At 38.4% G+C, this 61,858-nt stretch overlaps 3 protein-coding genes across 6 annotated transcripts in view; all 3 read left to right on the top strand.

Annotated features, from left to right (window-relative positions):
- The first annotated feature begins 17,016 nt into the window (after positions 1-17,016).
- LOC107769487 (putative pectinesterase 11) lies at positions 17,017-20,230 on the top strand. 4 transcript variants are annotated; one of them, XM_016588708.2, is made up of 6 exons: positions 17,017-17,148; positions 17,274-17,365; positions 17,606-18,049; positions 18,866-19,054; positions 19,200-19,435; positions 19,970-20,230. In XM_016588708.2, the coding sequence occupies exons 3-6, from the start codon at positions 17,666-17,668 to the stop codon at positions 20,184-20,186; spliced, it is 1,026 nt and encodes a 341-aa protein (XP_016444194.1). In that variant the 5' UTR covers positions 17,017-17,148; positions 17,274-17,365; positions 17,606-17,665; the 3' UTR covers positions 20,187-20,230. The 4 variants fall into 4 exon arrangements, with proteins under 4 accessions (XP_016444194.1, XP_016444193.1, XP_016444192.1 ...); XM_016588707.2 differs by having other exon boundaries at positions 17,023-17,148; positions 17,283-17,365; XM_016588706.2 differs by having other exon boundaries at positions 17,023-17,148; positions 17,278-17,365.
- Positions 20,231-28,757: 8,527 nt separating this feature from the next.
- Positions 28,758-30,362, top strand: LOC107769480 (uncharacterized). Its single transcript, XM_016588701.2, has 4 exons — positions 28,758-28,916; positions 29,120-29,244; positions 29,349-29,464; positions 29,980-30,362. Exons 1-4 carry the CDS (start codon positions 28,865-28,867, stop codon positions 30,125-30,127), a joined length of 441 nt encoding a protein of 146 aa, XP_016444187.1. The 5' UTR covers positions 28,758-28,864; the 3' UTR covers positions 30,128-30,362.
- Positions 30,363-59,963: 29,601 nt separating this feature from the next.
- The window catches only part of LOC107767465 (phenylcoumaran benzylic ether reductase TP7-like), a 2,585-nt gene continuing 690 nt past the window's right edge, over positions 59,964-61,858 (top strand). Inside the window, exons 1-3 of the mRNA XM_016586475.2 lie at positions 59,964-60,188; positions 60,717-60,851; positions 61,043-61,280. Coding sequence (XP_016441961.1) covers positions 60,003-60,188; positions 60,717-60,851; positions 61,043-61,280 — 559 coding nt within the window. The 5' untranslated portion in view covers positions 59,964-60,002. The remainder of the gene's footprint in view (positions 60,189-60,716; positions 60,852-61,042; positions 61,281-61,858) is intronic.

Here is a 61,858-nt window from a genome sequence, read left to right as displayed (position 1 = left end):
TACGAAGCACTGTATGGTAGAAGATGTCGTTCTCCTATCGGATGATTTGAAGCTGGTGAGACTAACTTATGGAGACCCGACTTAGTATAAGAATCTATTGACAAGGTCCAATTAATCAGGCAGAGATTGCTCATTGCTCAAAGCAGACAAAAGTCGTATGCAGATAAGAGAAGAAGAGATTTAGTGTTCACAATTGGGGACAAAGTGTTCCTACGAGTCTCTCTTATGAAAGGTGTGATGCTGTTTGGGAAAAGAGGCAAGCTGAGCCCCAGGTTTATAGGACCGTATGAGATACTAGACCGAATGGGAGCTGTGGCTTATCGTTTGGCACTTCCTCCTGAGTTGTCTTTTATTCATCCGGTGTTTCATGTCTCAATGCTAAAAAAACGTATATCAGACTCATCTCAGGTGCTTGAAGCGCTGACTATACCGCTTGATGAGAAATTGTTACGAGGAGGAGCCGATGACTATTGTTGATAGACAAGTAAGAAAGCTACGGTCAAAGGAAATTATGTTCGTGAAAGTCATATGGAGAAACCATACAGTTGAAGAAGCTACACGGGAAGTGGAAGATACTATGCAAGTCAAGTATCCTTATTTATTTCAGTCTATAGGTACGTACTTGAGTTAAATTTGGGGACCGAATTTCATAAGGAGGGGAGAATGTAATAAGTAAATTGCAAAAAGAAAAAGATGAAGAAACAACAAATAAATAAATAATGCAAGACAAACAAACAAAAGAAGAAAGAATACAAGTAAGTGGGCTTAGCCCATTAACGTGACATAAGCTAAAAGGGTTAGAAAAAAAAGAGAAAATCCCCTTCTGCAAACCCCAAATATCGTGACAGAGGCATGAACAGGGAATACGTAAAGGGGGGAAAGTTTCTGGCGTTGCCTCAGTGCAAAATATAGTTTCCATTTAAATATTGGCATATTTTCTTTAGTCTCAGAGATAAGATCCAGGCAATTACATATAGTTTTCCTTCTTTTGAAACAATAGTAATTTTTATATACATGATTCCTTGCGGGACTAAGTAAATATAATATTGGGATTTGATTCAAAGTTAAAAAGAGGAGGTTAGGGAATTGAGAGAAAATCCATAAGACTTTTCATGAATTAAGCGAGTATATTAGATGAATAAGCTAAAAAGTTGAGAGATTAGTAATTACTCATATGTGGGTAAATATAATTCGACGAATTTAAGAGTCAAATATGAAACCTCGAGGGTTGGGTATTCTAAATTAGCTATGAATTAGCCTAAACAAGGAAATTAACATGAGATCGATATTATATAATTATAGATTGATTGGAGGAATTTGTACGAATTGCTCGAGGTGAAGCATTTGGTATTTCGACACGAGTACTGTGAGTAGTAATCTTAGCGCAATTTATGTTTTCATAACTTACATGATTTACACATAATTTTTTAATATGAATATATTACCGATTATTTTGAGTTGCATGTGGGATAAGTCTTTTACTTGATATGATACCGAAATAGTTATTTGAGATGATTACCGTTGTTTTAAAATATTCTTGTTGTCACTAGATATGTTTTACCGTTACTTGAATTTACGATTATCGAAATGAAATTACATAATTTGATAAGAACTGAAATGCCCTATATTATTTTAAAATATTTTTTTAGGAGTATATACAGATTACAGAGACAAGTATAAATGGGAGTAGACTTTGAAGGATCCCGTAGCTAACGGCGGGTTCGTTTGACCTGGTGCACCTTGCAATTACCGAGTACAGTTATAGCCCTCGCTAGTGGGAAGGTAGAAGTAGCGTACCGTTACCGATTTCCCTCGAGTAGGGACTACCGTTATATTTGACTTTTTGCGAAGAAGTCTACAGTTATACCGATTACATGATTCATTCATTGAAACCTCCCAAACATGAATATTGATATTACACAATATTTACCGAGCTTATTACCGAATTGTCAATTGATTTATATTACATGAAAAACATGATGAGACTGATTATTATTTATTGTTTTTGAAAGGGCATTCTTATGATATTTTCTGTTTAATATATATACTAGCATGTTTTCTGACTTGTCCCCAATAAAAACGGTTGTGGTTAAGTGTTATTACTCACTGAGCTAGCGACTCATTCACCGCTACTTTTTTTTTACAGAGACAGCAGTTGATGCGGGCGAGGATTTCGTTAATTAGAGCGCACATGTTGATAGTTCTTGGTGAGCCTCGCACTTGTTCGCGTGGGCGGAGATTTTATTTATTGTTATGGTCTTTTCTTTGAACTCTTAGAGTCGCTTCATAGTCATGCTTTTAGTGTCATGAGTATTCTTTTGTCATTATAGATTTATGTTGAGTATCGCTCTTTATTATCAAAGTTGGAGATGAATTAGTATTTCTAGCTATTAGTGGGTTAATGGTAGATATTTGTTCAGGTTAATTGATAAAGTTATTGTTGTTTGGATTGATATTAGGATTCTTGGTTGTTGATTTGAGACAAGAAAATTTTTGGGATAGTCCAAAAACAGGGAAAACTCTATCCGATTTTATGTAAATTACCGATGGGGCTTACTTGGGGGTACTTGCTCCTAAGTGCTGGTCATAATACTAAATTGGGTTGTGACGTGATATAGTATATTTTTTTGTTATTTAATTGAAGTTATTTTATACCAATAAGTTTATAAATTATGATAATTTTCTTCACTGATTAATTAGTATATTTGCTTCACTTTTTAATTTTTATTTTATTAAGTTATATATATATCGATCACATAATAAATCTTTTTTACAATGTTCTTTGAAACTGTATGAACACAAAAGTATTCATGCACATGTTTTCTTTTAGTGTAATTCGACATATTATATTAGGTTATTTATAATTTATTTTAGATATTCACCACTAAGTGTTACTTAATAGGATGAACTACAATTATCGCTTAAATTGAACATAAAGAGTAAATATTTTTGACACCATTAAGGCGTAAAACTTAAGCAATTGCGTTATGTACGTTTATTTCTTTTTCTTGTTTGTGATGATAGCCAAATTAAAAATTGTGGACCTCAACATCCGATAGTCCACCACTTTATTTTTTGTGCTCTTCTTCCAATTTTTATTTTTTAAATTCGTTATTTTTTGTCTTAAATGATAAATTTATTGTTTAAAAAGCAATTTTTTTGTTAGTGTAAATATTTTATAAAATAAATTTAAAAGCCTCTCAATATGGTTTCGACTTAGGCCACGAGATCGGTTGAGTCGCCCCTAAGTTGGCACTGGGGATTTTTTTTGTGCGAGCATTGGTACCAGTGTGATATATTCTGTTTGGCCAAGTTTTTAAATTCAACTTATTTTTAAAAGTATTTTTTTTCAAAAGTTTTTTTGGTGGGAAACAATTTATATTTGACTAATTAATTTGTTGAAAATCACTTCGGAACATCAATCAGTATTTGGTCAAATTTTTAAAAAGTGTTTCTAAGAGCCCGTTTGGCCAAGCTGCCAAAATCTGCTTATTTTGAAAAGTACTTTTGAAAAAAAACAGTTTGTGTTTGGCCAATTCATTTAAGATGTACTTTTTATAATATTTGGTAAACAAATTATTTCTGGCCAATCTTTCTAAAAAAGTACTTTTGAGTGTCAAATTATCAAAAAGGATAATACCAAGGTCTTATAATTCTTTTAAAGAGAAAAATAAACTTAAATATTTATCGTAAGAGACTTTTATTATTTTTATTTTATTTAATAAAAATATAAAACATAAAGTAAACAACCATATTAAAGATTTAAATCAATTTTACATACCAAAGTATATAATATTATCTAGTATAATTACTTATTGTTACATGATGATTAATTACTTATCAAAATACATCATTCAGTATGAATTAGAAGTTTATTCCACAAATTACTATATATTGATAATCCACCATGAAATAATAAGTAAAGTCACTCATACATGATAATATTTTTCAACAATTTCATATCTACTTCTATCACACAACGCCTCTATATTAGTAGAAGACTTGCCTTGCATTTCTAAAGAAATACCAGAAGACCAATCTCCTTCCTCAATCTCTGCAGTAATGTCTTCATTAGTATAAGTAGTTGAATTCCTTATCTATAGAAGAACGTCGGCGAATGAAATTTTGTATAGCTTTGGTAGCTGTAACAAGATTATCCTGAGTGTCAAACTTGAAAGATGACATTGGGCGTAAAATAAAAATAATTTTAAATATGTAAAAAATAATTATTTTCGTATAAAAAATTGTTAAGTATGTTTAAATTCAAATTCAAAAAGAGTAATTAATATTAACAACACATAATGCATAATTTATTTTTAAAAATTAAATTCAAAAACAAACTAATTATTACCTAACCTAACTAACTTTGTCCTAAATTGCCAAATGGCCTATTGTGAGGCTGCTACTTGGCTTAATGTGGAGGATTTTTCTTCTTCTTTTAATAATATATAGATTCAAAAAGAATTACTAATATTAACAATACATAATGCATAATTTATTTTTTAAAATTAAATTAAAAAAAAAACTAATTATTATCTAACCTAACTAACTTTGTCTTAAATTTCCAAATGGCCTATTGTGAGGCTACCTATAACGACCTGACCGGTCGTTTTAAGCTCTAGCGTATCGTTCAGCGGTTTGAGGCTATGAGCAGCTTCACTTCAGGTATTATGACTTGTACGCGTGGTCGGAATTAAATTTCGGGAAGTTCGGAGTTGATTTTGGAAAGAAAATTTCTCATTTCGGAAGCTTTAAGTTGGAAGAAATGACTAAAGTGTGATTTTTGAGTAAACGACCTCGGAATCGGGATTTGAAGGTTCCAATAGGTTCGTATGATAATTTTGGACTTGGGCGTATGTTCGGATCAGATTTTGGATGACTCGGAAGTGTTTCTGCGTTTATTGTGGAAAGCTAGAATTTTTGGAAGAATTTCATAAATTTGGGTTAAAGTGCATTTCAATGTTATCGATGTCCGTTTGAGATTCTGAGTCTGGGAATAACTCTGTAAAGTGATTCTGGTATTGGGAACACGCCAGGATGTGGAATTGGCGGTCCGTAGGTCATTTTGAGGTCATTTGGCGAAAGTTAGAAATTTGAAGGTTTTTGGGAAGTTTGACCGGGAGTGGACCTTTTGATATCGGGGTCGGATTTCGATTTCGGAAGTTAGAGTAGGTCCGCAATATCAAATGCGACTTGTGTGCAAAATTTGAGATCAATCGGATGTGATTTGATAGGTTTCGGCATCGAATGTAGAAGTTTGAAGTTTTAAAGTTTATTAAGCTTTAATTGGGGTGCGATTCATGATTTGATGATGTTTGATGTGATTTGAGGCCTCGAGCAGGACCATGTTATGTTATGGGACTGGTTGGTGAGATTGGAGGGGGGTCCCGGGGACCTCGGGTGTGTTTCGGGGTGATTACGGATCAATTTGAGCTGTTTCAGAACTGTTGTTGCTGGTATCTGGTTTTCTTCTTCGCGAACGTGAAGAGGAACTTTAAGGATGCTGGGATTTGGCCTTCTTGAACACGAGGCAGTAGACACGAACGCGAGGCAGTAGCTGGGAAGGCCTTCGAGAACGCGGCCAAGACTACGCGAAAGCGAAGAAATAGAGGGAGCGGGGGCCTGGAGTCATTTAGCCTTCACGAACGCGAAGCTTCAACCGCGAACGCGAATCTTCAACCGCGAACGCGAAGCAGTAGGGCCTGAAGGCATCGCGAACGCGAGGCTTTGGACGCGAACGCGAAGAAGGGGCGACTGTGCTCGGCAGAATGTTTTAAAAAGCGGGATTTAGACCATTTCACTAATTTCTCTCTTGGTTGGGCGATTATTGCAGCTTTTGAAGATGAGATTTTTATCATCTATGTAAAGGTAAGTGATTCACATCTATTGCAAGTTAAATACTTGTATTATATATAGATTTTAACATGGAAATTCATGGAAAATTTATAGAAATTTGGGATTTTTAAGAAAGACCTAGAAATCGGAATTTTTGGATTTTGACCACGAATTTGGGTATGGAATTGGGAATAAATTTTATATTTCAGTTCGTGGGGTTATGGGTAATGTTTGTCTTCAAAAAATTTTGGAATCCGGGCACGTGGGCCCGCGGGTGATTTTTATCGACTTTTCAAGCGGGGTTGGAAATTCTTGTAAATTGGATTATAATGAGTATTAGGGTATATATTTATGGATTTGCACATTTATTGACTAGTTTTGGAGCGATATGCAGCAATTTGAGTTGTTGGAAAGGCTTTGGGGCCGGTTATAGAATTTCAGAGCGAGGTAAGTCTCCTTTCTAACCTTGTGAGGGGGAATTAACCCCATAGGTGAATCAAATTATTATGTGCTCCTATTTGTGGGGGCTGCGTACACACGATGTGACGAGAGTCCGTGCGTAGCTACTATTATGCTTATGACCGGATAGTCTAGGACCCAAATCATGTTATTCCTGCGATGTTTGCATCCTACTTGTTAATTTAACTGCTTAAAACATATTGGAACTTCATAAAGGAATTGTAAAAGGTTAAACATCATTTTTTATCGTTAATGAGAATTGATATTTTCTTGAATAATTTCCCGATCGTAAATCTTGAATTGGTTGTTTTAAATGTATTTTCTCTTTTTTGGAGCGGGCCGAATGCCTCGGTAGCAGATAAATGTATCCATGGTTCGCGTCGTTCGACCCTCGGCAGTGCACAATTTAAATATTTATATTGGATCGGACCGTATGACCTGGACATGATTTGCGCATGATATATCTTTGGAATTGATAATAAGTGATATTTCTTTAATTGGCCTGGGATACAAAATGTTAAATGACGAAAATAAATTTGGAAGGTCTCTATTAACAAAAGAATTGTTACTTACTTCATGTTATTGAGTTTACAGTCATTCTATACAATCCATGCTTAATTATAATATCGGTATTTTATTGTTAGCCCTTAGTATGTGTCGGAGTCGACCCCTCGTCACTACTTCTTCGAGGTTAGGCGGGATACTTACTGGATACGCGTTGATTTACGTACTCATATTACACTTGTTGCACATTTTTATGCAGGTGCATATATGTCTAGTGGCCTTGTGCGCGCAGAGGCGCGATTATTTCGGGGAATTAGGTGAGGTGCATCACATGTTACGATCTGCAGCCAGCAGAGTCTCCTCCAAAGTTATTTATATACTTTTTCTGTCCAATTTGTATTCCTGATAGATGTTGTATTTTACTTTACTTCCTAGTAGATGCTCATGTACTTGTGATACCGGATTTTGGGAGTACTTATGGGTTATTCAGTATGGTAGTCGTGGAGACATTTCCATTTACTCTATAAATTCCATCTTTTGCTATTTAATTAAAGGAAATATGATTTCAAAAATATTAAAATGAGAACCAAATTAAGTATTTATTTTTGGCTTGCTTGACAGCGGTGTCCGGCGCCATCACGACCTTTAATGGATTTTGGGTCGTGACAACATTATATCATAGCACTAGGTTAACTTAGGTTTCACGAGTCATGAGCGAGTCTAGTAGAGTCTTGCAGATCGGTACGGAGACGTATGTACTTATCTTCGAGAGGCTACATGATTGTTAGGAGCACTTCCCTTCTTGATTCCTCATCATGCGATTTGATTCCTTTGAGGCTTATGCCTTCATTTCCTTCCTATTCAATCTTGTGCGACGTGAAGTGCTTGTTATAAATTTAGAATCGAGAAATTTTAATGGTACTGCAGATGTGGTGCGGGATGTTTCTCTCTGCGTATTTGATTGGACTATTGCCGTCACCTTACGGAAGGCTGTTCTGTCATTTCAGCTTAGTATTAGTATTGCCTATAGTTTGAGATTTGGCACTGATTGTTATGATGATTCGTGTGTTGCTATCGCATAGTGTTGGTGTAATGGTAGGGTTCTTATATATGGATTGTGGCAGTAAATGACTTGATAGAAGGACTTCTCATTTCACGGCTTAGCGGTTCAACATTTAGTTCTGGTGGAGGAGAGGCAATCGGACTACGAACGTTCAGGTTTGGGTTGATTGAGTAACGAGACTGGGCATTTCGAGCGCGGTGGAATTTTCATCTGTGATGTGGTGTCATCGTCTTGGATTGGATGCGTTAAGTTCGCCGGTATTGTGGTCTTCTACAATTCGCCTTCGGGGCGGGGTATTATGAAATGGTGCCGAAGAAGCGGTTGTCAGAAATAATGGGGTGTAGCGATTTCGGAATCGAATCAGTGTTTCTAGTGTTGATGGCTCGAGAAAGATGATCTTCAAAAAGGTTTTAAAGTTGGTAGCGATCGATTGGTTCAAGTGCTACAGAGATAGATTTTGATTTAAGGCAACAACTGGGCAGCGAAGGATGAGGAAGGACATGTGGGAGGTGTCTTACGGTGGTTAAAATTCTAGAAGGTCAAGTGTGAGAAACAGAAGTCGAGTAGTTGCCTAAAGAAGAGGGTTTGACCAAAGTGGAAAAGTGGCAGAGTAGTATATGGGTTCTGTGGTAGGATAGCTACACGCCTTGGGGAAAGTTTAGAGTGATTTGGGAGTCATTGTGGACAGTGACTAGGACTACTGACTAATTTGGAATATTGGCTACTACTGAGGAAGGTTGGATACGACACGAGGGAGTTGCTTAATATAAAGAGGGGGGGGCAACATGACTTGGATTAGAATGTATCGTCGCACCTTTAGTTGATGTCAATGGGGTGTGAACGGATTTGTACAGCTGGTGAATGAGCACTGGCTCAGGAGGGTTTATTGGTTTCATAGTAATTGTACTCGGTGTAACATCGTTGAAAGAGGCCGGTATGGAATTTCCACATGTGGGATATCTCCTATGAGCAGGTTAGCGGTTGCGTGGTGTTGATGAAGCTTCTGCAAAGAATTCTACTGGCTACCCGGTATGAGGTCGAACATGTGAATGTGGCTAGGGATTCAGAGCGTTCATGAAATGGTTAACAGGAAGAATTCGAGAAATTTAGCGGGTCGATTGCGCGAGGTCATGTCAGTAAGGAAGAAGGAATCTTTGTAGGTTCCAAGGTTATGTAAGGGTAGCTTCAAGCTAAGTGGGAGAGCCCCACCGCCTACGATTAGATTGTATGGTTGTCTACTTATAAAGTTTCTGGTTATCGACATATTGGTGGGTTATTACGGCTAAGGAAAGAGAACATCAGTGGTGATTTGGGAAAAGGATTTGAGGAATGTGTGCTATAATTGGCCTTATTGATTCATGTTCAGTTTTGAGAAGACTCAGAGTTTCTGCTTCTAGTGGGAGTAATGTACAAAAGAAGAGAATTCAGTTGAGTGCTTCTTTGATAGGGTGTTCACGTGCTGGCAGAGCACGAGAGTTTGGCTTATATTCGGGAACAAGTCAGAGTGGGTGACTCTCAACAATGGTCCTAGTAATTTCAAAAATTACAGTGCGTTGCCTAAGGATTTCGAGTCCGTGGTATGGTTAAGTATTGAGCTTTTGCAGTAGATTATGAAAGGGGCTTGGAGTGTTCTATGTTATCTTCGGTCTACGGTGTAGCGTTGAAGGAATGAGATAAAATAACTTTGGATTCATAGAGAAATTATTAGAATGGGTGTACCAATTGAAGATGTGAATGTGTGCACAAGGAGGGTATGAGTTAGTTCGTGGGTTTTGAGGCAACGTGGTCTCGTGAAATAGGGTCACTCAGGATGAGTGCATATTGGGTTCGTTATATTTTGAATGGAGTTATTATTATTCCGAAGGCAAGTCTGGAGTAAATTAGAAGAAGTCAGATCGGCTAGCAATAGTTGAACTGCCATGATAATGGCAATGATCAGTTCCTTCAGCATGTTGAGTTATACATATGATTTATGGTGGTACGTGCGAGGTTTGACGGCCGCCGTAATTTGATTTATTTGGAGGTATTCGATTATAATGGCCTGTTATGTGTAAATAGATACCGGAAGAGTTATGGTGGTTTAGACCACTACTTGAGGATTGTATTTTCTGCGGTCATGGGAATTCAATAGCGTGTTGCAATGATTCTCCTAAAATGAGTTAAGTGAAAGGTTTCTATATGATGGAGTGATTATTCTATTAGTGGTTCAGAAGTTATGATAAAGTTGTTGTATTCTCGCATAGTGGCATGTTAAGTGCAGTGAGCGGCAAGGGAATTGGAAGCTGAGGATCAAGGTTGCGGTTCGGTGTTGACAAGAATGTCACGAGCTCGGAAAGCAGGAAAGAATTCTGATGTTTATAGTAAGCTGGTATTGTCCTTAGCGTCAACTGAGGTCGGTGTCATGTGGAAGAGGCTTTGTGTATTAACTTTTGGATTTTTGATTCACTTTACAGAATTAGAACAGTTGGCGGTATGGATGTGCGGACTTTGCTACCTGAGCGGAATGGTCGTGGGAGCATGCCCCACGTGGAGGATTGTATAAGTGTGACATGTAGTTACTTGATTGATTAAAGATTGGAACCAAGTATGGAAATTGTGGTACTATCGCTAATGTGAGAATTTGTGCCTGAAGGGCGCTCTGTTCAATTGGTTATGAATTGTGGAAGTTTGTTCCGGATTTGACGTCTATTCTTGGGGGTGGATCCTTGAAAGGTTATTAGCTCAGTACAGTACGATCAGAATCAGCTTGAGATCCGTGAATGGATCTAAATGTGAATATGGGCTCTATATCAGGTCGGATGTGTTCATTTCAGCATAGCGTTGCTTACGGAGGAATCTTCGGGTCTTGGATGTTATTTCTGTCGTCAGCCATTCCGTGTAATCTCTATTGTGCCCTGTAGTGTTGTGAGAGCAGCATGGATCTCGAGATACGGGTCATTTATTGCACCTTGGTTGTGCTTGAGTTTCGTAGTGTATGGCGCTATCCGTCTCCCCAGGATTTGTATTATGCACTTCACGTGCTTGTGGTCGATATTTGGGTATTTTACAGGTATGAGCATTTTAGCTCGGTGAGTATTTCCTTATAGATTATTATATATGGATCGGGTGGCACGCCGCCACGGGTATGATGTTTGGATCGGGTGGCACACTGCCACGGGTATCATGGTTGGATTGGGTTGCATGCCGCAACGGTATCATGTGTGGATCGGGTTGCACGCCGCAATAATATGATGTTGAGTACAGTTTCCCATATCTATTATTGTGTGTTTTGCTTCTCATTTTCTGAGGAAGGTTCATAATATCTTTTCGGTTGTTTAAATTGGTTGCGTAGGTTGAGTAGTTCTTTCCAGAGTTCATCTTCCTTATATATCACATTCGAATTGTGGCTTGTTGGCACATGGTGGCATCATATGGGACTTTTGGTAGTGTCTGAGGTAGCTTATTGCTTGAGCAACTTATACTAGGTGAGACGAGGTTATTGGACCTGGGATCAGTGCAATCAGGTTTATATGAGGCACATTAAAGAGTAAATACAGATATTTAGTCCAGAATGAGGTGATGGTTCTCGTCGGAAGGAGAGATTCCATGAATTGTGATTCGGCAGGTGCTTATGAGTTTCTTCACATCACTTCTGTCATGGCAATATTGCGAGAGTTAAAACATGACTTATATGCGTCGTGAGGTATGTTGTGGGCATCAGATTCATGGGGTTCCGGCTGTTGTTATCAGAGGATGTTATCATGGTCATGTGAATTATGCGGTGCATGGTGTGAATTCACTAAAAGTATACAATCATGTATTGGTACATCATGTAGTGATTGATACGGTGTTGGTATGTTGGAAGCAGGCATGGTAGAGAATTTCGGATGTTAGAATTTGGCCCTAAGGCTTATTTGCCTAAATAAAGGGAAGGATCTTCAGAATGACTCGAGCTAATGTGCTCAACTGAGTTATGGTAGTATGGGTAGGTGCACGAGGTGTTAAACAATGATTTCGGACAACTCCAGAGCAGTTCTTAGCACGTTCGAGGGTCGAACATATGTTTAAGTGGGAGAGAATATAACGACCCAACCAGTCGTTTTGAGCTCTAGCGCGTCGTTCGACGGTATTATGACTTGTACACATGGTCGGAATTGAATTTCGGAAAGTTCGGAGTTGATTTGGAAAGAAAAATTCTCATTTCGGAAGCTTTAAGTTGGAAGAATTGACTAAAGTGTGATTGTTGAGTAAACAACTACGGAATCGGAATTTGAAGATTCCAACAGGTTCGTATAATAATTTTGGACTTGGGCGTATGTTCGGATCAGGTTTTGGATGACTCGGGAGCGTTTCGACGCCTATTGTGGAAAGCTGGCATTTTTGGAAGAATTTTATAAATTTAGGTTAAAGTGCATTTCAATATTATCGATGCCCGTTTTAGATTCTGAGTCTGGAAATAGCTCCGTAAGGTGATTCTGGTATTGGGAGTACGTCCGGATGTCGATTTGGAGGTCCGTAGGTCATTTTGGAGTTATTTGGCAAAAGTTAGAAATTTGAAGGTTTTTGAGAAGTTTGACCGGGAGTGGACCTTTTGATATCGGGGTTCAATTCTGATTCCGAAAGTTGGAGTAGGTCCGCAATATCAAATGCGACTTGTGTGCAAAATTTGAGGTCAATCGAACGTGATTTGATAGGTTTCAGCATCGAATGTAGAAGTTTGAAGTTTTAAAATTTATTAAGTTTGAATTGGGGTGCGATTCATGATTTGGTGATGTTTGATGTGATTTGAGGCCTCGAGCAGGTCTGTGTTATGTTATGGGATTGGTTGGTGTGATTGGAGGGGGTCCCGGAGACCTCGGGTGTGTTTCGGGGTGGTTTCGGATCAATTTGAGCTGTTTTGGAACTGCTGTTGCTGGTATCTGGTTTCCTTCTTCGCGAACACGAAGAGGAACTTTGAGGCTGCTGGGATTTGGCCTTCGCGAACGCGAGGCAGTAGCTAGGAAGGCCTTCGCAAACACGGCCAAGGCTACGCAAACGCGAAGAAGAGAGAGGGAGTGGGGGCCTGGAGTCATTTTGCCTTCGCGAACGCGAAGCAGTAGGGCCTGAAGGCATCGCAAACGTGAAGCTTTGGTCACGAACGCGAAGAAGGGGTGATTGTGCTGGGCAGAATGTTTTAAAAAGCGGGATTTAGCCCATTTCACTCATTTCTTTCTTGGTTGGGCGATTTTTGGAGCTTTTGAAGAGGATATTTTCATCATATATGTAAAGGTAAGTGATTCCCATCTATTGCGAGTTAAATACTTGGATTATATATAGATTTTAACATGGAAATTCATGAAAAATTTATAGACATTTGGGATTTTGAAGAAAGACTTAGAAATCGGTATTTTTGGATTTTGACCACGAATTTGGGCATGAAATTGGGAATAAATTTTATATTTGAGTTCGTGGAGCTATGGGTAATGTTTAACTTCTAAAATTTTCGAAATCCGGGCACGTGGGTCCGCGGGTTGATTTTTATCGACTTTTCGAGCGGGGTTGGAAATTCTTGTAAATTGGATTATAATGAGTATTAGGGTATATATTTATAGATTTGCACATTTATTGACTAGTTTTGGAGCGATGTGCATCAGTTTGAGTTGTTGGAAAGGCTTTGGGGTCGGTTATGAAATTTTGGAGCGAGGTAAGTCTCCTTTCTAATCTTGTAAGGGGGAATTAACCCCATAGATGAATCAAATTATTATGTGCTTCTATTTGTGGGGGCTGCGTACGCACGAGGTGACGAGAGTCCGTGCGTAGCTACTATTATGCATATGTCCGTGTAGTCTAGGACCCAAATCATGTTATTCCTGCGATGTTTGCACCCTACTTGTTAATTAAACTGCTTAAAACATATTGAAACTTGATAAAGGAATTGTAAAAGGTTAAACTTCATTTTTTATCGTTAATGAGAATTGGTGTTTCCTTGAATAATTGTCCCTTAATAAATCTTGAATTGGTTATTTTAAATGTATTTTCTCTTTTGTGGAGTGGGCCGAACGCCTCGGTAGCAGATAGATGCATCTATGGTTCGCGTCGTTCGACCCTCGGCAGTGCATAGTTTAAATATTTATGCTGGATCGGGCCGTACGACCTCGATATAATTTGCGCATGATATATCTTTGGAATTGATAATAATTGATATTGCTTTAATTGGCCTGGGATACAAAATGTTAAATGACGAAAATAAATTTGGAAGGTCCCTATTAACAAAAGAATTGTTACTTACTTCATGTTATTGAGTTTACAGCCGTTCTATACAATCCATGCTTAATTATAATATCGGTATTTTATTGTTAGCCCTTAGTAAGTGTCTGAGTCGACCCCTCGTCACTACTTCTTCGAGGTTAGGCGGGATACTTACTGGGTACGCATTGATTTACGTACTCATACTACACTTGCTGCACATTTTTGTGCAGGTGCATATATGTCTAGTGGCCTTGTGGGCGCAGAGGCGCGGTTATTGCGGGGACTTAGGTGAGCTTCATCCTATGTTACGATCCGCAACCAGCAGAGTCTCCTCCAGAGTTATTTTTATACTTTTTCTGTCCAATTTGTATTCCGGATAGATGTTGTATTTTATTTTACTTCCTAGTAGATGCTCATGCACTTGTGATACCGGGTTTGGGGGTACTTATGGGTTGTTCAGTATGGTAGTCATGGAGACATTTCCATTTACTGTGTAAATTTCATCTTTTACTATTTAATTGAAGGAAATATGATTTCAAAAATATTAAAATGAGAACCAAATTAAGTATTTATTTTTGGCTTTCCTGACAGCGGTGTCTGGCGTCATCACGACCTTTAATGGATTTTGGGTCGTGACATTACCACTTGGTTTAAGGTGGGATTTTTTCTTCTTCTTTTAATAATATATAGATTATGCGATGCAATTATAAATTTATTACCTATTTGTAGGTAATTTTCACAAATTAAATTTGATAACTATTTTAAGGATTTAGGCATTAATAGCCTATAAGAGTAGAAAATATAAATGATTATTTATAAGAAGAGAATTGATAATACAAAAAAGGATGTAGATAATTTGCTTTAGTACGAAAAAAGAAGGAGATAATGTGAAGAGTTACAAGACATTACACAAAGAAAAAATTAAAAACAAGAAAAGTCAATAAAGAATTTGGAAAGTTACAATATGATTCATGTATATGATATTTTTAAATTTACAAGAATGGTAAAAACAAGAAATAAAAATAAAAAATAAAAACCGCAAATCAGTAAGGGATAATTTGAAAAATATAAATTTATAGTGAGCATAGTTTTGTTTTGAATAAATTAATTTTCTACTTCTATTTCTGCTTCTTGGAAGAAGCTAGAATTTTCTGTTTCTTCCCAAAAGTAGAAAAAATGCATCTGCTGTTGGCCAAAAGTACTTCTCCGTCTTGGCCAAGCAGCTTAAATTTTTTAAAAGATACTACACAAAAGTACCTTAGACCGTTAGACGTTACCATCTCTATACACTGTCTTAGTAAACTACTAGCAAATGTAGTCTCTTGTTAGGTGAAAAATTAAGAAAGTTTGTGACTCGTGATCGTGACTAATAAAAAAGTCACTATAGTTAGACTGCTGAAGTTAGATAACCTATTGCGAAAAAAGAAAAAGATAACCTATTGTTTCGTACATATATTTGATGTCATTTTCTTCCAAACTATATATAGAATTGCATATTATTTTTCCTAGGACGCACACTATGGCCCCTTGATACCAAATTCTGGTGACACAACGGAATTATCTCAGAATTTATAACAACAAACGAAGATATAAATGGTTGATGACCAAATCTTGAACACTTTTCTTCGAAGGATTTGACGGCATTAATTAAAGAAATCAAACACATAACTGCAATACATTTAATATTATTGGAAGTTTGATAAGGCTATTTTGGGGCTGATATCATTAATAATGTTAAAGTTATGTATAAATGTAATGCTCACAACTTTTCTCTAGACCTAGTTGCTAACGAAACTTCATCTACAAATAAATAAGATTCCAGTCAAGTACTCTATAGGAGGTTTTAAAAAGAACCGAGCAATACTTATTTTCTTGTTCTACCAGAAGGGTGTTAATACTCCTTTCTTTTCTTTTCTTTTTTTATTTTTTATTTATTTACTAATAATATTTTATTACTAGTATTTTACTTACATAGGCTTTTTGTTTACATTATAGAAAAATTCGTCAAAATATTTTCCGTAGAAATCATTTTCTAAGAAAATATTTTCCATGGAAAATATTTTTCTTCGTACCAAACACACCCTAAGTTTTTCCTTTTCATTTGTGCAAGACATAAGCGACTAATATGCCATTTCATAATTCATTTGTGCTTAGAGAAAATTTTAAAAGCACCATTTATGGATTATTAACTCAATTAGGTGCACCCTTTTCCTGCTTTTTCTTTTTTCTTTTTAAGATCTTTAGAAAAAATTATGCCTGTAGAACTTGAGCAGGACACAAAGGGTCATCCACTTATCTGTTGGCCAACTAAAACTAGAAAATATACGAATTTTAATTAATATTCACGGAATTGAAAACATTTAGGTCGACCATCATTGGTTACCAAACGCATAAAAAAACATTTTAATAATATTTCGTTAATTACGACTTTTAAATAATAGAATCTGATACAACCATAATATAACTACTGATAACAATGTGTACATTAAGGACTTGAATTCAATCATTATATTCCACTTTCTTTCTTTCTTTTTTCTTGTTGCATTTAGTTAATCATTGTAGAAGTGATCACGAGATTGATGGAATTGAACTCATCGCGTTAAGTAAAAAAAACGTTCTCACACACACACACACTATATATATATATATATATATATATATATATATATATATATATATATATATATATATATTTTATCGGATATTATTTTTTAAAGAGGCTAAAAATATACATTTTTCTTACTTATTTCCTTTTTATTGCATCTAAAAGTTGACTTGGTTATATGTCATAGCTGTGACCAGTCGAACATTTTCTTTTTATGGTCAAACTAATCAGTTACATAAATAATCCTAATAACAAAGTTTTCACAAACCAAAAAAGGCAAAAAGGGAAGGTTATTCTCCATTATATATAGAAGTTGTGTAGCACGTAAACTTCAAAAAACTGCCAAGAATTTAGGCTATTCAAATTCTTAACAATAACTGCGCCAAATTTCAGACGTGCAAAATAACCGAATATTACACTTCCTTTTTCCCGCCTACTTCTCCTAATTGTCAACTTCCCCACCTTGATCAAACTGGTATACAGATCTCTTTTTTCCTTTCTCTTCCTTTTGAATTGAAAATTGAAGCTAAATATAGTAGCTATATACTGCAAACTAATTGAGGTTATTTATTTGTTTTTGACTTTCTTTGACTATTGGAGAAAGATCAGAACTTTGAAGTTTGAAGTAGTGCTTTATTCACAAGAAAACTTGTTGAAAATTGAACTGGCCATTCTTCAATTCTATATATAAGGTAGGTAATTATTCAATTGTCTTAAGCTGCATTTCTTAAATTCAGAGATTCTTTTTCCTAAAAGACTAAGTTTGTGATCATAGTTTTGAGCTTCTGGAATGGGTGGAGCTAGGTGTACTTAGTTCAACTGAATTCCCTTCATCAAAAAACTATAAGTACTATGCAAATAGAAAAAAATTAAAATTTTCTGCACGCATATTTTTGAATATATCCCGTTTACTTATTATTTTTGAATTGTAGGTGTTGTATTCTTGCAAATTTTGAATCCCCTCGTTAGAATTTCTGTGACGGGTTTTGACCATGGCTTTTCACGGGTACATTGTGATAGTGGTTATATTAGCTATGAGTTATTTACTGATTTGTTCGGAAGCTGATTCAAGTACTCAATTATCATCTGCAATTTTGATAAAAGTGGATCAATCTGGAAAAGGAGATTACAAGAAAATACAAGACGCAATTGACGCAGTGCCTTCACATAATTCGCAACATATATTTATTTCGGTTAAGCCTGGTATTTACAGAGAAAAAATTGTTGTTCCTGCGGATAAGCCATTTATAACAATCAGTGGTAGAAAACCAGTAAACAACACAATAATCACAGGGAATAGTTTTGGAGATATATTTAAATCCTCTACTTTCACCGTTTTTGCCTCTGATTTCGTGGCTCGGCACCTTACAATTCAGGTATGTAATTGCATAATAGTGCCAATTTATTTCGTTTGTTTCCGTTTCTGGGGCTGTTTTTTCCAAAAATTTGGACCTTTTAATCGGTGGCGGAGCCAGAATTTTTATTAAGGAGTGCCAAAATATATAAAAGTAAACATACCAGAAAATTAAGGGAAGTTAACACATAGTATATATACATATAAATATTTTTTTTACCTACCTATACAGTGAATTTTTTCCCGCGAAGGGGTGTCATTGGCTCCGCCATTGCTTTTAACATGTTATATTATTTATTCACTTGGTTACAACTTCGAGTCTAAGTTATATACACCAACGACTCATCGAGTTAAATTACTTGCAATATAATAACACGTCATTATTATAAGGTAGGAGTAAGGTCTGCGTACACACTATCTCTCCAGACCCTACTTGTAGGATTACACTATGTATATTAATGTTGTTACAGTATAATAACACATCATTATATAACAAATGGATAACTCTGAAAGTAAAGTTGGTAACCTGCTATAACAGTAATACTGCAAAACTTCTTTCGGCATTAGTCTATACAACTTAAATACTAGCTACTTTTAATTAGCGATACTTGTTGAAACAAGCGACTAATTAATACTCCATTAGACCTCAACTTCGAATCTTATTATACAAGAAAAATATTAGGGTAGACTGTCTACATCACACTCCTTTGGGTGCAGTCTTTACCCGAACCTTTTATAAATACGGTATATTTTGTGTACCGGACCGCCCCTTTTTTAAACATTGAAAATGTAGCATTAGCTTTTTGATTAAGTGGAATTTATTTTGTTGGTGTAACAGAACACATATGGAACTGGAGCTAAAGCAGTAGCATTGAGAGTAGAAGGAGATAGAGTTGGCTTCGTGGGTTGTAGAATTAAGTCACATCAGGATACATTACTTGATGATGTTGGGAGGCATTACTACAAAAATTGTTATATCGAAGGGGACACTGACTTCATATGTGGAAATGGCGCTTCTCTCTTTGAGGTAAAAATAATTGTCTTTTAAGTAATCAGATCGTATAAATATCTTTTATACTGTCAGTGCGTAGTAAACTCATATTCGAGTAACTTGGAGTAAATCATATGGTTGTGGACTTTTTTTCTCTTTTTTTTTTCCTTTTTTTGTGCAGAAATGCCATTTGCATTCACTTTCACAAGGAAATGGGGCTATAACAGCACAACATAGGCAATCATCTCAGGAAAATACAGGTTTCACCTTTGTTGGATGCAAGATTACTGGAGTGAAGAGTGCAATTCTTGGTAGACCATGGGGTCCCTATGCAAGGGTAATCTTTGCCCAAACTTACATGTCAAGTGTCATACTCCCCTACGGTTGGGAAGATTGGAATGTCCCCTCCCGGCAAAGGTACGTCCACTTAACTTATAAATACTGACAGAATAATTAACTTTTCCGCTATTAATGTATATCAATTTGTTATAAATTCCAATATTTTTAAGTGAAGGAAAGTTTTGGGCTAATGCTAAAGTTGTCTTTATTTGACCTATAAATCACAAGTTCGAGTCGTGGAATTAGCCACTAATGCTTGCATTATGGTAGACTGTCTACATCATACTCCTTGAGGTGCAACCCTTCCCCGGACCCTGATGCCTTGTGCCTTTTTTTAAAGTGATTTCATAGTGTGAAGTTTCTTTCACACTTGTTACAACAACAACAACAACAACAACAACCCAGTATAATCATTGAGTTGGGTTTGTAGAGAGGCTGGAATAGAGAGGCTGTTTCCGATAGACCCTCGGGTCCCTCCCTCCAAGAACTCTCTACCTCTTAGTTGGAAGTAGAGGGTGTTAACCACTAGAGCAACTCACTCTTTCACACTTGTTGTATATGAAAATTAAACTCATTAAACATTGAGTTGGGTTTGTTATTTCTTGGAAACAGGACATCATATTTTGCAGAGTACAAGTGTTATGGGCCAGGTGCAAGTTCTGATAAGAGGGTAAACTGGTTACGGACTTTGTCTAGTGAAGAAGCTGTCCCTTACTTGAAGGAGAGCATTATGGACCCAAAGAGTTGGATTAGGTCCAAGCCCACACATTTAATTCCTTTGTCTAAAGCAATCTCCACCAGTTTCAGCAAAAAGAGAAGCAGCCCATGAAACTTTACTTTATTTAGTAGGATATTTTGCTTAATATTAATTCATCCTGTAATTTGTGATTATTCTTATTGAATTAGTTTCGGTAGTTCAAAGATATTTTGAACCCTCTACAGATATGATCTGTGTTAGTGGACACAAAAGACTCTTGGATTTATTATGTAGAGAGAGTGCCCAACCTATTAAAAGAATGTAAGCAAAGTCTTGTCCTTAAACAAAATATTAATGACCTGCCAACTTTTAATCTTTTATCTTCTAACATAACGTATTAGTTGAGAATTGGTATAACAAATTAGACGAAATTACTAGATGCATGAAATATTCTTAAAATTAAAGGTTTCTCGAATTTTTTTATAAGATAGAAAATAGGTCATTTTTAAGAAACTATTTTTCTTCAGTGTAGATACATATCAAAATGATATTCTCAAATTAAATTAACGGAATGTCTTTTTTATGCATACACTAAAAATCCTATTTTTGACATATAAAATTGGGAGAAGTGGAAGACAGGCGTGCTTGAGATAAGATCTATAATTGACCTCTAAAAGTAAGAAAGCAAACTTTGATGTTGATAATGTTGTTTTATGAGATATTTGGCAGATGATATATCAAATTACAAGGGGTGTCAATTCTTACTATTGGGGAAAAAAAGAAAGAATTTAAAAAATAAAGTGATGATAAAATCTGCAAAAGCTCAGAGCTTTTAACAAGTCACAACTCTAGTTTGCTCGGATGGAGAGTGGTCTGATGATTCAGAAACAAAGACAGAAATTAATAATTTTGATGAGTTTTTAAGCTTGTGTAGCTTAAAAAATGTGAATGAGAAATGAAGTGAAAATGAAATATTTAAATTTTCCTTGGGAAAGGGACATTGTCCCATATCGGAGGAAGAAAAGGCTTTTGATGGGTATATATATAATTGCTCTTCTTCTAACTCTTAAAGAGTTAAGAAAAAGGCAAGCCTCGCGCCGTCGTCGTCGCTCGCTCGGCTTCGGCTTCGGCTTCGGCTTTTAATTATTTAAATAAATAATTAACGAAAAATTCAATCCGGAATAACCCGCGACCCGGTTCGGTCAGGCTCGTTTTCTTTCCCGGATTATTTTAAATATATTTTTCCCGCAATATTTCAAACACCCCTTTTCCAACAGCCATGGCTGTTTCTGAAAGGTTGCAAACCTTTTCAGAAACAATGCCAGCAACTCTATAAATAGAGTTTGAATCCAGAATCTTTCCTTACGAAATTTTCTGAGCTTCTTCTTCTTCTTCTTCTGCACAATATTTTCCAGTGTGTTTTACGACCATTGAGTGGTTCGCAATTCATCAGAGTTTTTGGTACCAATACACTGGTGAGTTAAATCATTCTATCCTGGTAGGATATATTGCAGCACCTCGGGTACTTGAGGGGAATAATTTCCTTAAGTACACACTGTATATTCAGTGAGCTCGATTTATTCCTATGCTATTTTTTTGTTTTCCAGAATCTATTTCGTTAAACAAGTATTACTAACTTTCTGTTTTATTTTTTCAAAAAGTTTAATTGTTTATTACAGCAATGCAGAATAATAACATTCTTAAGGAATTTTTTTTTTTTATATTCTGTATTTTATTTGTGGAGATTAAAATCTGTGTGGTTTTCTACTCCTTCTGAATTTTACTATTCTGATTTGAAGATATAAAAAACTTCATCAGAGTATTGAAATTCATAAAACGATTTGAAGAACATAAAAACTTCATCGTTTTTCTGTGAAACAGTATATAAAAACTTCGGTTTTATTTATTATACATACTGTTTTTGTTAATAACAGTATTGTTTACTGTTCTGATTTTGCCATTAATTGAACTCTTCTGTTGTTTACAGTGAGAAATGGCAATTGATAACGGAAATTCTTCTGCGACTATTGCGGCAACGAAGATAGCCTCGTCAAGCTGGACTGTTGTTCCACCGGCAGAGAAACCGGGGAAATTTTTCGGAGCCAACTTCAAAGGATGGCAGCAAAGGGTGTTCTTCTGGCTTACCACACTTGGTATGCAGAAATTCACTAGTGAAGAACCTCCAGTGCCTGCTGCGGACATGCCAGACAACGAGAAATTCATGATTGTTGAGGCGTGGAAGCAAGCGAATTTTCTTTGCAAAGGCTATATCTTAACCGCTTTAGAGGATGACTTGTACAATGTGTACAGTCCGATGAATACTTCAAAAGAATTATGGAACGCACTTGAGAAGAAGTACAAGACTGAAGATGCATGCTTGAAGAAGTTCGTGGTTGCCAAGTTTCTAGACTATAAAATGATAGACAGTAAAATTGTTGGAACCTAAGTTCAGGAGCTTCAACTTATTTTTCATGACCTTATTGCTAAAGGTATGGTCATGAATGAAGCATTTCAAGTGGCTGCAATAATTGAAAAATTGCCTCATTCGTGGAGAGATTTCAAGAACTATCTTAAGCACAAGCGCAAAGAAATGAAGTTGGAAGATCTTGTGATTTATCTCAAGATTGAGGAAGACAACAAAACAGGCGAGAACAAGTCTCGTGTAAATTCAACGATCATGGGAGCTAATATCGTTAAGGAGACTGCTCCAAAAAGTAAGAAGAGAAAGAGGTCTTCTGGACAGACTAAGGAGCAGAACAAAAAGAAATTCAAGGGCAGCTGCTACAATTGTGGGAAAACCGGTCAAAAAGCCCCTGATTGTCGTCTCCCGAAAAAGTTTAAGAAGAAGGGACAGGCCAACATAGTGGAGAAGAATTATGACATTGATGATCTGTGTGCAATGCTTTCGGAATGCAACCTAGTTGGAAATCCGAAGAAGTGGTGGATTGAGTCTGGAGCCACTCGACATGTTTGTGCTGTCAAGGAAGCATTTGCGACTTACTCTATTGCTGGTCCCGAAGAAGAGCTTTCCATGGAAAATACTGCAACAGCCAAGATTGAAGGTTATGGGAAGATATTCCTGAAGATGACTTCCGGCAATGTGTTAACGCTCAACAACGTTCTTCATGTTCCTACTATTAGGAAGAATTTAGTTTCTACTTCTTTGCTTGTTAAGAACGGATTCAAATGTGTATTTGTTTCTGATAAAGTTATTGTAAGCAAGAATGAAATGTATGTTGGAAAGGGCTACCTCACAGAGGGCCTCTTTAAACTAAATGTAATGGTTGTTGACAGTATGAATAAAATTGCAGCTTCTTCTTATTTATTAGAGTCAAATGATTTATGGCATATTTGTTTGGACATGTCAATTACAAAACCTTGCGGAAGTTAATTAATTTAGAAGTGTTGCCTAAATTCGAGTGTAATAAATCAAAATGTCAAATATGTGTTGAGTCTAAGTTTGTAAAATATCCTTATAGGTCTATTGAAAGGAATTCAAATCCTTTAGACTTAATTCACACTGACATTTGTAATATGAAGTCGATACCATCTCGAGGTGGGAAAAAGTATTTTATTACTTTTATTGACGATTGCACTCGATATTGTTATGTTTATTTGCTTAATAGTAAGGATGAAGCAATTGAAGCATTTAAGCAATACAAGAATGAAGTAGAGAATCAATTGAATAAAAAGATCAAAATGATTAGAAGTGATAGGGGTGGAGAATATGAATTTTTATTTGCAGAAATATGTTCGGAATATGGAATTATCCATCAAACTACTGCACCTTACACACCTCAATCCAATGGAATTGCGGAAAGAAAAAATCGGACATTAAAGGAAATGATGAATTCTTTATTAATAAGTTCCGGATTACCGCAGAGTTTGTGGGGCGAAGCTATCCTTACAGCTAACCGAATACTCAACAGAGTACCCCACAGCAAAACGCAATCTATTCCATATGAAAAATGGAAAGGAAGAAAACCCAACTTGAAATATTTCAAAGTGTGGGGGTGTCTAGCAAAGGTACAAGTTCCTTTACCTAAAAGGGTTAAAATCGGACCAAAAACTGTTGATTGCATTTTCATTGGATATGCTACAAACAGTAAAGCATGTCGGTTTTTGGTTCATAAATCCGATAATCCCGAAATTCACATTAATACTGTAATGGAATCAGATAATGCTGAATTCTTTGAAAGCATCTATCCGTATAAAACTGAATGTGAGTCGTTAAGTGAAAGACCTAAACGACCTCGGAAAGAACCAAAGGAAAATACTCCAAGTATATAAGATCCAAGGCGTAGCAAACGTCAAAGAACATCTACTTCCTTTGGACCAGATTTTGTGACATTCTTGCTTGAAAATGAGCCTCAAACTTTTAAAGCAGCTATGTCATCTTCTGATTCAGCATTTTGGAAAGAGGCAGTCAATAGTGAGATTCAATCAATTTTGGATAACCATACATGAGAATTGGTAGATTTTCCTCCAGGAAATAAGCCTTTAGGTTCGAAATGGATCTTTAAACGGAAAGTGAAAGCTGATGGCACTATTGACAAATATAAGGCAAGACTTGTTGTCAAAGGTTATAGATAAAAGGAAGGCCTTGATTACTTTGACACTTACTCGCCAGTAACGAGGATAACATCTATTAGGGTGTTAGTGGTACTAGCGGCCGTGTATGGTCTTGAAATCCATCAAATGGATGTTAAAATAACTTTCTTAAATGGAGAATTAGAGGAAGAGATTTACATGGAATAACCTGAGGGTTTTGTGGTAACTGGTAAAGAAAAAAAAGTGTACAAACTTGTTAAGTCACTTTATGGATTTAAACAAGCACCCAAACAATGGCATGCCAAATTTGACCAAACAATGTTGGCAAGTAGGTTTAAAATCAACGAGTGCGACAAATGTGTTTACATTAAAAACACTCCAGGTCATGAAGTCATTGTTTGTTTATATGTTGATGACTTGTTGATAATGAGCAAAAACATGACAGATATAAATGCTACTAAGTGCATGTTGGCTAGCAAATTCGATATGAAAGACTTAGGAGTTGCTGATGTGATCTTAGGAATCAGAATTCACAAGACTCCACAAGGTCTAGCATTATCACAGTCTCACTACATTGAAAAGGTACTTGACAAGTTCAAGTATTTAGATTTCAAAATTGTCAAGACTCCAATTGACGTGAGTTATGCACTTCAAAAGAATGAAGGTGAAAGTGACTCACAATTGGATTATGCAAGAGTATTGGGAAGTGTACACGACCAGATATAGCATGTGCTATTAGTAAACTGAGTCGGTTTACAAGTAATCCCAATCACATACATTGGATGGCAATGAAATGAGTTTTGGGGTATCTCAAACATACCCAAAATTACGCTTTGCATTATAACAAATATCCCTCCGTGATCGAGGGATATAGTGATGCAAATTGGATCACTGGATCATCTGAAGTTAAATCCACGAGTGGATATGTTTTCACAATTGGGGGTGGAGCAGTGTCTTGGAAATCATCCAAACAAACATGCATCGCCCGTTCTACAATGGAATCTGAATTCATAACTTTAGATAAGGCCGGTAAAGAAGCTGAATGGCTCCGGAATTTATTGGAAGATATTCCATTTTGGCCTAAACCTTTGGCACCTATTTGTATACATTGTGATAGTCAATCGGCAATAGGCAGGGCAGGGAGCGTTATGTATAACGGAAAATCTCGTCATATACGACGGAGACACAATACCGTTAGACAACTACTCTCTAGTGGTGTTATCACACTTGACTACATAAAGTCAAGAGATAACGTGTCGGATCCACTTACAAAAGGCCTATCTAGAGAGACAGTTGAAAGATCATCAAAGGGAATAGGGTTAAGGTCTAGGACAAGTCATCATGACGGTAACTCTACCTAGCAGACTGGAGATCCCACGAGCTAGGTTCAAAGAGATCAAATAAAGTTATGAATGACGTTACAATATTGTCAAATAACTCAACCCATTCTCGTGATGAAGACAATGTTCAGAAATCGAGGTAAAGCATTAAGGCTTTTTGATGAGTCAACAAAGCTTAAAGGTTTTTTAATGATTTGCTAAGTCTGGCAGAATATGACCAGATAGTGTGTCTATAGGATTACACGTTTAGAAATCACCTATGTGAGTGTGAAGTGTAAGCCGCTTCAAGGGGAATGAAAGTAAAGGTCCATTCTCTAAGCACTCATGAAACCAGGCGGTGTTCATGGCTGAAACGAACACAACCGTGAGAACCATAGATGGTTAAGGATTGATTGTGTGACTTATGTTGTCTAGGTATACAACAAAGCTCGACGGTTCAAAGATATCAAATCTACCGATTGACCGACTATATCCGATATAAGTTCACTACGGAAAGTTCAAAGGAAAACCTACTTATCCAGATGAAATTAATTCTTGCATGTAAAACACACACGCGTCCGTGCATTCCTTTATTTTATATCCATTCTCCATTCATGTGGGGGATTGTTGGGATTTTAAGCTTGTGTAGCTTAAAGAAGGTGAATGAGAAATGGAGGAAAAATAAAATATTTGAGTTTCCCTTGGGAAAGAGACATTGTCCCATATCGGAGAAAGAAAAGGTTTTTGATGGGTATATATATAATTGCTCTTCTTCTAGCTCTTAAAGAGTTAAGAAAAAGGCAAGCCTTATGCCGTCGTTGTCGTCGCTCGCTCGGCTCGGCCTCGGCTTCTGCTTCGGTAGCGGATTCGGATTCGGATTCGGATTCAGATTTGGTCAAAGATCAATTGATTGATTAATCTTTTTGGACAAAATTTCTTTCAATTATTTAATTAATTAATTAACGAAAAATTCAATCCAGAATAACCGATGACCCGCGACCCGATTCGGTCAGGCCCGTTTTCTTTTCCGAATTATTTTAAATCTATATATTCCCGCAATATTTCAGAAACAATGCCAGCAAGTCTATATATAGAGTTTGAATCCCAGAATCTTTCCTTACGAAATTTTCTGAGCTTCTTCTTTTACTTCTTCTACACAATATTTTTCAGTGTGTTTTACGACCATTGAGTGGTTTGCAGTTCATCAGAGTTTTTGGTACCAATACACTGGTGAGTTAAATCGTTCTATCCTGGGAGAATATATTCCAGCACCCCGGGTACTTGAGGGGAATAATTTCCTTAAGAACACACTGTGTATTCAGTGGGCTCGATTTATTCCTATACTTTTTTTTATTTTCCAGAATCTATTTCGTTAAACAAGTATTACTAACTTTCTGTTTTGTTTTTTCAGAAAGTTTAATTGTTTATTACAGCAATATAGAATAATAACAAATTTGCCTTTCCAATTCCAGAGAAATTAAATTTGGATAAGTTTGGCCCTTTGACTTTATTCATGAAGATATTCACGTAGTGTTTGAATTTGGTTTTAGTTTAATTTTGGAAAAGAAATGGGTTTAGTTCGCGTTGAAGATGCATTTTTGTATTGTATTAGTTTTTCCAAAACCATAGTTTATTATACGCTTCCATCTAATTGACCTCAAGATTTGTTTAGAACCAAATTACTTTAAAGATGAAATTCATCTTTTATCCACGACATATCATGTTAAATCATCAAAAAAGCGTATCTGAATTCATATGAACAAGCAAAACTTGTCGTTTTTGTGGCTAGTGGTCTTCCAAACCAAGACGTAGGAATTGCAGATGACGGCTCACACTTTTCCAATGATGGGATATTAAAAAAGAACCCTACGTCTGATTTGGGAGTAATAACCATATTTATAGATGCACACAGAATACGTAAGTCTAATTTAGCCCATTATTAAATTATTAAATTAAAAATTACATCCGAGTATCTACACATTAGAGCTCATACATTAGAAAGTGTCTTATAGACCCATTAAACTTTAAAACTTAACAGATCACTTTTAATTTGGATAACTTTTAACGATAGCAACCAACATACAATTATTCTTAATATAAAATATACGTGCAAGTCCATAAATTATTACAACATCATCATCGAGACAAAAGTGCGCGTTATATGTAAACTTGCAATATGTCTTATAAAACTCTTTATATTTCTATTACATTTTGATATGTGATTCGCCTCTTTAAAATGTGTCAATATTTATTTTGATCCTCGCTCGTTAGCCGGCTCTCGATCATGAGTGTCATCAAAATATCCCTTAAGAATCAAACAGTATGGGCAAAGCGCTATATTGTTCTAAAGGTGGTCAACTAATCATCTTTCGTCAAAAAATTATAATTATATAAAAAAGTAAAATATTAGATTTTAGAGGTATTTACTCGAATATTTTTTATCCAAAAAGTTTATACTTTTAAATTTGAATACTCTAAAAAATTCCTTGACTTCGCCGCTATTGGACGAGCCCAAAAGGATAAGAATTGATGTTGCATTATATTATCTGACGTGACAACATAGTGGACACACCATAATGGATAGAAGATATTTTCATTTCTTTATATTTTGTTATCATCAATAAGCTATTGTCACCTTGCATGCATATCTATGGGCGGCTAAAGTTATTCCAGGCACTATTAACACTTAATTTACTACTATAAAGAAACCATATGCCGAAGTCCCTGGTTTAACACATAATCTAATTCTAAACCAATAATCAAATAATATTTTTTTGTTTTGTTAGAGATAAGATTAGCAACTTAAGGTAGGGCCCCACCATAAACCTATGACAGTGTTCTTCTAACTCTATAAATAGACTTGAGTTTTTCAGTAGGTTTCACATACAACTTGAGTGAAGTGTCTATTGATTTAGTTCAGATATTAGCAAGCAAACAGATATGGGTTCTCTTATGGCAGGTTGGGATTCTCCTGTTTCTGATCCCCAAGCTAGTAAGTCCCTTTATTTCTTTAACTGACAAATTACCCCTTTTTCTTTTCATTTTCTATATTAATTGTTATATGTTATATATTTATAATAATGATGATGATATAGGCGAGCTTAAAGAAAGACGCTTAAAATTCATATAGCTAATTTCAATTTGTTTGAGATTGAGGTGTTGTTATTAATTATTTTCTTTGTTGGATTTTTCTAGTGAAATATCGAAAAAGTAAGTCATTAACAAAGGAAGAGATCGAAGCATATTGGAGATCCAAGAAACAGATAGAAGAAGAGCATCAGAGATATATTTCTATGCTATCTCCTCAAAGCCAAAAACAGGTATATAGTAGTAATTAATATGTTATTCACTTTAATTACCAAATCATAGCACTATTATTTTTTTAGAGATGATAATTACTTTTGGCTGTTTTAATTGGCGATAGGCAAATATTGTATTTGAGGAGGCAGCTAAAACGGAGCACGAAAGATCAAATACAGGGGAGTTTTTTGATCTGGGAAGTGAGGATAGTTTGGATAAACTAATCAAGAAAAATGGATGGTAATGAACTTTTCCTCGATCTTTATCAGTGATCCTATATAAACTGACAAAATAGAAAGATTTACATCATCAAATCACTTAGAATATAGAATACATGTATAGATGTATACAAATACTAATTGAAAACCTTAGAAAATGAAAAATAATCTTCTATATCAGGTCAAAAGATAACTTAGTGTAAAAACAAAATAAAATTACATTGTGTAAGGTATTATAACTTAAATTGAAAGGAGATAGTAATTCTAAATAATAGCATCACAAGTTGAAAGTCCATCTACCAAAAAATAAGAAACACTTACTATATGATTATGACATATAATTATGTACTAGATGTGTTAAGATTCTATTCATTGACGGGCTAAATTATATGATTATGACATCTAATTATATGTATATCTGTACATTAAATGTTAATTAATAATTTAATAAAAATAATAAATAATTATGATCATATTAAACTCAATTGATAGGGCATAAATTTTCACTTTATAACTTAAAAACCTTTAAAATTGCAGGTGGATAAGTAGCAACTGGGCACATTTGAATGAGCCACCAACGAGGGCACCTGAAGGTGCAGCTTACAAATACGTGTCACAATTCCACGTTGCCAACATGGCTGCTGGATCTAACACTAAACCGGCCCAAACCGGAATCAACGCTTGATCGTTTGGATTTAGACAGCTACTTTCGTTCTTTTTTTTTTCTTTTAAATTGACGTAGTTTCTGATGACAAGCTACTTTAATTTTGCTAATAGCTTGTGCAAGTTTGTGTCTATGTTTATAGTTATCTCGAGTTGGTTTTGAGGTGTTGGAGCTTGTAATTTTGATACATACTACTTTCCAGTCGCTGTAACATATTTTCTCGTGCTATATACAATTTCAGCATTGATATTTTTTACCCTCACCGCTCCAATTAATTATCTGATCGTTTGTGATTGTGCATGAAGTTTAAGCACCTGGTGTAGAGGCAATTTCTACGCTATAACATTTTGTTCCATACATGGTGTGGATGTCGAGAATTAGGATAAAAAGTTAGTAAGTAAGATGTATCTTTTTTCCATACTAGTAGTATTAGTATTTAGTATTACTGTCGTATTTTTTTATTTTTAGATATCTGCTACTACCTGCTGTTTCTTTTGATTCGATTATCTTATCATCTTATCTTGCTATTGTTACTGCCATATGCGGATCTAAAATTTTTATAACATGGGTGCACCACTAAAGAAAGGACAAAAAAGAAAGTATTAAATGGGAATTGATCTCTACTCTTCTAGGTAAAAAACTAAGCATTCAATCATGTGCACTATTTAGCCTCTTTAGAGCATGTGTGCCAACAGATAATATTAGATCAATTCTAACAAATATTGTATACGGGTGAAACCAGACCCATAAGCCGGCCCAGTTCCCGATAAAATAAATCGAGTAAGGGACGCGACGGCAAGGAACCAGATTCGAGATAAGGAACTCATCGAGTCAGGCTTCGGAGGCACGGCGCCCGCTCTCTAGTATATCGAGGCCATGATCCCGGGATCGATCCAAATCCCAAGAGACTTCGGAGAGCATTATTGAGCATTCGAACACGATTAACGGAAGGTCGTAATATCCGCAACCAACCAGATATCACGGCGCAGATCTCGGCATGTACCGACGGAAATCCAGTAATCAGCTAAACGAGAAATTTTTTGCCTTTTATAAAATTGTACTTAGGGTAAAACTCCTCTACTATATAAAGAGGAGTCTGACTATTCATTAAACAGGTTGTAACACGCATCCCAAGGCAATACATTATTATTTTCACTGTTATTCATAGCTCTTTTTCTGGTTCATCAATACTGGCCATTGTGAGCCCGGATCGAGAGTGAATATTCCACTAAGGTTGAAATCATCCTCCTCAAGTGGTTTGAATTTACTATATCATTATTTGTTCAATCTAACTCAGTTTATCATTTTGTATCAAATTAATCCGCGTATCCTTAAACCACTTACAAACTTAATTGTTATCCGATTTCGAGGGTAAACAGTTTGGCACCCACCGTGGGGCTAAGGATAATAGCAGAAATTTGATACAAATTTTCATAACACATCCTATTTTACACTTATTCTTTGAAGTGTCTTCAATTTCATGTCAAATTTCAAAATGTCGAACTCCCAATCTGTACCTCTAAATGTGGATGTTGAGTCCGGTCACCACGGCTAGAAAAACAGTCTGGTACCCAGTAATGAGGTGCCACCTATCGATCCCATCGGAGTTCCGGTCGCGGACCCGATCGACGCTAACTCACATGTGGCCATCAATGCGAATCTGCCTACCGATCCTGAGAACGTCCACAGGGGAGTCCAATTGGCAGCCCAAAATACACAAGACGGTGAAGGAGATGGGATCAACTTGCGAGTTAAGTTCGAAATGCTACAGGCCCAACATGCAACGATAGCCCAGCTGCAGAACTACAGCCGTGCTCCCAGCAGAATCGAGCCACCGATCACGAAAAGGCCGAGTGAACCTGAACTCGGGACTAACCCCGAAATCATAAAAATGCTCGAGGAACTGACAAAACGGGTAGAATCGAGAGAAAAGAAAATCGAAGCCAATGACAAAAAGGTAGAAACTTACAATTCCAGGGTCGACCAGATCCCAGGAGCGCCACCGCTATTGAAGGGCTTGGATTCCAAGAAGTCTGTTCAGAAACCTTTCCCTCCGAGTGCAGATCTGAAGCCAATTCCTAAGAAGTTCCGTATGCCTGAAATTCCTAAGTACAACGGAACAACTGACCCGAATGAGCATGTGACCTCCTACACGTGCTCCATCAAAGGGAATGACTTGGAGGATGATGAGATCGAGTCTGTCCTGTTGAAAAAGTTTGGGAAAACTTTGTCAAAGGGAGCTATGATATGGTATCACAACTTACCCCCTTAATTCTATTGACTCGTTTGCTATGCTTGTAGACTCCTTTGTGAAAGCACACGCCAAGGCCATCAAGGTCAAAACCAGAAAGTCAATTCTTTTCAAAGTGAATCAGAGAGATAATGAGATGCTCACGGAATTCGTGTCCAGATTTCAAATGGAACGAATGGACTTTCCTCCGGTTGCGGATGAATAGAATATCTGGCTGTAACTTCGACTGACGTACATAACCGGTATCAATCAAAAATTAGGGTCGAAGATGATCAGCTTGGGGCCCCTTCGGGGTCCGTTTATCCCGTCAGAACTATTGACATATCCAAGAGAGACATTGATCGTGAACCAAGATCGAATAGGGATCGGTATCAACCATACAATGGAGACCAGAGAGGTAATGCGTCCGGGAGGAACCCCATGAGAAACGAAAGAAGAAATGATCGAGGTCAAAATAACTGGGGACTCATCAGAAAAAGTGGTTTCGATAGGCCCATCGTCCCTAAGGAAGCACCAAAGTTATCGGAGTACAACTTCAACGTCGATGTTGCTGCCATCATATCTGCCATCGAACGCATAAAAGACATCAAGTGGCCTCGACCTCTACAGTCCGATCCAGCCCAAAGGGACCCCAACCTAATATGTAAATATCATGGCACTCACGGTCACAGGACGGAAGACTGGCGACAATTGAGAGAGGAAGCAACCCGGTTATTCAACAACGGACATCTACGAGAATTTCAAACCAATCGAGCAAAAAACCATTTCAGGAACATGGAATCTAGTAAGCAGATCGAGCAGCAGGAACCTCAGCACGCCATCAACATGATCATCGGTGGGTTCGACGTCCCCCAGGGACCGATGTTAAAATGCACCAAAGTATCCATCACAAGGGAAAACGGACTCAAGATTACGTGCTAGAAGGAACCTTATCTTTCAACGACGAGGATGCTGAAGGCATCGTCCAGCCCCACAACGATGCACTGGTAATATCTGTAGTCATAAATAAATATCGAGTTAAGCGTGTGTTAATTGATCCAGGTAGCTCGGCCAATATCATCAGATCGAGGGTCGTGGAGCAACTAGGTCTACAAGATCAAATCGTGTCTGCAGTCCAAGTTCTAAACGGATTCAACATGGAATGCGAGACCACTAAAAGAGAGATAACATTACCGGTGAACACCGTCGGAACCATTCAGGAAACAAAGTTCTACGAGATCGAAGGAGATATGAGGTACAATGCTATGTTCGGGAGGCCATGGATTCACAAAATGAGCGCAGTGCCCTCAACGTTGCACCAGGTGTTAAAATTCCCAACGCCAGGAGGGATTAAAATAATTTACTGAGAACAACCGACCGCAAAGGAGATGGTCGCGGTCGACCAGGTGGTCCCGATATCCGCTCTTTCAACACCAAAGGATCTGGGTTCAGTCACCAAGGGAGAACCAAATAGCAATTACCAACACCAGTCCCGCCCCAACCAGAGAAGTTGGGGACGAATGAGGACGACGACTACGGAGTTCCCAGGTCTTTCATAGCCCCTGATGATTCCGACGCCACCAAATCAACGATCAAAGAACTGGAGAAAGTCATATTGATCTAGCATCTACCTGATCGTAAGGTATACTTGGGCATGGGGTTATGTCCCGAGCTTAGGAAAAAACTCATTAAGTTCTTTATAGCTAACATAGATTGTTTTGCTTGGTCCTACTTCGACATGACAGGGATTCCACCGGAGATAACTACTCATAAGCTGAGCCTGGACCAAACATTTCGCCCGGTCAAACAGAAAAGGAGGCCCTAGTCCGAAGTCAAGCACGCATTCATCAAAGATGAGGTATCTAAACTCCTTAAAATAGGGTCCATCTGGAGGTTAAGTATCCAGATTGGTTAGCAAACGTAGTGGTAGTCCCTAAAAAGAGGAATAAATTAAGAATGTGTATAGATTACAAAGACTTGAATAAGGCATGCCCCAAAGACTCTTTCCCTCTGCCAAACATTGATCGCATGATCGATGCAACGGCCGATCCTCAGCTTTCTCGATGCCTACTCTGGGTACAACTAAATTTGTATTGACCCGGGCGACCAGGAAAAAACGTCCTTCATCACTAAGTACGACACTTACTGCTATAATGTAATTCCATTCGGACTAAAAGACGCTGGTGCCACTTACCAATGCCTAGTAAGTCGGATGTTCGAAGAACAAATAGGAAAATCAATGGAGGTTTACATTGACGATATGTTAGTTAAGTCCCTGCGAGCAGAGGACCATTTGAAACATTTCCAGGAAAGCTTCGACATACTGAAAAAATACAATATGAAGCTGAACCTGGAGAAATACGTATTCGGAGTTGGGTCCGGGAAATTTCTCGGGTTCATGGTGTCTAACCGGGGAATCGAGATCAACCCTGATAAAATCAAGGCCATAGACGACATTACACGTGGTGGACAATGTCAAGGCCGTTCAAAGGTTAACCGGGCGCATAGCCGCGTTAGATTGATTCATCTCAAGGTCCTCCGACAAGAGCCATCGGTTCTTCTCGTTATTGAAATAGAAGAATAATTTCTCGTGGTCTCTGGAGTGTCAACAAGCCTTGGAAGAACTCAAGCGATACCTTTCGAGCCCGCCTTTGCTCCATACTCCGAAGGCAGATGAACAGTTATACCTGTACCTGGCGGTATCCGAGATAGCAGTAAGTGGAGTCCTAGTACGAGAAGAGGAAGGTACGCGATTTCCTATCTACTATATTAGCAGGACTCTAGGTGAGGCCGAAACTAGGTATCCTTACCTGGAAAATTGGCAATTGCTTTGCTAAGCGCCGTTAGGAAGTTAAAACCATATTTTGAATGCCATTGCATATGTGTCGTGACTACTTACCCATTGAGGAACAAAATGCATAAACCCGAACTCTCGGGATGATTGGCCAAATGGGCTGTGGAAATCAGTTGGTACGATATCGAATATCGACCCCGAAAAACCATCAAATCTCAAATTTTGGCGGACTTTGTGGCCGACTTCACACCGTCCCTAATTCCTGAGGTCGAGAAGGAGTTGTTGTTGAACTCGGGGACAACCTCCGGAATCTGGACCCTCTTTACGGACGGTGCCTCGAATGCAAAGGGTCCGGGCTTGGCATCATGTTGAAGCCACCGACGGGTAATGTGGTTAGACAATCTATTAGAACTATAATATTGACTAACAACGAGGCCGAGTATGAGGCCATGATTGCAGGTCTTGAACTGGCTAAAAGCTTGGGGGCCGAGGTGATCGAAGTTAAGTGTGATTCCCTCCTCGCGGTGAACCAGGTCAGTGGAGCGTTCGAAGTCAAAGAAGAACGGATACGAAGGTTCCTGGATAAGCTACAGGTGATGTTACATCGGTTCAAGGAATGGACTATGCAACATATACCTCGGGATAAAAACAACGAAGCTGATGCTCTTGCAAACTTAGGATCGTCTGTCGACGATGACGAATTCAACTCGGGAAATGTCATACAACTCATGAAATCGGTAGTGGAAGAAGGTCACGCTGAGATAAATTCGACAAGCCTAACCTGGGACAGGAGAAACAAATATATAGATTACCTGAAGACCTGAAAACTGCCATCGGATCCTAAAGAATCCAGAGCTCTGCGTACAAAGGCGGCCCGGTTTAGCTTGTCCGAAGACGGCACCCTCTTTAGGAGAACATTCGATTGCTCGCTCGCCATATGTCTAGGACCGGGAGACACCGATTATGTTTTGAGGGAAGTCCATGAAGGCACATGCGGAAATAATTCGGGCGCTGAATTGTTGGTTCGGAAGGTAATCAGAGCCGGTTACTACTGGAACGACATGGAAAAACACGCGAAGGAGTTCGTGCAAAAATGCGACGGATGTCAGAGGCATGCTCCGATGATTCTTCAGCCCGGGGAGCTACTGCATTTGGTCTTATCACCCTGGACTTTCATGAAATGGGGAATGGACATTGTCGGCCCCCTGCCATGGGCACCTGGTAAGGCTCAATCTATATTATTTATGACTGACTATTTTTCTAAATAGGTAAAAGCCCAAGCATTTGAAAAGATCTGGGAGAAGGAAGTTATTGATTTCATTTGGGACCACATAATATGCCGGTTCGAAATGCCGGCCGAGATCGTGTGAGACAATGGGAAGCAATTCATCAGCAGCAAAGTGAGCAAATTTTTCGAAGACCATAAGATCAAACGGATCTTATCAACACCCTATCACCCTAGTGGGAATGGGAAAGAGGAGTCCACAAACAAAACCATACTCCTAAACCTCAAAAAGAGATTGGTAGACGCCAAAGGAAAATGGAAAGAAATTTTGCCCGAAGTCCTATGAGCATATCGTACGACCTCAAAATCAAGCATTGGGGCCACCCCGTTCTCGTTGGTCTACGGTGCCGAAGCCCTAATACCGGTTGAAGTAGGAGAACCGAGTCTCAGGTTTTGATATGCGACCGAAGGGTCAAACGATGAGGCCATGAGTACGAGCCTGGAACTGTTAGACGAAAGGCTCGAGGCCACCCTTATCCGGTAGGACGCCCAAAAATAACGGATCGAGAGGTATTTAGGAAGGTGACACTAAATACCGGAACCAAAACGAAGGAAAGCTGGGACCGAATTGGGAAGGTCCGTATCGAATTATCGAGATCACCAGCAAAGGATCATACAAACTCGAAGCAATGAACGGCGTGCGACTACCGAACAACTGGAACTTATCCCACTTGAAACGATACTACTGCTAAGGTATGACCCCATTCATTTCTTTTCTTTACATACATTACGAATTGGACTAACACTTGCAGGTAACAATCAAGGAATGATGCAACTTTTAGGATTGAAAGCACGCATTGCACTCTTTTTTCCTTGAACTGGTTTTGTCCTAAATGGGTTTTCCGGCAAGGTTTTTAACGAGGCAACAATGGATCGTGCTAACTTAGAATTAAAGACTGTCTATGGACCGGAGTCAAGGATTACATCGATAGTATCCGAGTCTTATCTATAATCGGCCTCGAATATTGGGGGCCATCACCCTCGGATAAGGATTTTAGCAAGGAAAGAAACTTTGTGCTCAAACAATCTGGGCTCGGTGGATAGGATTTATTTTAAGGGTCGAACGGTCAAATGAACCGTGCCCACATAGACCACTCAAGCCATAGCACGAAGCTTATACACATTTACAACCTTGTATGTTCCGCATAGAAATGAAAGAAAGTTTCTACCTTGTAGATAAATATTTTGTCTTTTAAAGAAAACTACTACATTTCTATCCCCTAAAGACATCGAGCCCAAGAGCCACCCCTATCCGGATCCAAGAGATCACCCTCACTGGGGACTGTCGTCCAAGGCAAGCTCAGACGACTCGGGCTATCGAAGCCTGGGGTAATAAGCCCATTGGGCAACACCCGAACTTAAAAGGCTACGACCGTCCGAGATTCGTAACCAAAAAATAAGGACTTCAAAATTTCTAAACCGGTTCAAAGGCTACCCTCGACAAAATATAACCTAAAAAAATCTAAGTAAGCACTACGAGGAATGCTTTCAATCATGCCAAGCCCCCGCGAGTCTTAACCAAAATTACATAAAAAATTAGCCTTGTTCGAACTTCCGAACAAGACTTTATTATTGCTTGCTAAGGCATTCGAGACCTTTGCAATCGAAGGGAGCCCTCCTCATCACCGAGGCCATCGAGGTCTTCACCGTCCTTGGATCTGCTTGAACCCTCAGAGTCTTCCTCATCCTCGGGGTGAACCAACTTCTTAGCCTCAGCCTCGAGCCTCTTAGCATTTTTTATCTCGGCCGATAAATTGAATCCCCGGGCATAAACATCTTCGAGGGCCTCCCTTCGGGACTGCCACTTCATATATTCGACAATGGCCTTCAGGCGGTCCTGGGCTGCCTCAACATCAGCTTTGTACTGGGCCACCATCTCTTAAGCGTCAGCCCTGGTTATTTTCGCCGCTGAGTTGGCTGCTTCAAGCTCCTTGGTAAGGGTATCCCGTGCGACAACGGCTGAGCCTAGTTGAGACTGGAGGTCTTCAATTTTTTGGGACTAGGCTTCAGCTTTCTCCTTTACCACTCGAAGTTGGGACTTTGCAGAGGCCAGCTGCTCCCAGGCAGTCTCCTTTTCCGAAGCCAATCGGTCCATCTTTCCTTTCCACTCTTCAGCCATGGCCTTGACCTCGTCCATCTAGGACCGGAGCTGGTCGACCCGATCAACCTTCTGCTGGACATGCGGATTCTGACCGTTAGACACCGTACCTAGCTCATCATCACTAACTTCAAAGATTTTTACCTGTTCCACCAGGTCAGCGTGTTCTTTCTGAGCCGCGTCCAACTCGGCTCGAAGGCTCTTGACTTCTCCTTCATGTTGCTCACCGAGAAGCTTATACATGCCTCTCTTCTCAGCAAGCTCTTTCACTTCGGCCTCGAGTTGTCTCAGTTCATCCCGGTACCGGAGGAAGGTTCCATGGTGAAGCACCGAGGCGTGCAAATATGAGAAGAGATATTAGAATCATCAAGAACTAAAGTTGAAAAATAAAAATATTTGGTAACACCTTACCCGGTTCAGCGCATGTTGTGCTTCATTGAATAGGCATGTCACATCTACCTTGTTCATTTTTGCCTGGTCTTCTTTAGTTACCAAGCACCAGAGGTAACTAGCTATCCCTACGGGGATGAAAAGAATCTGGGCATCCTCCGAAACGGTGATAACGATAGATCGCTTCCATAAAAACCAGAGTTATAATCCACAAACAAATATCAATACACCAAATCCATCAAACCCTAAAGGGAACTACTCCATATATATGGAGTAATTCATCACAAATATGTTTAAAGTAAAAAAAAACATAAAACGATCCAAACTCGTATCTTGAATGAGGATTGAATGATGAATTCCTTATGCTTTTGCTTCTCCACCTCCTCCTTAGCCTCCTTAGATCTTAGATATGTCAAAATTCCAGAAAATAACATTTTTCCATATATTTATATCAAGTAGGGTCGGGCCCAGATGGAATCACTTTTTCCTAGCCGAAATAGGATATTTACTCTGTAAACAATACACAGGCGCGCCGAATGGGTCGACGCGCCATGCGGGGCATTAGTGGGAAAATCCAGAGAGCTAATTTTTTCAGTTTGCAAGAATTTTGCACTAGAGCCCCGCGCCCTGCTATGCATGGCGCGGGGCGGTAGTGTAATTTTCTAAGAGTACGGATCAAACTTTGATTTTTGACGTCCAAATTTGGTCCTCGACCCCCGAACATGATCCCGGCTTAATCCCTTGGGCTTTTACTTAGACTTCAAAGCTCCAAATCGCTCGAATTCATTCCATAACATCTACATAGCTCAGAATCACTCCTACAAGACATAAAACACACAATAAGTGCAAAACACTACCAATTAAAGCTCAAAACAAGTAAAGTGCAGTGAATTAGAGTGCAATAAGCTAAAATACGAGATTATAGCCTACTATCAACACCCCACACTTTCCTCGAGAAATCAAACTACACTTCACATAGAACACGGACTTTTTTCAACAACTCTCATTACACTAAGTACAATACCGTAACATCCTAGCCTCAAAATTTGTCTCACAAGCACCACACATTGTTTATAACCCGCTCACTGACTCTAACACAGAGGTCAACGACATTACCTTTCCTTCATGAATCAAGTGCCCTCACGCAACAATATAGAGTAGTGCTACACACAATAGAAATTAAGAACAATTAGGAACTCAAGATAGAAAGAATTCGCTCACTCTCATAAACAATGTTCATATGCCACAAAAGACGTACCATAAGCTTGCCCGTAGTGTACTACTCTACTAATTGAGCTCATTCAATTAAGGATCAAGTAGGACTTTATTTGGTTGTAATGTAGGTTGCGGGATGGGTAGGATATATTTAGATATAAGAGTGACTACACCTCCCTAAGCACTTTAATACATACAATTTACTGTTCAAACCCCCACACTTATGTCAAACCATAACTCCACCTTCACATCAACATACATTAACTCCCAACTTCTTTAAGCACAAGTACATCAAGAGTTACCACTATCAAGGAATATTTTTTTCACAATCATACAAATATATTTTTTCCCCTTTCTTTTTCAATTCAAGTGGCTCTTACTTTTTTTTTTAAAACAATGCACCTTTCTCCTTATTTCATTAGTTCCACTCAAAAGCCAAACCAACCACCCCACACTTCAACTTTTGCAAAGTTCATAACAAATTCAAGTGCTCACGAGAGGTAAAAGGTTCAAATAGATGGTCAATTCGAACAAATGGGTAGGTCTTGTAATGTGGTTGCCAAAGAAACAAGCTTACATGCTCAACAGGGTTAACTAAGATACATAATAATTAGGTGGGTAATAACATATAACTGGCTCAACAAAGAAATGCCTAAATCACTTCCAAGACTGAACAAAACTACCATTTCACTTTGCAAACACACGGGGCAAGTTCTAGACATCACATGCAATGCACAGAATAACACAAAACCCCACACACACATGGCACATAACTCACTCAGGATCGGACTATCAAGACACTCTAGTCTAAGCAGTTGAGCAAAGTTAAGATCATACAATTTAAGTTACTTATTTAAGAGTCAAGAATTGAGCCTAGGCATCACAAATAAGGTACTAACTACTCTCAAGGAACAACAATGTCAAGAAAAGTCATCTCCATTTAATATACGGCACAAGACTTCATTATTCCTAAAAAAAACTAACTACACCCGGTTCAAACAAAACCCTTAAAAAAGAACCGCGACACAAAGAAAAATCAAGGGGAAATTAATACACTACATAACAAAAGAAAATCTTTTTATCTTTTTTCTTTCGACTTTAATCCGTCAAGAAACCCGTCGAATGATATCCATCATCGGGAAAAATAAAATAAAAAATTCAATTTTTAATGATTTTTTCAGTTATTTTCTATCTCTAACTACTACAACTAACAAAAGAAAACTAAAACTAATATACATACATACAAATATCATATCCCCCACTCCACACTTTAAGTTGTGGCATGTCCCCATGACACACAATTAAAAAGCATAAGGTAAAGGAAACTTCCCTGAGCTTTTTTCTTTTTCGAGAACTTATGAACACCCCTAATTCTGAATTCATTCCTCGTTTTTGCTCCTTGAAATTTTTTGTGGAGCTCATTAAGCCCAATTCTTCTGAGGATACATGCAAGACCCGCTCTTTTCTTTCTTTCTTGTCCTCATCTTAAGTATTGAATTGCTCGTTCATGATGATCCTTAACTTGTTTCTGCATTCTTTCATAGGATCAATCCATATATATTCCTGTAAATCCCCAAAAATAAAATCCACATGATCAAGGTTAGAATAAGAAAACACAGAAGAAAGGTCAAGTGAATATTCCTCTGGTATGTCCAAGACCACTTGTTTCTCATTCTCTTCTACTAAAGGTTGCAAATGTGGAAAGGTGGATGGGGGTTTGAACTCTTCTTTCGTTGCTTCACACTCAACCACAACCTTATTTTCAATCATCTCAGTTGAATCAGAGTCCTCTTGAATAGTGGAAAGCTCTCTCTAGGGATGCTCATCCTCTTGAGTAGGCTCGTTCTCACAAGGTATCTCCTCCATATATTCACCATCACAACGCAATGAGATTTCTGAAAGTATACTTACTAATTGACTCACTCGCGTTGTTAGGTTCTTAATAGCTTCATCATTTTGTATAAGTCCTTCTTTATTTTGCGTAAATCTTTTCCCAACACTATTCATGAACTTATACATAAGCTCTTCTAAACTACCATTCTCCTCTTGAGGTGGTTGTCTCACTTTGCTTTCATTTCAATCATAATAAGGGTATTCATCCCAACCAGAGTCAGAATTGTGCCCATATGAATCCTCATACCTGTACGAACTAGAAACAGAGTGAAACTGCTCAAAATACGAACCATAGGAAGAATACATACGTGTTTGACAGTCAACCCATAGATGATTTCCACCGCATTTAAAACACATAGCAGACCGCTAATAATGTTCAGCTGCTAACTCTTCAACCATTTTCTTAGGCTGGTTGTACTCTATCTTCACAGCATTTAGAGTTCAAAATCTACAGTATCTTCTCCAACTTGTTAGGTACTACAAAACAAATCTTGAAAAGAAGTTAACTAATAAAGAAATTAAAATAAAAAAGGGAAGAGAAAATAATTTAAAAAAAAACTAAAACCTAATTCCTGAATTAACACCAAAAACTATTTCAAACACTATTAATTGCCAATCCCCGGCAACGGCGGCAAAATTTGACTATCACGACCAAATTCCCCTATGTTTGGGTATCGTGATAGCACCTAGTCTTAGGGACTAGGTAAGCCTAACATTAATTGAAACAACAACATTGTTTAAATAACATATAACAATTTGAAATAGAGATTTCTTAAAATTTACAATTTCCAAAACCGGTAGTACAAGTCATAAGATCTACAGAGTGTTTGCTAGAAAACTTCTAAATACAATTGTCCGAAAATAAGAATAAATAGTGCAAAATGAAATCTTGAAGGTGACTCTGAAGAACGCAGCAATAGGTTTACCCTGCAGCAATGACCCGCATAGCTGCTAACGAACAAATACCTAGATCTGCACAAAAAATGTGCAGAAGTGTAGAATGAGCACACTACAGCGGTGCCCAGTAAGTATCAAGACTAACCTCGATGGAGTAGTGACGAGGAAAAGTCAAGACACCCACTGGTCTAATAAACTGAACAAGTATAAGTATATGAACAATAGAAATATGATATCTACATAAAGACTATGCAATATGGCTCACAATACACTAATGATAATAAGAAAGGAAACAACAAGTATCAGCAGAATACCATAAAAATGACACCGAAAAGTGAATGGAACACAACCAAAATCCGGAATCACAAATACAGCAAGGACAAGTAATAACTCAGCAATTACAACCGCTTTTACATCAGGTTTTTGTCAAAAAACTCCACGAGGTACCGAACCTCGGACAAATCACAACTCACGGGTCTCAATACCTGAACCCTAACACTTGGCATCTTGTGCCCTCATTACACCTCATAACCGCACTGACGACTCGCGTGCCAAATAGAGCCATTCTTACATAGAAGGCAAGTAAACAAGGGTGAGCATCTATGCTCAACAATATCAAGAATACCTCTTATCCGATAAGAGTGCTTAACTACGTGTATGCTTGTGCAAGTGTCCTAACATAGTCCATACCAGCAAATAAGCATAAGGAAAAATAACAGACAACACGTAGAATATTCTTCTCACAACTTTCACAAGATAAAGCTCACACAGGTAAGTGTACCACTACACAAATATCAACATCAAGAATGCCCCCAGGCCATCACAAATCATCACAAATCAATCCCTGACACAGACTACCTTGTCTCGCCACGTGTGCAATAATAAAGTAAGTGCCCACCTTGTCTCGCCACATATGCAACCCTATATATATATAGCCTTGTCACGCCGCATGTGCAAATATCAGTAGTAACAATAGCACGGCAGAAACCTCGTGCAACCCCATAACAACAACCGCACGGCAGAAACCTCGTGCATCACAATAACCACAACCACAACAATGAAAATAATACAAGGATATGACAAATACGTCAACTCAGAAATTCCAGAACTCAAGGAAATGAAAGAACTAACTCACAAGGATTAGCCACAATAGAGAGCACTAGTCATAATAAGAACGGCTCAACAAGAAAGGAAATATTATGTAACAACGGTCCATAATGTACAGTTCGACAATGAGAGAGCTAACACAAGACGAATAATTCTAAATACGGACAAGTCAACTAAAATATAGGATATCTAACTTCTTTTAAGGTTGGGCAATTAAGTAAGAGATACAACAACTTCAATTAAGGATAAGCAGTATAAGGATAATCATTTACCTCAATTAAGGATGAACAATTTCAGTTAAGGCATATATGAATTAAATGAACAACAAGAGTGGATCATGAAGCAATTAATTCCAATTAAAGTAGGCAAAAGTGAAATTGGAAATTAAGAAACGTAATCGTAACGAGAACAACTGCATATTCAATGAATATAAGGACCTAAGAATCCCTAAAAGGCCAATTTTCCACAAATAAGTCCGAGCACGTACTCGTCACCTCGGGTACACGGACTTCAATTAGTATAGAAGACTCAAATCCTAAGGGGTAGTTCCCCCACATGAAGTTAGGCAAGATACTTACCTCAAAAAAGACAGATCGGTACTCAAAAATGAACTTCTCGGGTGAAATGACCTCCGAACGGCTCAAATCTAATCAAAATAACTTCAAAGAACAAATAAAACTCATAAGAGACTATTCCGGATCATAAAGCTTCAATCTTTATCAAAGTCTAAAAATCGGTCCAAAAGTCGACCCCCGGGCCCGCACCTCGGAACCCGACAAAGTTTACAAAACCCGAACACCCATTCCGATATGAGTCCAACCATACAAAAATTATCAGATTCCGATACCATTTCGTCCCTCAAATCATGTTTTTTCATTTTGGAAATGTTCTTCAAAAACCACCATTTTCCTCAACTAAAAACACAAATTAAATGATAAAAATAAAGATAAAATCATGGAATATATAATTTTCTAGGTGAAGAACACTTACCCAATCGATTTGCTTGAAAAACCCACAAAGAATCGCTCAAAATCGAGCTCCACAAGTCAAGATGTGATAAAATGGCCGAACCCTCGGAATAGAGAACTTATATTCTGCCAAGGTGTTTATGCATCGCGAACGCGGAAGAGCAATCACGTTCATGAAGAAGGAAAATGGAAGCTGCCCAGTTTCGCTTCGCGAACGTGACAACACGTTCGCGAATGCGGAGAGGAAAAATCTGATGGCTTAATGACTGCTCTTAGCGAACGCGTGTAGTAGTACGCGAACGCGGAGAGTGGAATGGCATAGCTACGCGAACGCGTAAGAGACACACGAACGCGAAGAGGAAAATGATCACCAGTGTCCAGGGCCTAATTTGCACATCGCGAATGTGTGGTAGGGAATGCGAACACGAAGAAGGGGGTGGCAGAACTTCGTGAACGCGAGAGGGTGACTGTGAACGCGAAGAGGAAATATTTCACCCTCTAAAATAACACTACGCGAACACGAAGGTAAGGACGCGAACGCGATGAAGGAAACCAGATGACAGATAACAACAGTTCAAAATAGGAGGAAATGACCCGTAGCCCATCTGAAACACACCCGAGGCCCCCGGGACCCCGTTTAAAAACACAAACAAGTTCCACAACCTAACACGGACTCGCTCGCTCAAATCACATCCAACAGCGACGAAAATACAAATCGCACCACGAATCGAACTTATGAACTTACAAAACTTCCAACTTCAAAAACTCATGCTGAAACCAATCAAACCAACCCGGAATGACGTCAAATTTTGTAGGCAAGTCCCAAATAACATAACGGAGCTGTTCTAACTCTCGGAATCGCATTCCGACCCCGATATCAAAAAGTCCACTTCCGGTCAAAATCTCTAAAAATTTGACTTTTGCCATTTCAAGCGTAAATCAGCTACAGACATCAAATTCACAGTCCGGACAAGCTCTTAAGTCCAAAATCACCCAACGAAGCTAACAGAACCGACAGAACTCTATTCTAGAGTAATCTTCACACAGTTCCGACTACAGTCAAAATCCTAAGATTTAAGATTCCGTTTTAGGGACCAAGTGTCCCAAATCACTCTGAATCATCTGGTAACTGAATTGAACTATGCACGCAAGTCAATACACATAATACGAATCTGCTTAGGGCCTTATGCCGCCGAACGGGACTTAAATTCTCAAAATGACCGGCTGGGTCGTTACATCCTTCCCCTCTTAAACAAACGTTCGTCCTCGAATGTGCTAAGAATCGCCTTGAAGTCTTCAAATCACTGAAAGTACATATCCAACATACACCCGCGGGTGACCCCATGTCACCCCAATGCACATAAGCCTGACGACACCATCTCAACTGTAATTTATCCTTTCTACTAACACCGATAAGCCTTAGAGTCAAAATTCTTACCTCCCATTTATCTTCAAAAGACCCAATTCTAAATCCATAACCGGTATCATTCTAAACCAGTTGTAACAACTCATACCTACACCCATAAGGTACGACCACACAACAAGACACACCATACATAGGCCCATAATAATATTTCTGATCACAATAGCTGCCCGCAATTAAAACCGGCATCGGCAATTAGCCTCAAATCCGTTAGAACCTTGTTACAAACATCCACCACACTGATAACGATGCACGAAACATGAAGACCTCTTAACTATACACCTGAATCAACAAGTCACAACTAACACCACCGGGCACACACCCCGCAAGCTAAAACTCAAGAAACACAGAATGAAAATGACTGAATATGTAAAGAGAAACACATAAGGGAAATATAAAATAAGCCCGACAGGCACAACTCTCTAACAGTACCATACTACGAATCAATTCAAAAGGAAAAATCAAAGTACATGAACAAATCATAAGGATCTCATCCTGGTATAACTTTCCACCACGGCACACAGCCCGGCTCAAACATATCAAATCACATGGAATCGCGAGGATCTCACCCTCAACTCTGAATCATAAGTCGAATACACATCATACCAATGGAAATCTTCCACTAACTCAATTCTGCCAATAAAATCACAACACTTACTAAACTCTCACCCCGGTAGAGTATCAAATCATAAATCCTAACCAAATTACGCAGGAATCACATCAAACCTACCATGATGGACAACAGGAATTCACTTCTAGTCTCGAAACTCTCAATAATGAATATAGAAAAATGATAGACACGGGTTACCGCTCATAGAGTCTCCCAACAGGGGCAAAAACATATACAGAATACTAAGTCATGAACTCACCCATAGGTGGAGCAACAAATAGGGGACTCACCCCGATAAGCAGAACTGAAGCAAAATACGAATGGTGCCCCTCTGTAACAAATCAAAAGCATAATTGTATGGCATCATCTGGCACAATGCCTCAAGCCTACTATATGAAACACATCAATGGGTCGGGCCTTCCCCTTTTGGGCGCCCTCTACTCGCCTGAATACTCCACTGTGACACACCTGTCCGGAGTCTGGGACAATCTCTCACCTTGTGGCTGGTATCTCCACACTCGAAGAAATCTCTCTACTGACGTGGCTGTGGGAACTGTACGGTACGGGTACTCTGAGACCCATGAGCACCTGAAATACTGCGCGAAGCCTGAAGTGCAAACTGAACTGGTTGACCCACAAAACCTCTACCATATCGTACCCTGCCTCCAAAATAAGGACTAGTAGATTTCTTCGGTTTACGAGGCCTCCTCGCCTCCCTGTCCTCTCTCTCCTGATCTCGCCTGTACTCTCTCTCATGGCCCTGCCTGTCCTCTCTCTCCTGATCCCACATGCCCTCTACACGGCGAGCAATCCCTACCACCTGCTGAAATGAAACATCTAACTCTAACTCCCGATCTATGCTAAATCGAATATCATGCCTGAGTCCCTCAATGAATCTACGGACACTCTTTCTAACTATAGCAACCAAAGCAGGTGCATGTCGGGCCAAATCACTGAATCTAATGGCATACTCTGACACTGACATAGTGCCATGGCGCAGCTGCTCAAACTCTGTGCGCCATGCATCTCGAAGGGACTGAGGTACAAACTCTCTCAAGAACATCTCTGAAAATGGAACTCACGTAAGTGGAACTGCATCGACCGGGCTACCCAACTCATATACCCGCCACCACTGATAAGCCGCTCCCTTAAGCTGGAACGTAGTAAAAGCAACCTCACTCGTCTCAACAATACCCATAGTGCGGAGAATGCGATGGCACTCCTCCAGAAAACCACGTGCACCCTCTGAAGCCAAACCACTGAAAGTAGAAGAAACTTGCAAGTCTAAGCTGCTCTTCCTCAGATGTTGCTGCCCTGACCACGAGCTGAACTGGAACCATAGGCTGTGTCTCCATGACACTTGGAACCTGACCAACGTGGACTCACTGCTATGGAGTATGGGTGGCGGGAGTCTGAGCTCCTCCACCGATCTGTGAAGTAGCTGGTGTAGACGGAACCAACCCCACCTGAGTCAATGTACCAAACATGCCCAGGAACTGTGCTAAGGTCTCCTGAAGTCCGGGGGTAACAGCAAGCGCCTCTGGTACCTGCCCCCAACTGTAACTACTGGCAGCTCCTCAACTGTTGCTCTAGTAGGTGCCCTAGCTACGTCATGTGCTCCTCGTCGGCCTCTGCCTCTGCCCCTAGCGACATCTGCTCTGGGGATAACGTCATTAGGAACTGCAGCTCGTGTCCTCACCATCTGTGAGAGAATGGAGTGATAAAAGTTCAAACTTCGAGATCAATGAACTCGCATGATAGGAATGAAGGAAGTGAAACTGTCATAATAGTTCCATAGCCTCTCAAAGATAAGTACAGACGTCTCCATACCGATCGGTAAGACTCTACTACACTCGCTCGTAGCACCTATGAACCTAGAGCTCTAATACCAACTTATCACGACCCAAATTCCCCTCTGTTTGGGTATCGTGATGGCACCTAGTCTTAGGGACTAGGTTAGCCTAACATTACTTGAAACAACAACATTGTTTAAATAACATCTAACAATTTGAAATAGAAATCTCTTAAAATTTACAATTTCCAAAACCGGTAGTACAAGTCATAAGCTCTACAGAGTGTTTGCTAGAAAACTTCTAAATACAATTGTCCAGAAATAAGAATAAACCGTGCAAAATAAAATCTTGAAGGTGACTCTGGAGCCTGCGAATGCAGCAATAAGTTTACCTTGAGTCTGCACAGCAACGACCCGCACAACTACTAACGAACAAATAACTAGATCTGCACAAAAAATGTGCAAAAGTGTAGAATAAGCATACCACAGCGGTGCCCAGTAAGTATCAAGACTAACCTCGGTGGAGTCGTGACGAGGAACAGTCAAGACACTCACTGGTCTAATAAACTGAAAAAGTACAAGTATATGAACAATAGAAATATGATATCTACATAAAGACTATGCAATATTGCTCACAATACAGTAATGGCAATAAGAAAGGAAGCAGCAAGTATCAGCGGAATACCATAAAAATGACACAAAAAAGTGAATGGAGCAGAACCTAAATCCGTAATCACAAATACAGCAAGGACAAATAATAACTCAGCAACTACAACCGCTTTTACATCAGGTTTTAGTCAACAAAATCCACGAGGTACCGAACCTCGGACAAATCACAACTCACGGGTCTCAATACCTGAACCCTAACACTTGGCATCCTGTGCCCTCATAACACCTCATAACCGCACTGACGACTCACGTGCCAATAGAGCCATTCTCACATAGAAGGCAAGTAAACAAAGGTGAGCATATATGCTCAACAATATCAAGAATACCTCTTATCCGATAAGAGTGCTTAACTATGTGTATGCTTGTGCAAGTGTCCTAATATAGTCCATACCAGCAAATAAGCATAAGGAAAAATAACAGACATCACATAGAATTATTTCTCACAACTTTCACAAGATAAAGCTAACACAGGTAAGTGTACCACTACACAAATATCAACAACAAGAATGCCCCCAGGCCATCACAAATCATCACAAATCAATCCCTGACATAGCCCACCTTGTCTCGCCACGTGTGCAATAATAAAGTAAGTGCCCGCCTTGTCTCGCCACACGTGCATAACAATGTTCCCACCTTGTCTCGCCACATGACACAGACTACCTTGTCTCGCCACGTGTGCAATAATAAAGTAAGTGCCCACCTTGTCTCGCCACATATGCAACCCTATATATATATAGCCTTGTCACGCCGCATGTGCAAATATCAGTAGTAACAATAGCACGGCAGAAACCTCGTGCAACCCCACAACAACAACCGCACGGCAGAAACCTCATGCATCACAATAACCACAACCGCGCGACAAAAAACCTCGTGCATCACAATAACCATAACCGCAACAATGATAATAATACAAGGATACGACAAATACGTCAACTCAGAAATTCCAGAACTCAAGGAAACGGAAGAATTAATTCACAAGGAGTAGCCACAATAGAGAATGCTAGTCATAATAAGAACGGCTCAACAAGAAAGGAAATATTATGTAACAACGGTCCACAATGTGCAGTTCGACAATGAGGGAGCTAACACAAGACGAATAATTCCAAATACGGACAAGTCAACTAAAATTTAGGATATCTAACTTCTTTTAAGGTTGGGCAATTAAGAGAGAGATACAACAACTTGAATTAAGGATAAGCAGTATAAGGATAATCATTTACCTCAAACCAGATGACAGATAACAGTAGTTCAAAATAGGAGAAAATGACCTGTAGCACATCTGAAACGCATCCGAGGCCTCCAGGACCCCGTCTAAACACACAAACAAGTTTCATAACCTAACACGGACTCGCTCGGGGTCTTAAATCACATCCAACAATGCCGAAAATACAAATCGCACCACGAATCGAACTTATGAACTTTCAAAACTTCCAACTTTGAAAACTAGTGCTGAAACCAATCAAACCAACCCGGAATGACGTCAAATTTTGCAGGCAAATCCCAAATAACATAACGGAGTTGTTCCAACTCTCAGAATCGCATTCCAACCCCAATATCAAAAAGTCCACTTTCGGTCAAAATCTCAAAAAAAAATTGACTTTCGCCATTTCAAGCCAAAATCAGCTACATACCTCAAATTCACAGTCCGGACACGCTCCTAAGTCCAAAATCACCCAATGAAACTAACTGAATCGACATAACTCCATTCCGGAGTCATCTTCATACAGTTCCGACTACAGTCAAAATCCTAAGATTTAAGCTTCCGTTTTAGGGACCAAGTGTCTCAAATCACTCTGAACCATCTGGTAACTGAATTCAACCATGCACGCAAGTCAATACACATAATACAAAGCTGCTCAGAGCCTTATGCCGCCGAACGAGACTTAAATTCTCAAAACAACCGGCCGGGTCATTACATTGACAAGCGCAAAACACATACTTAAATATGCTCGCTAGTCGAATATAGTATAATATAATATCGTATCCACGGGAATTGGAGTTAAATAGTATTATCATAATTTGTAGCTAGATTGCTATCCAAGATGATCAACAATTTAGGTTTATGTGATTAATAACTAAAATTTACTAAAAATCTAAGGTTATTGACTAATGGCAATTGAAACAAAGGTAAGCAAGGAAGTTATCAATGGGTGAAAATAGGGGTTGATTGGATAGGTACAAGATAATTGTTTGGGATCTAACTCTAGATAATTCACTTCTAATGTTTAAGTGAGTCTCTCGAATTCACTCAATTATTAGTTCAACATTTAGTAGAAACTCCTCTCTCAATTAAGTCTCAACCTCATAAAATGAACTAAGTTAAGCTCGGTGAAGATATGCAAGAATGCGTAGTGGATTGGTCTTTAGGATAAACTCTCTCGATTATCCTCCTAACTAGGTTTAATCAACAATTCAACTAGCCTCTTTTGATTACTAAGAAGAATTAATGAACTCAACCAACAAGATAATGCAAAGATATCACAAGTTATGCATCTCTCGATTACATGAACATGTGAATATAGATGCAACAATTAAATCATCCAAAATGATTCAATACATAAAAACTAGAGTTATAATCCACAAACAAATATCAATACACCAAATCCATCAAACCCTAAAGGGAACTACTCCATAGATATGGAGTAATTCATAACAAATATGTTTAAAGTAAAGGAAAATATAAAATGATCCAAACTAGTGTCTTAAGTGAGGATTGAATGATGAACTCCTTGTGCTTTTGCTTCTCCCACTCCTCCTTAGCCTCCTTAGGTCTAGTATGTGTCAAAAGTCCAAAAAATAACATTTTTTCATGTATTTATACCAAGTAGGGTCGGACCCAAATGAAATCACCTTTTCCTACGCGAAATAGGACTGTACTCTGTAAAAGATACACAGGCGCCGCATGGGGGGACGCACCATGCGGGGCATTAGTGAAAAAATCCAGAGAGCTGATTTTTTCACTTTGCAGGAATTTTGCACTAGCGCCCTATGCCCCGCTATGCATGGCGCGAGGCGGTAGTGCAATTTTCTCAGAGTACGGATCAAACTTCGATTTTTGACGTCAAGACTTGGTCCTCGACCCCCGAACACGATCCCAGCTTAATCTCTTGGGATTTTACTCAGACTTCAAAGCTCCAAATCACTCGAATTCATTCCATAGTATCTACATAGCTCAGAATAACTCCTACAAGGCATAAAATACACAATAAGTGCGAAATACTACCAATTAAAGCTCAAAACAAGTAAAGTGCAGTGAATTAGAGTGCAATAAGAGACTAAAATATGAGATTATAGCCTACCATCAGATACCGGCCTCGTGAACTTGAGGTGGATTAGCCCTTATTGTTTCCCCTCTCGGCTGTCATCCTTTCCTCGAAGATAGATGGCTTGTGAGCCACAAAGAGCTCGTCCTCCTCAGGCTCGTCCCTGAGCCGGTAGAGGGAGTCCGAGTCAGGCACTCGGGAGCTGGAGCTTTCTTTTGACTTATGAACCAGCCTTCTTCTTGGTTTCTTTATCTCCGAGCTCGGGGAACTCAGGGCCCTCTTCCTTTTCTTTTCTCCTATTATGGCTCTGGGTTGTCCCGAAGCAGAAGAGTCGGCAGGCAAGTCCTCGTCCCCAACCGGAGGCTATGCTAGACGGTCTTAGGCAAACCAGCAAAAGGGAAATAAAGAAAAAATAATAAGAACGTGATGCTAGAAGAAGAAGTTTACCGCAACCTATTCGGGAAAGAGATCTTACCATGGGAACGAGCCTCACAATGGCCCTTCGATAGTTTGCGCTACGAGCGCTCGGAATAAGGCATCCGTGAGACAATGCCCTCGATCCATTCCTTTAACCGAGGAACAACATTCGGGACTTGAGCGACAGCTGCGCCACCATGAACACCAATGAGGAAAAAGAGATATAAGCATGAAATCAAAATTCAAAGAGAAGTTATACTTACGTGATGCATTCCACTTTTCGAGGAATGGCCTACATTCGGCCGGAATCAAGTCTGAGGTCCTCACCCGAACAAAACGTCCCAGCCAGCCTCGATCCCGATCTTCATCGATGCTTTAGAATGGGGCCTTACTAGCCCGGCGCATGAGCTTTATCAGTCCCCCTCGGAAGATTCGGGGACTGTACAGACGGAGTAGATGATCAACGGTGAACCGACAGAAGTCGATCTTGTTCACAAAAAATCGAAGGAGGATTACGATCCTCCATAACTATGGGTGGATCTGACCGAGACATACCTCATACCTCTTACAGAAGTCTATAATTACCGGATCCACGGGGCCCAACGTAAAGGGATAAGTGTAGACACTTAGGTATCCCTCAACGTGGGTAGTGTGACGACCCAAAATCTCACCTCAGGCGTCGTGATGGAACTTAGTCTCTAAGACTAGGTAAGCCGATTACAATTTCATTTGAAGCCATATTTTTTTTAAAATAGATAATCGAAACCCACAGCGGGAATAATTATAACAACCTCCCAAGACTGATAATACTAAGTCACGAACTCTAACTGAATACATGCAATGATCTCAAGGATTGAATATACAATACTGTTCGAATAAGAGTTGACAGTACAATAAAATGGAAAGAATCTAAGGGACTGCGATGACCAATCAGCTCTACCTTAAATCCTTGCGATCACACTCTAACCTCTGTCCGAATCCGATATCTCCAATACTGGCTCTGCACAAAAATATGCAGAAGTGTAGTATGAGTACACCATAGTCGGTACCCAGTAAGTATCAAGACTAATCTCGGTGGAGTAGTGACGAGGTATAGTCAAGACACTCACTAGTCATTTAACCTGTGCAATATAGTAATATAAAAGGATAATAGAAAAATAAATAGCAGTAACGGCAACAAAGATCAATCAGGGATATGAACAACAAGGCAACAAGAACACCATAAATATTGCTCAAACGAATAAGGAATACAAGTACAACCAATTAATTAAGTCCTTTAAATATACGCCTTTCAAATGTAAGTCTTTCAAATATAAATGTTTCACATATAAATTTTTCAAATAAAAATCTTTCGAATATAATTCTTTCAAATAAATATCTTTCGAGTATAATTCTTTCAAATAAAAGTCACTCTGTGACACCTTATTTCATAATCATAGAACACAAGTCTCAGCCCACTTTCATATTTTCACGGCACCTCGTACCCATATCTCTATTACAACCGCACGGACAACTCATGTACCAAAATATCAATGTATATAATATCCGCAAGATCAATTTATTTTCAATAGAATAAGTTTACAATTTTTAAACCAAGTAAAAAATCAACAAAGAAATGAGTTTATTTTTGAACTCGTTTGGGTGAAGAAAATGACATTTCAATTAAAATGAAGCATCTGATAGCTACTGATTTAGATGTAAAATTTATCAAATTAAAATATAATAGTAAATTTCTTTTATTCAAAACAACTCAAACCTCGAAAATCAGTAAAAACCAGAAACACAAATCCTCAGAGTCTCGTACGAAGAGCCAAAGCCAACACAATACAACAAGGAATACAAAACACATAATAAAATCAAATAATACATCATGGAAGAATACAAGAATTTACATATCATGGAAAAAAATAACCAAAGGCAAGTGCAGCCATAGAGAAATATCAACAAAGGGCATTCCCGAGGTACTGCCTCGTAGTCCCAAATCATAAATAAATTTCAATCTTTATTTATATCACCGTAGGAGCCTTCATATTTAGTTTTTAAAAATTATTTTTTCCGAAATAGCATCCTGCGTTTTAGCCACCCTTATCACACCGCATGGCTTCTAGTAGTTCCCCTACTAGCCACGCGTATCAAGCTCCCCTTATCTCACCGCATGCGTTTCAACACCCAGACCTTATACTACCGCATGCGTATCAATATCACAATTCGCACCTCATGTGCCCGACTATTACAGCATAACATAACCTGCACCTCAAGTGCTCAAATATCACAACATATTATAAATTGCATCCCAAGTGCTCAATTATCACAGCATATCATAAATTGCACATCAAGTGCTCAAATATCACAACATATTATAAATTGCACCTCAAGTGCTCTAATATCACAACATATTACAAATTGCACCTCAAGTACTTAAATATCAAAACTTGCCACAAAAATCAACAATACATTATTTTTCACAATAAGGAGCCCATGGCTCGACCATAATGTGCACAAAATCTTAACATAAATATTCGGGAGTGAACAACTTAACAGAATAATATTTTACAATTTAACACTTTGCCTCAATATGATTTACAGCCTTTATAACTCAATACCAATTTCAACAACATGAACTGAAAAATAATTCATCAAGGAACAACGCCTTCTTTAATTCAAATTTTAGATAAATATATAAACGCCTCAATTTAAACTTATTTAATTAATTATCTGCAGATGAAAAATCCATAATGTGATTATTTCCAAGAAATATCAAATCAACAAACACACGGAATTCATATAAAAATTCAAGTGGCAATCACACCAAATTATCATATAAAATACAAACTCGACAAACAAGGAATGAAGCATGACAAATCAAGGATTTACTAAGTGCCAACAAATTTCCAATTCAATATTTAAGGGTGATAAAAAAAAATTTTAACGGTATAATTTACACATATAATCCAAGTACGTACTCGTCATTTCGCGTACACGGCTTTTCACAATTTACAAATGGCACATACGACTCAATGCCTAAGGGGTATTTCCCCCACTCAAGGTTAGGCAAGATACTTACCTTTTTGAAGTTAGGCCGATATTCCAAAATAGCCTTCATGCTTGATTTGACCTCCGGACAGCTCAAATCTATCCAAATTAATTGTATAACTTCAGTAAAATTCATCGAAAATAATTCCGGATAATATAACGTCGACTTAAAATTTCACATGAAAAATTCAAGCAAAAGTCAACGCGGAGCCCGCCTCTCGGAACCCGACAGAAATTTCATGAAATTCGAACACCCATTCCGATACGAGTCCAACCATACTAATTTTATCAAATTCCGATAACAACTCGACCTCCAAATCTTAAATTTCTTTTTGTTCTTGAAAAGCTTTGCAAAAATCTTGATTTCTTCCATTTAAATACGAAATAAATGATGAATATAACTATGAATTTATGAAATATAATCACTTTCAGATATAGGACACTTACCCAAGTCGAAGTCGTGAAGAAATCCTCCAAAATCGCCCCAAAACCGAGCTCTAAAAATCCAATCGAAAATGGCAAAATGACTATTTTTGGTCCTTTATGTTTCTGCCCAGTTTCGCTTCTGCGGACAGATTTTGCGCATCCGCGGCCTCGCTCTTGCGAGCCAAAATGCGCATCTGCGAAGTCCCAATGTCCACTGCCCAGCAGGAGCTTGCATCTGCGGAAGAAATTGCGCATCTGCGATGCCGCTTCTGCGACAAAATGGTCGCTTAATTCTACGATCACACCCACTGCTGCCAGCTTCTGCTTATGCGTCTTTATTTCTCACTTCTGTGATCCTGCAGGTGCGGGAATTGCTTCGCACCTGTGACCACTGCCATGTCCCTTCCCATTTCGCTTCTGCGATGCAAGCGCTTCTGCAATGAAGCTTCCGCAGAAGCGAAAACATCAGCTGCTGCCCAAAACTTCTAGCAGCTTTCTTCAAGTCCAAATTGATCAGTTAATCACCTGAAATCCACCCGAGACCCTCGGGACCTTAAACAATTATACCAACATGTCCCAAGATACAATACGAACTTAGTCGAGGCTTCAAACCACGTCAAACAAGCCCGAAATTACGAATCGCGCACCGAATAGAACTATGAGTTTTCAAATCTTTTAACTTCTATATTTTGCGCCGAAGCGTATTAAATCAATCCGGAATGACCCCAAATTTTGCACACGAGTCCTAAATGACATAATGGAGCTGTTCTAATTTCCGGAATCAAATTTCGACCCCAATATCAATAAAGTCAACTCCCAGTAAAACTTTCTAAAAATCTTCCATTTTTCAACTTTCGCCAAAATGCGTCAAATTGTCCCACGGACTTCCAAATCCGGACATACGCTTAAGTACGAAATAACCATACGAAACTATTGGCATCATCAAAATCCTATTCCGGAGTCGTTTGCTCAAAAGTCAAACTCCGATCAACTCTTTTCATTTAAGCTTCAAAAATAAGAATTGTTCTTTAGATTTAATTTCGAATCATCCGAAAACCAAACATCGACCACACATGCAAGTCATAATACACATCACAAAGATGCTCGGGACCTTAAGTCGCTGAACGAGATATTAATTCACAAAATGATAAATCGGGTCATTACAGGTAGTAATGGCCTCCTCAGAGTCGGGGACCACTATGTCAGTTGCAGTCCTTTCGGACTACGGGGAGGTCATCTTCGGTGATCGAGCAAATATATCTCGATGCCTCCTTACGACGACCCTGCACCGAAGAGGGCTTCTCGACCTTAAAGTCATCAGCGACCGAACAACCCCCGAGAATGAACATCTTCAAGAGAGATTCAGGAGTAGGTTTATCAGTAACCACGTTAGCAGCGGACTTCCTGAGGTAGACCACATCAGAAGTAGTTTTGTTGGTTCACGCAGTCGGTTGGGAGGTAGAAGCGACCTTTTGGGGAATAGATTTGGAGGTTTTGGCCATTGTTATCTGGGAAAAACTTGAAAAAGATAGAGAAAGGGTGAAAGTTGACAGCTCAGACGTGTTGGCTTGAGTAGAAGATGAGTAAAAATTCTACAACGTACTGAGAAATCTTGAGTGGCGGAAGTAAAAATGCTAGAGTGTAAAGGAGTGTACTGAGTTTCTAAATATATGAGGGTAGAGGTTTGAATGTAAAGTAAAAAATAAACAAATGAGGGGATATTTATAGGGGCCTCTCGACACTTCGCGTCCAGGAACGGCCAATCGACGACTGGCACACGTTTGAAGTCATAATGACATGACTAGCGAGACCTTTTCAGGTTTCTAGTTGCTTCTGCCACAGCGTGTTGAGGAAGGAATCAGAGAACTCATATCGTTTCTCGTCAAACTTACTCTCCGAGAAATGAGGGGACTATCTGTATACGGGTAAAATCGGACTCATAAGTCGGCCTGATTCCCGATAAAATAAATCGAATAAGGGACGCGACGGCAAGGAACCGGATTCGAGATAAAGGACTCTTCGAGTCAGGCATCGGGGGCACGATGCCCGCCCTCGAGTATATCGAGGTCGTGGCCCCGGTATCGATCCAAATCCCAAGGGACTTCGGAGAGCATTATTGAGCATTCAAACACGATTAACAGAAGGCCGTAATATCCGCAACCAACCAGTTATCACGGCGCAGATCTCCTCATGTACCGACGAAAATCCAGTAATCAGTTAAACGAGAGATTTTTTTACCTTTTATAGAACTGTACTTAGGGTAAAATTCCCCTGCTATATAAAGGGGAGTCTGACTATTCATTAAACAGATTGTAACACCCATCCCAGAGCAATACACTAGTATTTTCACTGTTATTCATAGCTCTTTTTCTGGTTCATCAGTATTGGCCATTGTGAGCCCGGATCGAGGGTGAATATTCCACTAAGGCTGAAATCCTCCTCCTCACGTGGTTTGAATTTACTATATCTTTATTTATTCAATCTAATTCAGTTTATCGTCTTGTATCAAATTAATCCGTGTATCTTTAAAACTACTTACGAACATAATTGTTATCCGATTTTGAGGGTAAACAAATATGTACATAAAATACCTAGTTTGGTGAAGAGATCGTGGGTTATAAATCCGCCCTGGTTACTGCTTATTTTTTCTTCTTCCATTGAGCCGAGAGTCTATCAAAAACGACATTTGTACTTTCATAAGGTAAGGATAATATCTCTATACACACTATTCTTTCTGGACCCTACTTGTAAAATTACATTGAATTTTGGTAGTGTTGTAACATTTTGTTCCATGATATTGCTAATCTCGAGCCACTCATATTCAACCAAAAAAAGGTCCAGATCATGGTTTAATTTAGTGGAGTTTCTAAATAATGGTACTCTAGATGTGATTATCAAATTCACATATTTTCATTTCTCGCAACATCACTCAGTGTCATCACCACAATTCAAGTACTTTACAAAATGATGCCATAACTTTTGTTGAATGATTAATTATCCTTATCTCGGCTTCATCCATTTTAACTTTCTAAGTTTCCCTCTACTGTTTGGTCATACATATACCAAATTAGCAATTCCATATATGACCTTTTACCTGACCAACTCTCCTTTCATACAACTATAGTTTTCCCTTACCCTAAAAAGAGAGAACCATAACCAAATAATTTGGGGTTTTTGCATATCCAATCAAACCATTACGTTTGTCCTTCATTTTTATTTGCTTAAAATTACATTTTGTGAGACCGTTAGTTGGAACAATCGGAGGTCATTTTGGTGATTACAACTCCCTAGAGCTCAGTACATAAAATGATGTTAGCCTCACTATGCTTAATGCCACAATCAAATTCTTGAGAAGGCTCTTAATTTCAACTTCTACCTTTGATCAAATGGCTGAGAAAAGCAAAATTCTAATCATTGGAGCAACTGGGTATATTGGAAAATATTTAGTTGAAGCAAGTGCAAAAGCTGGACACCCCAGTTTTGCTTTTGTTAGAGAGAGCACAATACTTTCTGACCCTGTTGAGGCTAAACTTGTTGAGAGTTTCAAGAATTTGGGTGTCACAATTGTTCATGTATGTATATATAATATGGTGCATTAATTCTTTCCTTGTATTATTCAAACCAAAATAAGGGAAAAGGATTGAAATAAATTTTACATGTAAGGAGGGGTGTCAAATGCGTGTGTTGCGTCGTTATTGGGCGTGTCAAAATGGCGCCCAAAAGTTACTTGGGCTAAGATGCGCTGGGTCAAAATTGGCTAAAATTTGGGTCATAATCCAACCCGCCCAACTTTTATTAAGTTTTACTTAATATGTGTTGTTTTCTTATGAATTGTATAATTACTAAATTAGACTTTATTTTTCTTTTGTTATGGTCATATATAACATCAAAACAAAATTGTTTCTAAGATATTTTGGCAAAATTACTCATTGGTCAATTTGGGCTAAAAATCAGCCTAACTTTAAATGAATTGAGGTTGAATCAAGATAGACCGAGTTCAATAAATTGGCGGGTCAATAACCATACCCAACCTTGAGCGGATTAATTGGGCTTGGGCCAAATTTGACAGCCCGTATATTTTAATTTCTTATTTTGAACAGGGTGATTTATATGATCATGAGAGTTTGGTGAAGGCTGTAAAGCAAGTGGATGTGGTAATATCAGCAGTAGGTCATATGCAATTGGCTGATCAAGTTAATATCATAGCTGCTATCAAAGAAGCTGGCAATATTAAGGTTGGTTCGCTATAGGCGGATTCAGAATATAAATTTGATGGATTTTAGCTTTTTATTATTATCGAATTCTCTAATTTTGGGATTTTATGAGTTCAAAATTTAATACTTATTGAAAAGTTTAGTAGTTTTTCACTTTTATATTTAATTACATAATGTTCATGGTGCTAAATTATCTTATTTAAAATTTGCAGAGATTCTTCCCTTCAGAGTTTGGTATGGATGTTGATAAGGCCAATACTGTGGAACCAGTGAAGTCTTTAGTTGATGCAAAAGCCCAAATTCGTAGAGCTATTGAATCTGAAGGAATTCCTTATACTTATGTCTCAAGCGACTGTTTTGATGGTTTTTTCTTAGCAAATTTGGTCCAACTACAAGCCACTGCTCCCCCTAGAGACAAAATCATCATTCCTGGAGATGGAAATGTTAAGGGTAGGTGGACAAAAAATTCCTTATCCGCTTTGTTTTGCGACTCTCTAAAATACCGCCATAACCGTATTGGATCCTTCAAAAATATAATGCATTAATTTTGGAAGATCTCTCACGCACAGAGACGGATCCACGATTTATACTTTATGGGTTTAACTTTTAAGATTTTTAGTATTGAACCCGTTATATTTTTTAAGTTATGGATTCATATCTACTATTTATTATAATTTCAGTGAAGTTTTACACAAACTTATGATCTGCACTGAAAGTTATGGGTTCAGATGCACCCGTACCTGCAATCAGTGGCGTAGCAACATAGACTAAAGGGTGTTCAACTTCCTTCATCGGAAAATTACACAAAGTATATAAAAAATTATACTATGTATAAAGGTTAAAAATTATTTTTTATAGATATATATTAAACTTTTAACATCCTTTATAAAAATTTTGGCCTTGCCACTATCTGCAATGGTACATCCGCCCCTGATCACACACCGACTAATATTTTTGGAGAGTTTGAGTAACATAGCTTATTCGTACCCACCGGTCTTAGGTGACAACTCTATTAATTTGAAAGAAAA

Source organism: Nicotiana tabacum, chromosome 12 (assembly GCF_000715075.1).
Source record: "Nicotiana tabacum cultivar K326 chromosome 12, ASM71507v2, whole genome shotgun sequence".
In the NCBI taxonomy this organism is placed as follows: domain Eukaryota; kingdom Viridiplantae; phylum Streptophyta; class Magnoliopsida; order Solanales; family Solanaceae; genus Nicotiana; species Nicotiana tabacum.
This window is presented reverse-complemented; position numbering and strand designations above follow the sequence as displayed.

Excerpts from the sequence above, each read along its gene's own strand:
- LOC107769487 (XM_016588708.2), top strand. The coding sequence starts at position 17,666 with ATGGCTTTTCACGGGTACATTGTGATAGTGGTTATATTAGCTATGAGT. Across the intron at positions 18,050-18,865 it reads CTCGGCACCTTACAATTCAG|AACACATATGGAACTGGAGC; the intron begins GTATGTAATTGC and ends TTGGTGTAACAG. Across the intron at positions 19,436-19,969 it reads AATGTCCCCTCCCGGCAAAG|GACATCATATTTTGCAGAGT; the intron begins GTACGTCCACTT and ends TCTTGGAAACAG.
- LOC107769480 (XM_016588701.2), top strand. The coding sequence starts at position 28,865 with ATGGGTTCTCTTATGGCAGGTTGGGATTCTCCTGTTTCTGATCCCCAA. Across the intron at positions 29,245-29,348 it reads CTCCTCAAAGCCAAAAACAG|GCAAATATTGTATTTGAGGA; the intron begins GTATATAGTAGT and ends AATTGGCGATAG. Across the intron at positions 29,465-29,979 it reads CTAATCAAGAAAAATGGATG|GTGGATAAGTAGCAACTGGG; the intron begins GTAATGAACTTT and ends TTAAAATTGCAG.